The 70,116-nt window shown below is 47.0% G+C and overlaps 2 protein-coding genes and 2 pseudogenes across 6 annotated transcripts; 1 reads left to right on the top strand and 3 right to left on the bottom strand.

The window, feature by feature from the left end:
* Positions 1-22,004: 22,004 nt before the first annotated feature.
* Positions 22,005-23,880, bottom strand: Gapdh-ps101 (Glyceraldehyde-3-phosphate dehydrogenase, pseudogene 101; annotated as a pseudogene).
* Positions 23,881-24,149: 269 nt separating this feature from the next.
* LOC134479818 (serine/arginine-rich splicing factor 3-like) lies at positions 24,150-24,988 on the bottom strand (annotated as a pseudogene).
* Positions 24,989-38,727: 13,739 nt separating this feature from the next.
* On the top strand, positions 38,728-48,781 carry Ilvbl (ilvB acetolactate synthase like). Of its 5 annotated transcripts, none has more exons than NM_001108738.1 (16): positions 38,728-39,206; positions 39,456-39,600; positions 40,881-41,082; positions 41,205-41,332; positions 41,416-41,554; positions 41,648-41,759; positions 43,338-43,437; positions 43,716-43,813; positions 43,911-44,047; positions 45,243-45,377; positions 47,297-47,411; positions 47,501-47,670; positions 47,744-47,814; positions 47,906-47,977; positions 48,156-48,261; positions 48,359-48,781. In NM_001108738.1, exons 1-16 carry the CDS (start codon positions 39,097-39,099, stop codon positions 48,535-48,537), a joined length of 2,019 nt encoding a protein of 672 aa, NP_001102208.1. In that variant the 5' UTR covers positions 38,728-39,096; the 3' UTR covers positions 48,538-48,781. The 5 variants fall into 5 exon arrangements, with proteins under 5 accessions (NP_001102208.1, XP_006241133.1, XP_006241132.1 ...); XM_006241071.5 differs by having other exon boundaries at positions 38,797-38,948; positions 48,359-48,779; XM_006241070.5 differs by having other exon boundaries at positions 38,813-38,953; positions 48,359-48,779.
* A 953-nt stretch (positions 48,782-49,734) lies between these two features.
* Syde1 (synapse defective Rho GTPase homolog 1) lies at positions 49,735-55,721 on the bottom strand. The gene is made up of 8 exons (NM_001191876.1): positions 55,634-55,721; positions 53,726-54,067; positions 52,918-53,562; positions 52,525-52,739; positions 51,612-51,738; positions 51,242-51,402; positions 50,370-50,595; positions 49,735-50,186 (listed from the first exon to the last, which is right to left on the bottom strand). Exons 1-8 carry the CDS (start codon positions 55,719-55,721, stop codon positions 49,783-49,785), a joined length of 2,208 nt encoding a protein of 735 aa, NP_001178805.1. The 3' UTR covers positions 49,735-49,782.
* Positions 55,722-70,116: the final 14,395 nt, after the last annotated feature.

Below are 70,116 nucleotides of genomic sequence, written 5' to 3'. Positions count from 1 at the left end.
GCAAACATCCTCATCTGTATCAGTAGGGCTCTGGCAGAGCCTCTCAGGAGAAATGCATATCAGGCTCCTGTCAGCAAGCACTTCTTGGTATTAGCAATAATGACTGGGTTTGGTGGCTGCATATGGGATGGATCCACAGGTGAGGCAGTCTCCGGATGACCTTTTCTTCAGTCCCTGATCCACTCTTTGTCCCTGTGTTTCCTCCCATGAGTATTTTGTTCTCCCTTCTAAGAAGGTCTGAAGCATCCACATTTTGGTTTTCCTTCTTCTTGAGCTTCATATGGTCTGCGAATTTTTTCTTAGATATTCCAAGCTTTTGGGCTAATATTCACTTATCAGTGTGTTCTTTTCTGACTGGGTTACCTCACTCAGGATGATATTTTCTAGTTCTATTCATTTGCCTAAGAATTTCATGTAGTCATTGTTTTTAATAGTGGAGTAATTCTCCATTATGTAAATGTACCATATTTTCTGTATCCATCCCTCCATTGAAGGACATCTGGTTTTTTTTTCCAGCTTCTGGCTATTATAAATAAGGATGCTATGAACATAGTAGTGTATGTGTCCTTGTCATATGTTGGAGCATCTTTTGGATATATGACCAGTAGTGGTATAGCTTGGGTCCTCAGGTAGTGCTATGTGCAAATTTCTGAGGAGCCACCAGACTGGTTTTGAAGGACCCTAGGGGCTTTTGTCAGCCTTACACCCATCACCTCAGGTCAAGATTAGGCCAAGTACCAATTTCCTGCCTCCGATCAAGGCTAGGCCAAGTTCCATTCTCCACCCACAGTTCTTGAGGAGCAGGAACATTCTTGAAAAACTGCAGAACATATTGACTGATAGTCATCTGGCCCTCTGGTCCTAGATAGAGTTCGAATGCATATCACAATCTGCCCATACTTGCTAGCCAATAGATTCAAAGGTCAATATGCTTAGCCAATCAGTTCAAACTGTAACCTTGCTGATGTAACCTCTACCCCTAAAAAGTATAAAAACTGCTTGTTATAGCCATTTGGGGTCACTTTCTAGTCACTTGCCACAAGGAGCTGATTGAGGGTCCATCCTGACGCACTGTTTACATCGAACTCTGTTCTCATGTCTCACTTGGGGGCGTCCCCCTGTAGTTAAGACTCACTTTTGAGCCTTATAATTTCCAGAGTGGTTGTACCAGCTTGCAATCCCACCAACAACGGAGGAGTGTTCCTATTTCTCCGCATCCTCGCCAGCATCTGCTGTCACCTCCCGAATTTCTTTTAGACAGGGCAAATTTTGTGGGCAGACTGGTGTCCTTATCCCTCCGTTGGGGATCCTGCCTGGCTACAGGAGACGGCCTCTTCAGGTTCTGTGTCCCCACTGTTACGCACCTTGACTAAGGTAACTCACGTTGACTCCTGGAAGTCTCTTCCATCCCAGGTTTCTGGGACTTCCTAGAGATTCCTCTGCCCCTTCCCACCCTGCCCCTGCAGCTATAGATTTCCATTCATTCTCCTGGCCCTCTGAGCCACTTTCCTGTCTCTTCTCACACCTGATTCTGCCCTTCCATTTCTCTCTGCCTCCTATCACCATGCTCCTCCTCTAAGTGTGACTCAAGCACTTGGGGCTTCCTTCTTGTTTAACTTATTAGGTCTGTGGGGTGTATCATGGGTATTCTGTACTATCTGGCTAATAACCACTTATCAGTGAGTAGACTCCACTCATGTCCTTTTGGGTCTAGGTTACCTCTTTCAGGATGATATTTTCTAGTTCTATCCATTTGCTTGCAAAATTCATGATGTCCTTGCTTTTAAGAGCTGACTAGCATCTCACTGTATAAACTAACTATATTTTCTGAATCCATTCTTCATTTGAGGGACATCTGGATTGTTTCCAGTTTCTAACTATTGCAAATAAGGCCCCTATGAATATAGTGGAGCACGTGCTCTTGTTGTATAGTGGACATCTTTTGGGTATATGCCAAGGAGTGGTATAGCTGGATCTTCAGATAGAACTATTTCTAGTTTTCTGGGAAGCTGTTAGATTGATTTTCAGAGTGGTTGTACAAGTTTGCAATCCCACCAGCAATGGAAGAGTGGTCCCTTTTCTCCACATCCTCACCAACATGTGCTGTTGCTTGAGCTTTGATCTCAGCCGTTCCTATTGGTATGAGGTGCGATCTCAGAATCATTTTGATTAGCGTTTCCGTGATGACTAAGGATGATGAGTATTTCTTTTAAGTGCCTCTTGGCAATTCACATTTCCTTTGTTGAGAATTCTGTTTAGCTCTGTGCCCCATTTTTTAAATTGGGCTATTTCGTTTCCTGGTGTCTATGTTCTTTATATTGATAAAAACAACCCAAACTCCATTTGTATCCATTTAAGGATCAGGCCTGATTTCAAAAAAGGCTGTAAGGCACCAGCTTCAGGAATAGACCATAAATCCTAGAAACTAAGTCATAAGACACCAGCTTTAGGAACAGACCATAAAATCCAGAACAAGAGCATAAACACCCCTCCCAAAGTACAACCAGGTTAGTGGTCTCTGTTGGTCGTCCTGTAGAGTTCCTATTCCCTTTGGGGCCCTCAGTCTTTCCCCCAACTCTTCCATAAGAGTCCCCAAGCTATCCAATGTTTGGCTGTGAGTCTCTGCATCCGTCTGATGCAGCTGCTAAGTGGAACCTCTCAGAGGACAGTCATGCTAGACCTCTGTCTACAAGCATAACAGAGTATCATTAGTAGTGTCAGAGGATGATTGCCTGTGGGATGGGTTCTAGTTGGGCTGGTTATTGCTTGGCTACTCATTTCCTAATCTATCACCCATCCATGCACTTCTTTTTTTTTTTCCGGAGCTGGGGACCGAACCCATGGCCTTGCACTTGCTGGGCAAGCGTTCTACTACTGAGCTAAATCCCCAACCCCATCCATGCACTTCTTGTAGGCAGGATAAATTTTGGGTTGAAAGCTTTGTGTGTGGGTTGGTGTGCCTATCGTTCCACTGGGGTTCCTGCCTGGCTACAGGAGGTGGCCTCTTCAGATTCCATATCCCCAGTGCTGTGAATCTCGGCTAAGGCCACCCCTGTTGATTCTTGGGAGTCTTTTTTATCCCAGGTATCTGGCAGGTCCTCAAGATGACCCTATTTCCATCCCCATTGCATATTTCCATTCATCCTCACGGCCATCTGGCTATCTCCCCTGTCTCTCCCCACACCTGAGCTCCCTCCTATTCCCCTCCCCATTCCTTCTCCTACCAAGTTCCCGTCTCCATCTGTCTTCTACAACTATTTTACTCCCCTTTTTGAGTGAGTCAATTCCTCATCCTACACTGATAAATTGACTTCTGTTTTGTATACGTGTGAGACCACATATATGCAAAACAAAGTATAAAATTTTCAGTTTGCATACTTTCTGATACTTTGACGTATCCAGTTTTAGACAAGAAATGAGGAAAAGGAAGTGAAATACCTCAGTTATATTGAAGAATTATGTAGTTCATTATGACTTGCATAGGAACACATAATCTTTAGGTGTGTCTTACATGAGCTCAGCCATCTCTAGACTGGAATTCTTGGTCTAGAATAACAACAAAAATGATAAAAATTGAGTTTGTTAAAACAAGAGTCATATTTTCCCATAAATCTTGACCATGGAGTTACATCATAAGGTTCTTGATGGATTGAGAATATCTCATCTCTTGAAAGCTACTGGGACAATTTTAGAGACCATTACATCATGGGTACGTCCACTGTTGCTCTCTTCAGACACACCAGAAGAGGGCATCAGATCCAATTACAGATGGTTGTGAGCCACCATGTGGTTGCTGGAAATAGAACTCAGGACCTCTGGAAGGGCAGTCAGTGCTCTTAACCTCTGAGCCCAGGGTTTAGAATGTTAACAGATCCTCAGGGAGATAGAACTCAAGGGATATCAATAAATGTACTTGAGATTAAGGAAATGGGCTGAGAGATTGTAGTTAATAAATCCCTTGTTTTTTAAAGGATGCTCCCTCAGTCCATTAAGGGGTAGTTCATGTACTCATCTATGCCATTCTGTTTAAATAATAAATAGAAACAATATTTAAGCGCCATACTATGAAAAGGTGGAGAATAACAGTGATGAGCCAGCATTTATTTCCATGTAAAAGTCATTAGACTGCAAATTCTTTGCATTGTAGTTTTTCTCTTTAGATTATCTATTGTCCAGATATTCACCACCAATATATAACTTGTTGATACCTGGTTTGAACAAATGTATTTTTTTTTAAAACAAGAGAACTGCTTTGGTGCGGTATCAAGGGTATAGGAAATTTGAGGAGAAATTGCTGATGGTTATCTTATATCCCATATCTATACTACCCTCAGTTTCCACACATTGCTTTATTTGGGTATGAAGCAAAATTTCTGAACTGATATTGAGTCATCACTATTAAAAGAAAGCCTTATTAGACAAAGATTGAAATTCTATGTGTATAATGTTCATTGTGGGCACCTTTGTACTAACACACCTCAAGGCTACAGAGTCATACACAGTAGAGTCATTGGCATATCTCCTTCCTGTGCTTTTGGGGCTGCTTAGGGTTTGGCAATGGAAACCGAAAGGTATTGCTAAGCTAGTGGTTTTCTAAATATCATCATGCTACCAGGGTAAGTAGTTGGTGAATTCAATTATCTACACGTAGGGAGGTTCTATTTGTATATTTCAATGGTACAACTAGCCATGGATAAAACAATATTAACAGGGGTTGGGGATTTAGCTCAGCGGTAGAGCACTTGCCTAGCAAGCGCAAGGCCCTGGGTTCGGTCCCCAGCTCCGAAAAAAAAAGAAAAAAAAAACAATATTAACAGAAAGTTGAGGTTCAGATGCAAACAGGAGACATTATTGATACATTTAAATTAAGTTATTGACCTGCAATTGATGAATTCAGCAGGATCATTGATTTCTCAAGAAATATGGCATAACTTGTTTAGAGTCAGGCAAGGGCATGATAAGGGATACGGACATGAATGCACCGTGGAAAGCATATGTGGTGAGTCGTGTAGACTCTGGTCAAGTTAAAAAAAAGGACAGTCTTCCATTTTAGACATGAGAGTGCTACGCTCTTTTAAGATGGTCATGTCTGGCCTGACTTTATCTGCCCCTTTCCCTTTCTTCTATCATGGTATCTTGAGATGCACTATGCTTGCCTCACCCTAAATGGTTTTCATATAGATAGTTTGGTGTTAGCTGTGTGTAAGTCTCCTCCAGAGGAGATTATCCTTAGGTTCTGCTCAATGTGGGCCCAGATGAAATCATGATGCCCATGGCTGAAGGAGGTCTTCACTTATTCTGCTTATTTCTCATCTGCACGTGAGGCCTCAGATGCAGGAGTAAGTGCTCCAGGGCTCTCCATGGGTGTGAAGAGGCCAGTCAGAGAGGGATTGCAGTGATCCAAGTGGCAATCTCTGCTCTCAGCAAATACAGCATTGCTCTCACGAGCCGTGCATGTTCCTGGTGCACACTGCGGGCGCACCTCCATGGGTCCAGCTTGGCAGACGCTCTCTTAAGATGCTCTTCTCTTGGATTTTATCCGCTGATTCTTGAAGACGCTCTTTATTGTGTTTAGCTGCAGAAAATTTGGATGTCTCTTCAGGATATATTCTTTACAGCTGGACGGAGATGTGGTGATTGCTGTCTGTTTTCTATTCACATGTACAACCAAACAAAGTAACTGACTGAAGAATGTTGCAGAATATGGACTTTATGGCTAGATAAGTTCTTTTTCTCATGCTTTACTTTTCCAAATTCAGGATTTCTGTGCTCTGGGGGAAGTGTAGATTCAAGCATCCCCACTCCGTATATATCACCTTATGCATTCTCTTGCTTCCATCTCTAGGTACTTCCTGGGATGCTGACATTATGTTGACCTGTTTCTGTAAGACTCAACCCTCAGTCAGTGGTATTTACTTCAAGATGTCGCTGAGTGACACACTGAGGCACAGATCGTTGCAAAAGCAAGAGGTTTATTTTCCAGCACATTGGGGTCGCCCCTCAATCAGTCTATCCAGGTGAGTGACTAGAAGACAACCCCAAATGACTATTACAGGCAGTTTTAACACTTTTTAGGGGCACAGGTTACCTCAGCAAGGTTACAGTTCAAACTTATTGGCTAAGCATATTGACCTTTAAATCTATTGGCTAGGAAGCATCGGTTAGTACATTCTGAGAATTTTCTACTCAAGAATGTCCCTGTGAGTGGAGAATGGAACTTGGCCCAGCCTTGACCTGAGGCTTATGGGTATAAGGCTGCTGAAAGCCCCCAGGGTCCTTCATTTCTTTCAAAGCTAAAGAGAGAATTTGGGTTTTATTCAGTTTACTTTCTATATTTGTTACTTGAAATTTCCCCATCTTCGCTCTGCCTTCGGACTTTAACACTTTCAATGCCAGCTCTGCATGAGAAGGATTACAGAAGGAAGGATTGACAAAGCATTTTGGCAAATTCTAGAAGTATAGTTGTTCTTCTGTGAGAAGAGATGATGCCATTGAAGAAAGTGACTCCTGATTTTCTCATGGAGTGACAAGAGTTACCTGTATTAGTTACTATAGATTCCAGAGCAAGCACATCAGAGTTAGACATACAGGCCATTTCTCCACCTTAGGAACACGTTCCCTGCCAGTTGTGGTGTCATGAAAATTTAATCCCAGCATTTGGGAGGCAGAGACAGGTAGATCTCTGTGAGTTCGTGGCCAGCCTGGTCTACAAAGTTTCGGGACAACCAGGGCTGTTACACAGAGCCCTCTGATGACAACTGGGCGAGGCTCCAGTCTATGTGTATAGCAGAGTGTCATTAGGAATCATTTTATTGACTCTGGTCCCTGATGCCTGACCCTCCAAGGAGTGTCAGGTACGGGCTCCCTCTTGTGACATGGGTCTCAAGTTGACTTGAAACTCTGACTCGAAAACAGAGAAACAAACAAAGAATGCCTTCCCTAGTGTGAGATTTTTGAATCTATTTTTTTAATATTTATTTATTCCCAATTTTATCATGTTTCCCTGTTTGCTCCATTTTTTCCAGCGTGTTGCTCTCTGATGTGAATTTGTTGATCTGCACATGCCGATTGTGCTTTTAAAAAATTATTTTTAAATTTTTATTTATTCACTTTGCATCCTATCCACTGTCCCTCCTCCTGGTCATCCCCTCCCACAATCCTTCTCTCCCCTCTTCTCCTCCGAGAGGGTAGAGGCTCCTCTTGGGTATCCTCCCACCCTGGCCAATCAAGCCTCTGTGAGGCTAGGTGTATCCTCTCCCACTGAGGCCAGACAAGGAAGCCCTGACAGCAGAACATATCCCACAGACTTGATTGTAATTTTAATGGCTAAAACCAGTTTCTTTGCAAACTGAGTTTCAAACTAAGTTACCATGTAAAAAAGAAACAAACAACAACATCAAACCAGCAACTAAAAAACAAACTGGAAGCTTTGCGAGGTTACAGAAGATGGCTGGTTCAGACTCTATATCCCCTGTTACTAGAAGTCTTAGCTAGGGCAACCCTCGTAGATGCCTGGGAGTTTCCACTGTATACTGTGTAGGCATTAGAAGCGGCCAAAAGCCTCTGACTCCAGCGATGATGTCACTCACAGGCAACAAGCGCGTCTGTCGCCATGGCGACCGCCACACACTATCACCATTCACTTCACCTGCCCGCTGCTTTACCTGTGCGCAGTAGTGCGTGTGATTATGTCACTGCCCAAATCAAAGGCAATGACCCCCCACCACACACACACACACACACACACACACACACACACACACACACACCCCTCTCGCCTCTTGTTATTCTTCTTCTCTTCCTCCTCCTCCTCCTCCTTCTCTGCTTTCCTCCAATAAACCCTCTTCTCGTGGAGCTGTGCGGGCCTAGTGTGATCTTTCTGAATATGAGCTGCCTTCTAACACATTATGTCTTTCAGCCTGCAATGTGTCCTGCCTGCAAGATGTGCTGGGGTAAAGTTGGCACAGTGTAGGGTTGATGGGTCCCGCGTCTGCTCTGACACAGAGCATTGCCTGGGAGGTGAGGTGGGGGGGCAGGACGCGGAAAGTTTGACTGTGCTTATCCCACGCTGTTGCCAGGTGGGTGTCGGGCTCTAGGGAAGCCGAGGGAGGCCGCTCCGGTGGTGGGGAGGCTCAGGAGGGGTTGGGGGACACAGCCAGAGCTGGCTCGGGAGTCCCCAGGCCTGCAAATAGGTGGGGATGTCTGTTTCTTAAGCATCCAGGCATTGCTGGGAGCCGTGGAAGAGCTGAGAATGGAATGGGGACAAAGGGGAAAGGAGGGGGAAGCTGGTCCCGTGGAGAGAGAGTCTTTGGCCTCAGTCATGACTGGGAGCGCAGAGAGGCCTTTCAGGGGAGATTAGGCTGCGGCTCCATTGACAAAGACCATCTCCATGGCTCCCTATGGCGGATCCCAATGAAAAGAGACAGTCCGTGGTTTTAAGGCATTTATTGTCACGGCGGAAAGTGTTTGAATAAAACCACACCCCACTTCTTATGGTGGGCCTGATATTAAATACCTTTTGCAGGGAGGAGTGTCTGGGAAGGAAAGTTTAAGGCTAAGCCTCCAGACTTTTAGGTACCTCATTATAATGGAGATCTGTCTTGAGCCTATGTGACCTGTAGTCACATCCTCTACCTGTGGACTGGCTTGAGGCACTGCCCCTAGATGGCCACAAATCTATGGAGGGCTGTGTGACAAGGGTCTGGTGCCGGGGAACAGGCGAAATGCCTACGGTCCCTTCAGGGTCACAGGGGTTTCAAGCCTCAGCTCAACCGGGAACCAGGCTGCCTTTCACGGTCCCACAGCAGAGAACTGTGGCAGTGGCCAACCAATGATGTTCCAGCTTGAGACCCATGTCACAAGAGGAGCCCACATCTGACACTCCTTGGGGGGTTGGGTACCAGAGGCCAGAGTTGATGCAATGATTCCTAACGACGCTCTGCTATACTCATAGACTGGAGCCTAGCCCAGTTGTCATCAGAAGGGCTTTATCCAGCAGCTGATGGAAACAGACACAGAGACCACACATCAGTCAGAGCTGGAGGAATCCTTCGGAAGAAGGGGGGTGAAGATTGTAGGAGCCAGAGAGGTCAAGGACACCACAAGAAAACACACAGAGCTTATAGACTAACCAGAGCTTATAAAGGCTCTCAGAGACTGAACTGACAGTCAGGGACCCTGCAGGGGTCTAACATGTATGTTATGATTGTGTTCTTGTGGGGCTCTCAACAGTGGAAGAGGGGGTGTGTGGTGGGTTGGCTGAGGGGTGTGTGATGGGTACTGCTATGTTGGGGTAACCTAACCCCGCACATATTATATCAACTGGCTATGCATCTCTGTATTCTCGGTTGTTAATTGCTGTGCTGGCAGCACCAAGTGCCAGCAGGATATATTTCTATAGCTCACAAGACCTGCTTTCTGTATGTAAATGTTCGTCCCTTCTTCACCTGTCCACAAAGACAGCTGTCTGAGATTGTCAAGCTGAAAAAAGCAAGCCACCGTGGGGAAGGTCAGGTTGCCCTCAGTCTGGCCCTAAGGACTTCCATAGTAGGCCTGGTGCTGTTTGGTTCAGAGTGAGTAGCTGTGGCCCTTTCCCACCATGTTGACAGCGGTTTGTGTGTGAAAAGGAGTGTGGCTTTTGATAAAGAGTTAGCAGCTGGAGCTGGGGCAGAAGGATGTTGGAAGAAGAGGAGCAGGGTAGAGAAGTTGGGTGGAGTCTGGATGGACTTCCCCAGCAAACAGGCAAACAGCCTTATACAATGCAGACGTCCCCACGTCTTTATTATTGAACCCCAGGGGAACCCTGAAAGCCCTGCGATAAATACTGCTGTCCCTGATTCTTTTGCCTCCTTTTGGGACACTTTTCCTCCTACTGGATTGCCTCACTCAGCCTTCATATGAGGGAGGTGCTAAGTCTTGTTGCAATTTGATAAGCCATGTTTGGTTGATGTCCCTGGGAGGTCTGCTCTCTTTTGAAGGGAAATGGAAGAACGAGGGAGAGGGGTGAAGGGTGGGGGTGGTGAGTGGTGATGGTGGAAGGGAGGGTCTGGGAGGAGGGGAAACTGCCATCGGGATGTAATATATAAGAGAAGAGTAAATTAATTATTTAAAAAAGGAAAAAGGAAAACTTTGGGGTCAGCAGAACAGCCTAACCCGATTTCTAACCATAGGAAGCCTGGACCATGCTCCTAGGTCAGCCCCATCAGCAGTTGACTCTTGACAGCACTCTAAAGAGGAGACTGATCTCAGGGATACCTGACTCATTTCCCAAAAGTGTTCTCCTTCTGCTACTGTGTAATTGTTACCCTAAAATATCAACCAGATCCTCATTCAGTTTCTGCCATCTTGCTTCAATTCTGCTTGCTTAGAAAACAAAACAAAACAAAACAAAACTCTATGATAATGCCTTATACAGCAGAAAACAAGACAAAACAAACAAACAAACAAAAAACCCAGAGTTGAGACAGATGTGATTTGTGCCTTTAAAATCTCCAGCCCCTGTCTTCCTCTTCTGCAGCAGGCCTCAGATTTGTACAGGAAGCTGTTGTCACAAGGTAGCTAATGTTGTGGTGGGGATAAAATTCTGTTTTATGACACTGTCTTTCCTTTTTCCTGCTTTGATCTTTTTTCTTCAATTTGCTTTGGGACCTTGCCCAAAGTGACCATGAGGGACCATGAGTGACCATGAGTGACCATGGTCACTTTCCTTCTCTGTACCAGATGTCCCCTAAGGACATAGTTCTCTCTCTTGGCATTGCCTCTTTGATGCTTCCTTTCCACTGGACAGGAAGGGGTGGGGGACGGGGAGGCAGATGACCACAAGGTGATCTGATTCTCTATTAACTTTAATGCTAAATGTAAGGCAAATGTTACACACATCGAAAGTCTGGGCTATGAGTTCACCACGGGATAACTGCAAGGAGGAGGAGAAGTGGAAACTTAAGGGTCCTTTGGAAGGCCAGTTGTGTCGGACGGTGTTTTCCTGAAATGATTTCTTTTCTTTTTTTTTCTATATATTTTTTTTATTAACTTGAGTATTTCTTATATACATTTCAAGTGTTATTCCCTTTCCCGGTATCTGGGCAAACATCCCCCTCCCCCCTCCCCTTCCTTATGGGTGTTCCCCTCCCAACCCTCCCCCCATTGCCGCCCTCCCCCCACCAGTCTAGTTCACTGGGGGTTCAGTCTTAGCAGGACCCAGGGCTTCCCCTTCCACTGGTGCTCTTACTAGGATATGCATTGCTACCTATGAGGTCATAGTCCAGGGTCAGTCCATGTATAGGTAGTGGCTTAGTCCCTGGAAGCTCTGGTTGCTTGGCATTGTTGTTCATATGGGGTCTCGAGCCCCTTCAAGCTCTTCCAGTTCTTTCTCTGATTCCTTCAACGGGGGTCCTATTCTCAGTTCAGTGGTTTGCTGCTGGCATTCGCCTCTGTATTTGCTGTATTCTGGCTGTGTCTCTTAGGAGCGATCTACATCCGGCTCCTGTCGGTCTGCACTTCTTTGCTTCATCCATCTTGTCTAATTGGGTGGCTGTATATGTATGGGCCACATGTGGGGCAGACTCTGAATGGGTGTTCCTTCAGTCTCTGTTTTAATCTTTGCCTCTCTCTTCCCTGCCAAGGGTATTCTTTTTCCTCATTTAAAGAAGGAGTGAAGCATTGACATTTTGATCATCCGTCTTGAGTTTCATTTGCTCTAGGCATCTAGGGTAATTCAAGCATTTGGGCTAATAGCCACTTATCAATGAGTGCATACCATGTATGTCTTTCTGTGATTGGGTTAGCTCACTTAGGATGATGTTTTCCAGTTCCAACCATTTGCCTACGAATTTCATAAAGTCGTTGTTTTTGATAGCTGAGTAATATTCCATTGTGTAGATGTACCACATTTTCTGTATCCATTCCTCTGTTGAAGGGCATCTGGGTTCTTTCCAGCTTCTGGCTATTATAAATAAGGCTGCAATGAACATAGTGGAGCACGTGTCTTTTTTATATGTTGGGGCATCTTTTGGGTATATGCCCAAGAGAGGTATAGCTGGATCCTCAGGCAGTTCAATGTCCAATTTTCTGAGGATTCTCCAGACTGATTTCCAGAATGGTTGTACCAGTCTGCAATCCCACCAACAATGGAGGAGTGTTCCTCTTCCTCCACATCCTCGCCAGCATCTGTTGTCCCCTGAGTTTTTGATCTTAGCCATTCTCACTGGTGTGAGGTGAAATCTCAGGGTTGTTTTGATTTGCATTTCCCTTATGACTAAAGATGTTGAACATTTCTTTAGGTGTTTCTCAGCCATTCGGCATTCCTCAGCTGTGAATTCTTTGTTTAGCTCTGAACCCCATTTTTTAATAGGGTTATTTGTTTCCCTGCGGTCTAACTTCTTGAGTTCTTTGTATATTTTGGATATAAGGCCTCTATCTGTTGTAGGATTGGTAAAGATCTTTTCCCAATCTGTTGGTTGCCGTTTTGTCCTAACCACCGTGTCCTTTGCCTTACAGAAGCTTTGTAGTTTTATGAGATCCCATTTGTCGATTCTTGATCTTAGAGCGTAAGCCATTGGTGTTTTGTTTAGGAAATTTTTTCCAGTGCCCATGTGTTCCAGATGCTTCCCTAGTTTTTCTTCTATTAGTTTGAGTGTGTCTGGTTTGATGTGGAGGTCCTTGATCCACTTGGACTTAAGCTTTGTACAGGGTGATAAGCATGGATCGATCTGCATTCTTCTACATGTTGACCTCCAGTTGAACCAGCACCATTTGCTGAAAATGCTATCTTTTTTCCATTTGATGGTTTTGGCTCCTTTGTCAAAAATCAAGTGACCATAGGTGTGTGGGTTCATTTCTGGGTCTTCAATTCTATTCCATTGGTCTATCTGTCTGTCTCTGTACCAATACCATGCAGTTTTTATCACTATTGCTCTGTAATACTGCTTGAGTTCAGGGATAGTGATTCCCCCTGAAGTCCTTTTATTGTTGAGGATAGCTTTAGCTATCCTGGGTTTTTTGTTATTCCAGATGAATTTGCAAATTGTTCTGTCTAACTCTTTGAAGAATTGGATTGGTATTTTGATGGGGATTGCATTGAATCTGTAGATTGCTTTTGGTAAAATGGCCATTTTTACTATATTAATCCTGCCAATCCATGAGCATGGGAGATCTTTCCATCTTCTGAGGTCTTCTTCAATTTCCTTCCTCAGTGTCTTGAAGTGCTTATTGTACAGATCTTTTACTTGCTTGGTTAAAGTCACACCGAGGTACTTTATATTATTTGGGTCTATTATGAAGGGTGTCGTTTCCCTAATTTCTTTCTCGGCTTGTTTCTCTTTTGTATAGAGGAAGGCAACTGATTTATTTGAGTTAATTTTATACCCAGCCACTTTGCTGAAGTTGTTTATCAGCTTTAGTAGTTCTCTGGTGGAACTTTTGGGATCACTTAAATACACTATCATATCATCTGCAAACAGTGATATTTTGACTTCTTCTTTTCCGATCTGTATCCCCTTGACCTCCTTTTGTTGTCTGATTGCTCTGGCTAGAACTTCAAGAACTATATTGAATAAGTAGGGAGAGAGTGGGCAGCCTTGTCTAGTCCCTGATTTTAGTGGGATTGCTTCGAGTTTCTCTCCATTTAGTTTAATGTTAGCAACTGGTTTGCTGTATATGGCTTTTACTATGTTCAGGTATGGGCCTTGAATTCCTATTCTTTCCAGGACTTTTATCATGAAGGGGTGTTGAATTTTGTCAAATGCTTTCTCAGCGTCTAATGAAATGATCATGTGGTTTTGTTCTTTCAGTTTTTTTATATAATGGATCACGTTGATGGTTTTCCGTATATTAAACCATCCCTGCATGCCTGGGATGAAGCCTACTTGGTCATGGTGGATGATTGTTTTGATGTGCTCTTGGATTCGGTTTGCCAGAATTTTGTTGAGTATTTTTGCATCGATATTCATAAGGGAAATTGGTCTGAAGTTCTCTTTCTTTGTTGTGTCTTTGTGTGGTTTAGGTATAAGAGTAATTGTGGCTTCGTAGAAGGTATTCGGTAGTGATCCATCTGTTTCAATTTTGTGGAATAGTTTGGATAATATTGGTATGAGGTCTTCTATGAAGGTTTGGTAGAATTCTGCACTAAACCCGTCTGGACTCTTTTTGGTTGGGAGACCTTTAATGACTGCTTCTATTTCCTTAGGAGTTATGGGGTTGTTTAACTGGTTTATCTGTTCCTGATTTAACTTCGGTACCTGGTATCTGTCTAGGAAATTATCCATTTCCTGAAGATTTTCAAGTTTTGTTGAATATAGGTTTTTATAGTAAGATCTGATGATTTTTTGAATTTCCTCTGAATCTGTTGTTATGTCTCCCTTTTCATTTCTGATTTTGTTAATTTGGACGCACTCTCTGTGTCCTCTCGTTAGTCTGGCTAAGGGTTTATCTATCTTGTTGATTTTCTCAAAGAACCAACTTTTGGTTCTGTTGATTCTTTCTATGGTCCTTTTTGTTTCTACTTGGTTGATTTCAGCTCTGAGTTTGATTATTTCCTGCCTTCTACTCCTCCTGGGTGTATTTGCTTCTTTTTGTTCTAGAGCTTTTAGGTGTGCTGTCAAGCTGCTGACATATGCTCTTTCCTGTTTCTTTCTGCAGGCACTCAGCGCTATGAGTTTTCCTCTTAGCACAGCTTTCATTGTGTCCCATAAGTTTGGGTATGTTGTACCTTCATTTTCATTAAATTCTAAAAAGATTTTAATTTCTTTCTTTATTTCTTCCTTGACCAGGTTATCATTGAGTAGAGCATTGTTCAATTTCCAAGTATATGTGGGCATTCTTCCTTGATTGTTATTGAAGACCAGTTTTAGGCCGTGGTGGTCCGATAGCACGCATGGGATTATTTCTATCTTTCTGTACCTGTTGAGGCCCGTTTTTTGACCAATTATATGGTCAATTTTGGAGAAAGTACCATGAGGAGCTGAGAAGAAGGTATATCCTTTTGCTTTAGGATAGAATGTTCTATAAATATCCGTTAAGTCCATTTGGCTCATGACTTCTCTTAGTCTGTCTACATCTCTGTTTAATTTCTGTTTCCATGATCTGTCCATTGATGAGAGTGGGGTGTTGAAATCTCCCACTATTATTGTGTGAGGTGCAATGTGTGTTTTGAGCTTTAGTAAGGTTTCTTTTACGTATGTAGGTGCCCTTGTATTTGGGGCATAGATATTTAGGATTGAGAGTTCATCTTGGAGGATTTTTCCTTTGATGAATATGCAGTGTCCTTCCTTATCTTTTTTGATGACTTTTGTTTGAAAATTGATTTTATTCGATATTAGAATGGATACTCCAGCTTGCTTCTTCAGACCAATTGCTTGGAAATTTATTTTCCAGCCTTTCACTCTGAGGTAGTGTCTGTCTTTGTCTCTGAGGTGTGTTTCCTGTAGGCAGCAGAATGCAGGGTCCTCGTTGCGTATCCAGTTTGTTAATCTATGTCTTTTTATTGGGGAGTTGAGGCCATTGATGTTGAGAGATATTAAGGAATAGTGATTATTGCTTCCCGTTATATTCATATTTGGATGTGAGGTTATGTTTGTGTGCTTTTCTTCTCTTTGTTTTGTTGCCAAGATGATTAGTTTCTTGCTTCTTCTAGGGTATAGCTTGCCTCCTTATGTTGGGCTTTACCATTTATTTTCCTTTGTAGTGCTGGATTTGTAGAAAGATATTGTGTAAATTTGGTTTTGTCATGGAATATCTTGGTTTCTCCATCTATGTTAATTGAGAGTTTTGCAGGATACAGTAACCTGGGCTGGCATTTGTGTTCTCTTAGGGTCTGTATGACATCAGTCCAGGATCTTCTGGCCTTCATAGTTTCTGGCGAGAAGTCTGGTGTGATTCTGATAGGTCTGCCTTTATATGTTACTTGACCTTTTTCCCTTACTGCTTTTAATATTCTTTCTTTATTTTGTGCGTTTGGTGTTTTGACTATTATGTGACGGGAGGTGTTTCTTTTCTGGTCCAATCTATTTGGAGTTCTGTAGGCTTCTTGTATGCCTATGGGTATCTCTTTTTTTAGATTAGGGAAGTTTTCTTCTATGATTTTGTTGAAGATATTTACTGGTCCTTTGAGCTGGGAGTCTTCACTCTCTTCTATACCTATTATCCTTAGGTTTGATCTTCTCATTGAGTCCTGGATTTCCTGTATATTTTGGACCAGTAGCTTTTTCCGCTTTACATTATCTTTGACAGTTGAGTCAATGATTTCTATGGAATCTTCTGCTCCTGATATTCTCTCTTCCATCTCTTGTATTCTGTTGGTGAAGCTTGTATCTACAGCTCCTTGTCTCTTCTTTTGGTTTTCTATATCCAGGGTTGTTTCCATGTGTTCTTTCTTGATTGCTTCTATTTCCATTTTTAATTCCTTCAACTGTTTGATTGTATTTTCCTGGAATTCTTTCAGGGATTTTTGCGATTCCTCTCTGTAGGCTTCTACTTGTTTATTAATGTTTTCCTGTGTTTCCCTAAGGGAGTTCTTCACATCTTTCTTGAAGTCCTCCAGCATCATGATCAAATATGATTTTGAAACTAGATCTTGCTTTTCTGGTGTGTTTGGATATTCCATGTTTGTTTTGGTGGGAGAATTGGGCTCCGATGATGCCAAGTAGTCTTGGTTTCTGTTGCTTGGGTTCCTGCGCTTGCCTCTCGCCATCAGATTATCTCTAGTGTTACTTTGTTCTGCTATTTCTGACAGTGGCTAGACTGTCCTATAAGCCTGTGTGTCAGGAGTGCTGTAGACCTGTTTTCCTGTTTTCTTTCAGCCAGTTATGGGGACAGAGTGTTCTGCTTTCGGGCGTGTAGTTTTCCCTCTCTACAGGTCTTCAGCTGTTCCTGTGGGCCTGTGTCTTGAGTTCACCAGGCAGCTTTCTTGCAGCAGAAAAGTTGGTCTTACCTGTGGTCCCGAGGCTCAAGTTCGCTCGTGGGGTGCTGCCCACGGGCTCTCTGCAGCGGCAGCAACCAGGAAGACCTGTGCCGCCCCTTCCGGGAACTTCAGTGCACCAGGGTTCCAGATGGTCTTTGGCTTTTTCCTCTGGCGTCCGAGATGTATGTACAGACATCAGTCTCTTCTGGTTTCCCAGGCTTGTCTGCCTCTCTGAAGGTTTAGCTCTCCCTCCCACGGGATTTGGGTGCAGAGAACTGTTTATCCGGTCTGTTTCCTTCAGGTTCCGGCGGTGTCTCAGGCAGGGGTCCTGCCGCTCCTGGGCCCTCCCCCACGGGAGCCCAGAGGCCTTATACAGTTTCCTCTTGGGCCAGGGATGTGGGCAGGGGTGAGCAGTGTTGGTGGTCTCTTCCGCTCTGCAGCCTTAGGAGTGCCCACCTGACCAGGCAGTGAGGTCTCTTTCCCACGGTGTCTGGGAGCAGAGAGCTGCTGCGGGCCGGGATCCGTGGGTGTGGGACTTCCGGTAAACACAGAACGTGCCCGGTCCTAGAGGAATTCTGCTTCCATGTGTCCCAAGCTCACCAGGCAGCTTTCTTGCAGCAGAAAAGTTGGTCTTACCTGTGGTCCCGAGGCTCAGGTTCGCTCGTGGGGTGCTGCCCAGGGGCTCTCTGCAGCGGCAGCAACCAGGAAGACCTGTGCCGCCCCTTCCGGGAGCTTCAGTGCACCAGGGTTCCAGATGGTCTTTGGCTTTTTCCTCTGGCGTCCGAGATGTGTGTGCAGAGAGCAGTCTCTTCTGGTTTCCCCCTGAAATGATTTCTAATGACATTCTGTTACACTCACAGATTGGTACCTCGTCGTCAGAGAGACTTCCTCGGGCAGCTGATGGGAACAGATACAGCCAGACATTAGGTGGAGCATGGGGACCCCTGAGGAAGAGGGGAGGAAGAATTGCAGGAGGACTTGAGAACACAGTCCACAGAAGGAACTAAGCAGGGCTCACAGAGGCTGAAACACAATCACAGGGGTCTGCTCCAGGTCCTCTGCACGCGTATATCTATTGGTCGGGTAGCTTGTTGTTTATGTGCGACTCCTAACAGTGGGAGTAGGGGTGTTTCTGACCATTTTGCCTGTGCTTGGGACCCCTTTCTTCTTACTGGACTGCCATGTCCACCCTTGATGGGAAGGTTTGTCCCTAGTTTTACTATATTTTCTTATGCCATGTTCGGTTGATATCCTTGGGAGGCCTGCTATTTTCTGAAGGGAAACAGACAGTGGATCTGGGTTAGAAGGGAGGTTTTGGGGGCAATTGGGAGGAGTGGAGGGAGGGGAAACTGTAGTTGGGATATATAGTATAAGAGAAGAATAAAAAGGTAGCTTTAACAACAATATGTAAGCAAAACCAAAAAAAAAAAAGTCTGACATATAAGTGTTGGACACTTTAAGATAGAATATGCTCCTTGTCAAACCTTGTAGAGAGTAAAACAAACCCATCATGAAATGGGAATGTCTTGTCTTCTGAAACATGATTTATATAACTTGTATGCTATATTCCTTTAGAGACTAAGACATCTCTGTATCCATGTAGCAGTCATTGTACGCTGGCACAGATATGAGAGCACCGCTGTTTTAAGGGCATTCTTCCTCTTCTACTGATTGCCGTGTCCCACAAGCTGGAGAGGTGGCTCAGGGGTTAAGAGCAACGACTGTTCTTCCAGAGGACACAGGTTTGATCCCAATACTCATGGAGGCTTATGCCCTTCTGCAACACCAGTTCCAGAGGATCTGACAGCCTTCTCTGTCAGGTAGTACACAGATCTGCATGCAGCCAAAACACTGGACACATGAAATACATAGGGATAAAAAATATTAGAACAAGGAATGCAAACATATAAGGAGGCAATATGAATTATAAATTATGTTCATACACTTTGATGTACTTGGATGACTCAAGGCAGTCACAGCTATCACTAAATGTAAAGAAATTTCAGTAGTGACATAGAGAAAGATTGTTCTGTTTAATTTATATCTAACTTAAAGTAGAATGAAATCATCCGCGATAGATTGTTGGTTTATTTATATTTGAAATAAAAAGGGGCGTTTCAGCGAACAGCGCGAATGCTTGGAGGTGGCTTAGGGTAAAATAGATAAGGAAGAAAAGCTGTACACAGGTGATCAGGTTCCTTCCCAGCGGATATGGATCAGTGTGTGAAGGGTCCAGAAAGTCACTGGGCAAACACAGAGATGGGTCACTGCCTACAGAATGCCAGGACCTCTCTGGTCTACGATGATCCTCCTGGGAAAGCACTTGCCTCCATGTCCCTGAGCTCCTCGCCACTCACAGCTGTTGTCTTGGGGATCTTTGTGAAGCAAAGAGACACTCCCATTGTCAAAGCCAATAACGGGAGGGTCACATCCTACTCATGGGGATGTAAAGATGTCTCACCTTCTGTTTCCTCTGTCCCTTGCTCCTTCGTTGGTTATCCTAACACAGCGCTCTGTATCCTGCAGCAGAATGCATTTGGACTTCTGTTCACTGTGGCTCTTTCTACAGCGCTGGCCAAAATGATCACTGTAGTCATGGCCTTTAAGGTCATTGGGAAAAGAGCAAGGTGGCTGCTGATGTCACGGCTTCCTGCTTTCATCATTCACCTCTGTACCATGATTCACACTGCTGTGTGGACTATGTCTGGGACCCTCTCTTCCCTTCATTAACATGGATGTCCAGTCTGAACACAGGCACACCATTGTTGTATGGAACAAGTGCTTGGGTAGTGCCTTTCATTGTGTCCTAGGATACCCGGGAGCCCTGGCCAAGGGAGCTACACTGTGGCTTTTATGTTCAGGAACCTGCCTGACACATTCAGTGAAGCCAAGTTCCTGGCCTTCAGCATGCTGGTGTTCTGCAGTGTCCGGGTCTCCTTCCTTCCTGTCTAACACAGCACCAAGGAGAAGGTCATGGTGGGTGTGGAAGTTTTCTCTCTCTTGGCTTCCGGTGCAGGCATTCTAAGCCTAATCTTTGCCCCCCCCCCCCCAAGTGCTACGTTATTTTGTTCTGGCCAGACCGGAACACACTTCATCACATCGGAGGTGAAACGCCTTCTAGAAGGAAAAAACCGTCATGAATCATAGCTCACACAGATCTTAAATTAACAATAAGACATAAAGATGGTTCTGCATCGTTTGGACAGTCACACGTTAGATTCCGTTGTGTCATTTGACGTCACAGAGCACTGTTTCTTCATCCAGTTATATTAGGTTCTTAGTTTTACAACCATCAGATTTTCATGTTGGAACATACATGTTGCATTATGTGTCTAACTTTTGTATGCAGTGCTATTGTTCTGAGATCGATTTAACTTGCTTTATACAATCTAAACTTGTATACATTTCTTGCATTTGCACTATCTGCATATTTCCCTGATGTTGAAGCTGAATTCCAGTAAAGGTTTCCTTCCTTTATCAATCATTGGTGTCAAAAGATCCCAGATACTGTCACATGCGCCAATACGTCGGTGTGGTTCTGAAGACAATTCACTCAACGTTCACACTTTCATTTGTGTTGTGGTTTTTGTCCTGAAGAAACTGAAATTCTTTAGATTCAACAACTTTTTCATCAAAGCTTTACCATACCAAGTTCTTGAATGAGAACCATAGTAAATCATTAACATAGGACTTTATTTTATAAACCAAAGTCAACGAGAACAACCGGTTTATAATTAATTACACGCAGCCAATGCTTTCGCTATGATGACATAGGTCAAATGTTCAGATGTAAACAGATCAGCCGATTCCACTCTTTCTTCTGCTTGACTCTTAACATCTAAACAGACTTTAGATGTTAGACTAGAAGCTTCTTCACAATGCATTACTTTTTGTTAAATTGGTGCACATTCCTTCAATTTGCATCATATTTCGGTTGAAATATTCTATATAGTTATTAGCATTTATTTTTCCATAGTTTAACAGTACTTCATGAACAAATTGAAAATTGAGTCTAGCAATTTATTTCCATTTTCACTTTATTTATTTACTTACTTATTTATTTATTATTTCATTCCGACCACAGTTTTCGCTCTACCCTTCCCCAGTCTCTCTCCCAACCTCTCTTTTTCCCCAGATCCACCCCCTTGCCTCTCAGGGACATCAACCAAACAAGGCATAACAAGCTGCCACGAGACCAGGCACATACCATTACACCAAGGCTGAGTGAGCCAATCCCGTAGGAAGAAAAGGATTCCAAAGTAGGCAAAAGAGTCAGGGACAGCCCCCACCCCTGTCCCACTGTTAGGATCCCACAAGAACACTGAGTTACACCACCATCTGTATATGCAGAGGACCTAGATCAGACCCCTGCAGGCTCCCTGATCTCTGTGAACCCAGACACACCTGTCAGTTGATTTTGTGTTCTTGTGGTGTCCCAGACGCCTCTGGTTCCTCAGATCCTTCCTCCCCTTCCTCTGCAGGCTCCCCCATTTTCACTTTTGAACTTTACATGTCAACGATTGTTATGAGTATATATGCGTTTTGTCATGGCACTTTATTGCTTTTTATTTTATTTAGTGTTTTTTAAATTTTGTATTTGAAAATCCCTCTGTAAAATATTTTGATCATCTTTTTTTCTACCACAACTCTTCCCAGATCCTCTCTATCCTCCCAAATTTATGCGCTTTCTTTCTCTTAAAAATGCCTACCTTTGTCCAAATGACGATGTCCTTTGTCATGCGAAGCTTTCCCATGTCATGAGGGTCCATTTATTAGTTGTTGATCTTAGTGCCTGTGCTAATGGTGTTCTGTTTAGAAAGTCTTTTCCTGCATCAGTGAGTTCCAGGCTAGTCCTCACCTTCTCTTCTCTCAGGTTCAGTGTATCGGATCTTACGGTGGTGTTTGATCTAGTTGGAGTTTTATGAGGGTGGTAAGTGTGGATCTTTTTGATTTTTCTACATGCAGACATGCAGTTTGGCCAGCATCATTTGTTTAACGTGCTTTCTTTTCCAGTGTGTATCTCTGCCTTTTTTTTAAAAAAAGTTAAAAATCAGGTGTTCATAGGTATATGGGGTTATGTCTGTATCTTCAATTCAATATGACTGTTTTGTGACAAAACCACATTGTTTTTATTACTATAGTTTATACTACAACTTTAAATTGTTGTATATCAATATCTCTCACAGTTCTTTCATTATTGTGGATTATTTCAGCTATCCTATGGTTTTTTTTTTTTTTTTGTGAGTGCATCAACTTTACTGATGGTATTTAAGAGAGTAGGGAGGGCTCCCTAGGCCCCTCCTGTTATTATGGGGTCTGGGATGGAATTGTGAGGGAGATGTTCAGTGTTGGGGGCCGAGTTGGGATGGGGACTCCTCAGCAACTGAGGGCCTCTCTCTTGCTCTCAGTATCCTTGCTGGACTGGGTGGTCCAGGGTTTCTTACCCCTTGGAGGCCATGTAGGCCATGATGTCCACCACCCTGTTGCTGTAGCTGTATTCATTGTCATACCAGGAAATGAGCTTCACAAAGTTATCATTGAGAGCAATGCCTGTCCCAGCGTCAAAGGTGGAAGAGTGGGAGTTGCTGTTGAAGTCGCAGGAGACAACCTGGTCCTCAGTGTAGACCAGGATGCCCTGTAGTGGGTCCTCAGACGCCTGCTTCACCACCTTCTTGACGTCATCATACGTGGCATGTTTCTCCAGGCGGCATGTCAGATCCACAGCGGATACATTGTGGGTAGGAACACGGAAGGCCATGCCAGTGAGCTTCCCATTCAGCTCTGGGATGATCTTGCCCACAGCTTTGGCAGCACCAGTGGATGCAGGGATGATGTTCTGGGCTGCCCCACGGCCATCACGCCACAGCTTTCCAGATGGGCCATCCACAGTCTTCTGAGTGGCAGTGATGGCATGGACTATGGTCATGAGCCCTTCCACGATGCCAAAGTTGTCATGGATGTCCTTGGCCAGGGGGGCTAAGCAGTTGGTGGTGCAGGATGCACTGCTGACAATCTTGAGGGAGTTGTCATATTTCTCGTGGTTCACACCCATCACAAACATGGGGGCATTGGCTGAAGGGGTGGAGATGATGATCATTTTGGCCCACCCTTCAAGTGAGCCCCAGCCTTCTCCATGGTGGTGAAGATGCCAGTAGACTCCACGACATACTCAGCACCAGCGTCACCCCATTTGATGTTAGCGGGATCGGGTTCCTGGAAGATGGTAATAGGCTTCCCGTTGATGACGAGCTTCCCATTCTCAGCCTTGACTGTGCCGTTGAACTTGCCGTGGGGAGAGTCATACTGGCTATCCTATGTTCTACCTCTTCATCTGAAGGAAGCCAGGAACAGACTGGGAGGAAGATCTCCAAGCCCACCCCCACAGTGATGCACTTTCTCCAACAAGGCCACACCTTCTAATAGTGCCACTCCCTGGGACAAGCATATGCAAGCCATCACAGGTGTATTTAAATTGCTTAAACTGAGGAAATCTGGATTTACTCACAGAACAACTTTGTGTTCTGTTGTTTCTATCTTATTGATTTCAGCCATGTGTTTATTTTCTTTCCATCTACTGATCTGGGGTGTGAATTCTTTGTTTTGTTCTAAAGACTTCAACTGTGCTGTTACATTATTAGTATAAGATCTCTCCATTTTTTTAAAAATGTAGCTACTTAGTGCTATGAACTTGCCTCTTAGCAAAGTTTTCATTTGTCCTTTAAGTTCGGTTATGTTGTGTATTCATTTTCATCCAATTCTAGAAAGGCTTTAATTTCTTTCTTTCTTTCTTTTTTTTCAAGTTAAACAACAATTTGTAACCAAAACTTTAATCCCAAGGATTCTCACAAACATATAACAAACGACAGCATGAAAAAAAATCTTGCACAGTAACTGAGAAGTTCAGCTCTACAGTGTACCCTTACACTGATAGGACACTGGTATCTTAGTTTTACATTTCCAAATAAAGACGTTAGACAGCTCTGCATCCCCATACAGCAACCAGGAAGGAACTACTGTGAAAACCTTCAGAGTGTGGTTCCTAACCTTTATCTGTTAGCTGTGTTCACAGCAGTTTTTTTTTTTTCTTTTCTTCGGAGCTGGGGACCGAACCCAGGGCCTTGTGCTTGCTAGGCAAGCGCTCTACCACTGAGCTAAATCCCCAACCCCTCACAGCAGCTTTTAAAGGCTGTTTACTGTTTCACCCTCAGTGCCACACCGTGTCTCAGCCACTAGGGGATCTACAGCTTCAGTCCATTTCCGCTAGGTGCTTGATATCATCAGTACATCACTTAAAACTGGGCAGGATCTAGGTTTATTTCAGTCTATGAAAAACTAAAATTCAAAGAAAATTCAGTCTTGCTTAAGGGGACACTGTAAATTAACAATTCTTGATATCACATGCCTTATGCGATCCGTTTGAAAGCACTGAGAATTACATCGTTTTGTGTGTCACTGTGTCCAAGAGACAAAACGAATTCGAACAGCTAAAACATCTTAAAAATGCACCAAGCTTATGAAGTCTCAAACAAAACTTTAATTTCCTGTACATACTCCTGTCAAATGAAGTTATTTCCTGTACACCACTTTTGCAAACTGGTCTTCTATTTCCTTTCATTTGACCTAGATCGGCTACGAGCCCTAGAGAAGGATCGAGACCGCTTGTGATTTCTCTCACGAGACAGAGACCTTTCTCTTCTCCTATCTCTAGAAAGTGACCTGCTTCGGCTTTGGGAAAAGCTTCTCCTTCTTGGAGATCTGTGCCGAGGTGGAGGACTACTGCGGTAATCATCTCGAGGACGGCGACCCCAAGAGGGTGGCGGGCCACGCTTCCGACTTCTCTTTTCACCATTCGACAGTTCCACTCTTTCACGGCAGCCACATAGCGTTCTTCCATCTAGCGCTCGGACAGCATCAGCAGTATCTCGGGGATCCTCAAGTTCGACGAAAGCAAAGCCAGGAGGGTTTTGAGCAACCCACACACTTCGGAGTGGTCCATAATAGCCAAAAGCCCGTTCTAATTCAGTCTTGTTCCCATTGTTTCCAAGATTACCTACATAAACCTTACAGTCCAAGGGGACAGGAATCACAATGCATTTCGAGATCCTGGATTCAAAAGGCCCAAGCTCAAATTTTAACGCTCCGACAGGCCCACCCGCTTCCCTCTGGCACTGCTCGCACAGATGCTCTCACTCCTGCGGCGTCCACGAAATGGCCTTTAATTTCTTTCTTAATTTCTGTCTTGACCCATTTTTTCATTCAGTAGAGTTTCTAAGTGTTCTGTTATTGTTGCTATCCAGCTTTAATCAATGGCGGTCAGATAGGATGCAGGCAGTTATTTCACTTGTGTTTCTTGTATCTGTTGAGTCTTGCTTTGTGTCTGAGCATGTGATCAATTTGGGAGAAAGTTTTGTGAGGTGCTGAGAAGAAGGCATATTCTTCCGTGTTTGGGTGAAATTTTCTGTAGATTCTGTATTAGATTCGTTTGGTTCATAAAGCCTCTTACCTCATCTATCATTTCCAGCATTTCTGTTTAGCTTTCAGATACCCTGTTTGTCTAATCGAGACAGTGGGGTAGTGAAATCTCCCGCTATGAGTGTGGGAGGTCACTATGTGCTTTATGCTGTTCAAATGCTTCTTTTACAAACTCGGATATCTGTGTTCTCACTGAACAGATGTTAAGAATCGCAATGTCCTCTTGCTGGATTTTTCCTTTGATGAGTATGGTGTGCTCTTCCCGATCTCTTCTGATTGGTTTTGATTTGAATTTTATCTTGGGAGATATTAAAGTGGCTACACCAGCTTTTACTGGGGGAATCGAGGCCACTGCTGTTGAGAGCTATCGATGACCAATGATTATTGATTCTTATTGTTGTGTTGTTGTTATTGTGAGTCCCCCTTTTTGATTTGCTAATCTGGGATTATTTATTTCCCATATTTTCTTAGGTGTAGTGAACGTCTTTAGGCTGGACTTTTCCTTCTAATTCCATCTATAGGAAGGCTGAATTTGTGGACAGATACTGCTCATATTTGGTTTCATTGCGGAAGATCCTACTTTTCCCATCTATTGTGATAGAACGTTTTCCTGCATACAGTACTCAGGGCTGGTACTGGGGTCTCTTAGAGTCTGTAGAATATCTAAGCCCTCTGGCTTTTAGATCTCCACTGAAGAGTACGATGTTATTCTAATAAGTATGCCTTTTTGTTACCTGGTCTTTTTCCAATGCAGCTTTTTAACATTCACGGTTGATCTGTATGTTTAGTATTTTGATTATTATGTGCTGAGGAGACTAGAATATTTGCTATTCTGTATGCTTCTACATTGATAGGCATCTCTTTCTTTAGGTTATCATTTTTTTTAGGTTGGTCTATGATTTTGTTGAAAATATTTTCTTTTCTATTTTCCTTTTGGTCTTTCTAAATAGGGTTTCTCTGTATCGCCCTGGCTATCCTGGAACTGACTGTGAAGACCAGGCTGGACTTGAACTCAGAGATTAATCAGCCTGCCTCCATCTCTCAAGTGATGGGATTAAAGGTGTGTGCCACCACCTTGTGACCTAGGCTGTTTCCACTTTCTACCTATTGTAATAGAGAAGCAATGTACGTGGCCAAGCAAATGCCTCTACAATTGGAGATCTAGTTCTTTGGGCCTCAGAGTGGTCTAGTTTTAGTTTTTTTTTTTTAATTCTCCATACTGATTTCCACAGTAGTTCTTCCAATTTGCAATTCTACCAATGGTGGACTTGTCCCTGTTCTTCTGTGTCGCACCATTTGTTGTCAGTGGTCTTCTTGATCTTACACATTCTCACTGGGGTAAAAATGAGGTCTCAAAGTAGCCCGCTTTGCATTTTGTTGAGGTCTAGATAAAACATTAAGGCCTAGATGGAATGTTAAGGCCTAGGTAAAATGTTGAGGCCTTGGTAACTGTTACCTGGCTAACCTGCCATTATAACTTTCTCATATGTTTCTGCTGTTACTAGGAAACCTGATGCCAAGTTAATTACACATTCCGTTACGTTCTGTGCCCTTGGGAACCAATCATCATGATAGAAGTCAGTAAAACTGTTTTGTATAGTCACCCACAGTAAGCTTGGACCTGAACCGACCACCCAGTGCACCCATGTATAAACTTTTACGGCATAACCTGCCCCTGGGATGGTCCCCAACATAAGAGAGAAACCTGTACCAATATAAGAAATAATTTAGAATAAGACTTCCATTTTGAGTAGTGGTTGAGTGAAGTTTAAGTTTTCAAGGCTTCCCTGAGAACTGACATCCTACTTGTCAGAAAGAAACATGTGTGTGGGCTACTGACATCTTGGTTGGCAAGTTAAGACATGAATGTCAGACAAGTCTCATCCTGATAGACAAGTTAAGACATGAATGTTAGACAAGGCAAGTCCCCTGTTGCAGTTAAGTACCCCAACCAATGGAAACAGGATAAGTGTACAACAAAGACATGTTCCTAAGGAAATCCCCCTATCCCTAAATCCTGATTGGTGGAGTAACTTGGCACAGATGTTTGTAGATCTCATGCTTAAAAAGACCTGTAGGACCTTACCTTGGGTGTCACCGTTCAGTTCCTAAACCAAGACCATGGCCCTGGTCCATCAGTCCTGGGTTGTATGATCAATAAACTCTACTTGTCTGGCTGAGATCAGTGTTCCTGTGATCTGTGAGGTGATTCCTGGACCCCAACACATTTTCCTAATTGCTAAAGATGTTCAGTACCTTTAAAGGTCTTTCTTAGTCTTTTGCTGCTGCTGTTCTTTTGAGGACACTGCCTAGATTCATAGAACCCTTTTTTCTTTTGATTGAGTCACTTGCTTTGTGAGTTCTTTCTGTATTTGGAACATTAATCTTCTGTCAGATGTGTAGCGGGCAAGAAGTCTCTCACACTCTGTAGGCTGTCTTTTCACTTGATTGACTGTTCTCTTTGCCGTACAGACTTTTCAGTTTTATGTAAACCCATTTGCCAACTGTTGGCCTGAATTCTTGAGTGTTCTTGTTCTCTGTTGTTGTGATAGAACACTGATCAAAACTCAACTTGTGGAGGAAAAGGCCTACTTTGTTTTACAGTTTATGATCTATCACTGAAAGAGGCCATGGAAGAAACTCAAGGCAGGACCTAGAGAACAGACCATGAAGTGATACTGCTTCCTGGCTTGCTCAATCTGCTTTTATATAACACAGGACCACATACCTATAAATGGCCCTGCCTACCATGGGATGGACCTTCCCTCATCAACTATTAATCAAGAAGATTTCCCACACATTTGTCTATAGCCAACCTGATAGAGACATTTTCTCAGTTGAGGTTGTCTCTACCCAGATGACACCAGTTTACATCAAGTTGATAAAGACCAACAGTGAGCAGATGGAGTCCTAGTCAGAAACTCCTTTCCCACACCATATCATGCAAGGGACTGTCTATGTGTTAGCAGTTTCAGTGTTCCTGGTTTTATCTTGACCCATTTGGAGTTGAACTCAATAGATTTGGGTCTAATTTCACTTTTCTACATGTGGGAATCCAGTTTCTCCCAGTACTGTTTGTTGAAGGCCCTGTCTCTCCCCTGGTGTGCATTTTTGGTGTCTTTGTTGGATATCAGATTCATGTTCTTAAACTCGGGTCTTTTGTTTGTTCCATCATGTCTGTTTTGGGGCCAGCATCATGCTGTTTTTATGACTGTAGCTCTGAGTATAACTTGAATTCTGGAATTGTAATCCCTTTAATCTTTTTAATCAGGGCCCTTCTCCTCTGGTGGTTTTTCTGTTTCTATATGAACCATTGGATTTTTTTTCTACTTATGTGAAGAATGTCATGAAGGTTCTGTTAGGGTCTCACAGACTGTAATTTCCTTTGGTCAGATGGTTAATTGGCATACAGTTTTAGTTTTGCAGGCTGAGAAAGTTCCAGAAACAGATGGTGTTTGGGGCTGCACAACAGAGTCAGTGTACTTAATGCCACTGAGATGGCACTTAAATCCCTTAAAAACAGTTAAGGTTGGGGCTGGAGATGGCTTAGCCCATCAGAGCACTTCTGTTCTTGCAGAGAGGATCTGGGCTCCATTCTGAGAACTCATGGCTCATAATCTGTAACTCCCACTCCAGGTGAATCCAATCCCAAAATCACGTGCATGACCTTCCTTCCCCATATAATTAAAAATAAAATAAATATTTTAAAAAGTGGTTAATGGGGTTGGGGATTTAGCTCAGTGCTAGAGCACTTGCCTAGCAAGCGTAAGGCCCTGGGTTCGGTCCTCAGCTCCAGAAAAAAAAAAAAGCATAAAAAGTGGTTAACGTAGGGCTGGGAGATGGATCAGCAGGTAAAGGTGCTTGTGGCTAAGGTTGATGATGTGAGCTCAGTCTCCAAGATCCATAGAGTGGAAGTGGAGAGTGGACATTCCTAAGTTGTACTTTGAGCTCCACACCTGTGCCCTGGCATGTAAACTCCACATCCTATAGTAAGTACAATATTTTTTTAAAAAAGTGATCAAGATAAATGTGTAAGCTCTGTGCATCGATATAATAATAATAAAAATAAACTAAAAATTTTATACTGTGGTTGAAAGCCAATATTATGAAGAAGATTTCTTCATCTTGTGGGTGGGTGTTTTGGCTTTAACTGGTCCAAGGCACCTTTCCAAACAGGCAAAGTGAGATGGCTGGGATGACTGCACCCAGTGTCAAACAATAATCAGGTGCCGCTTCCTAACTAGGACAATCATAACTGGGACATACTTTTCCAAGGGATCTCATCTAACAAGTCATCCACTTCCTGCATCCGGCTTCAGATTGTCCATCCAGGCCTGGAATGCTTTCTCAGATTCTCGTGACATACAAACTCTGTATACTCCTCCATCTGGTCTAAAAGCAATATTTACGGTGTAGGCATGGTGGCTCACTCCTGTAATCTCAGCCCCTGGGAGGAAAAAGAGTTACTGTGAGTTGGAGGACAGCCTGGATTGTACAGGAAACTCCAGGATAGAAAACGAGGAGTGAAAAGCCTACGAAATAACTCAGCAGGTAAGGGTCAAGCCAGTCTATCCTGATGACTGGAGTTTGATCCCCATGGCCTATATGATAGAAAAAAAAGAACTGGTTCCTAAAAGTTGTCATCTGACCTTTCTCTGTCTTTGTCTCTGTCTGTCTCTGTCTCTGTCTCTCTTTCTCACACATACGTATAAATATTTCCAAAAATCCTGGGCTGTGGTTATAGTAGCTTAGTGACAGAGGAGACCACAGAACCAAAGCACCTTCCTCGCCCACTCCTCTTTGTTTCCATCTTCTTGAGGCTAAAGCAGCAGCACCAAATGCACCCTTCCAAGGCATGAATCTAGCCCTGGCCCACTCTTGCATGAGGCATAAACCTAACAGAGGCTGATAGAACTTGTATTCCATGCATCAAGGTAGAGCAATGACCCACCCCCAAGACCACACAACTGGGAAACTGAAAATCCACAGAAACATTGCTAAAGGAGCAATTTGTGAATGGATAGATTCACCCAGTTTTCAAGAAAAACAGAAGCCCCCTACACAGCATTAACGAACCTACTGTGACATCTGATGTTGCAACTGAGCTAATACTCGCCAGAGCCAGGCAACCCACTGAAGCTAAAACACGGAGGGAAAAATGTCCCTGGTGATGAATCCTCAAGTATTCCCCGTTATATCGAGTCTATGGGCTATCACCCAGCAACATGCAGGAATTGATTATGTATGCATTATTATGACTTACATGTGACATTGTTTTTATTGATTTTGAGAAGGGAACTGGGATGGAGCAATGACTCAGTGCTTGAGAGAATTAGATTTTGCAGAGGCTCCACATGCAGACACCAGACATAGAGTGCACAGCACACATGTAGGTTAAGCACTCATTTCATAAAACACAAAAAGTATACATTAAAATAAACTACAGCCCAGCATCTCTCTCTCTCAAGATTATATCTATCTCTATCTCTATCTCTATCTCTATCTCTATCTCTATCTCTATCTCTATCTCTATCTCTATCTCTATCTCTATCTATATCTATATCTATATCTATATCATCTATATCTATATCTATATCTACAGTTGCTGTCTTCAGATACAGAAGAGGGCATCCGATCCCATTACAGATGGTTGTGAGCCACCATGAGGTTGCTGGGAATTGAGCTCAGGACCTCTGGAAGAGCAGTCAGTGTTCTTAACCACTGAGCTATCTCTCCAGCCCCCAGTATTCTTTCTTAATCTTTTGGTTCAACCCACAGTTGTCTCTCCATGAATTTGTCATGCTCATTAAGAGTACAAATCAGGTACGGATACTCGGGCCTTGAATTCCAGCAGCAGAGAGCAGAGGACTCTTTGTGAGTCTGAGGCCAGGGTGATCTACATGGCAAGTTCCAGACCAGCCAGAGTTATATAATGAGACATTGTCTAAAAATAAGACAATAAAAAAAGAAATTATTTAAGAGCTCAGATGACTTGGGACTGGACGATAGCTTAACCTTGCAGGAGGCGTGTCCCATTAGATATATTTTTCAAACTTTCTGAGCCTTAAGGTTTCTCATCAATAAAAAGGAAATAGGGATCTTGTTTCAAAGGTGGGGGAAAAAAAGGCAGGAGCTGGCAGCTGTTTACCGGAACCCTCTCTTCTCTTCCTTTAGCAATAGAATCCTGGGCTGGAGTGCAGCTTTATGGGAGAGCACTTGCAGAGTGGATATTCAGAAGCAAAAAGTGTCTCTGGGGGTAGTGTTAAGTGCCTTTGGTCCCAGGGAGGCTGACACAAGATAGATTAATTCAGTGGGACTCAACCTGTGTTGTGAGTTGCAACCCTTTTGGGGGTCAGGTTACTGTATCACAGGAATGGCCTAAGACCATCAGAAAATAGGATATTTGCATTACAATTTATAAAGTAGCAAAATTACAGTTGTGAAGTAGCCACGAGAATAATTTTAATGTTGGGGGTCACCGCAACATGAGGAACTGTATTAAAAGTTTCCAGCATTAGGAGAGCCGAGAACCACTGAGATAATTGGTGCTTATGAGTTACCCAGCCTGAGAAACAGAAAGACTGAGTCAAAACCGAACAAGCTGGAAGGTGCTGCCAGGTGTTAAAAGTACTACCTTTACTCATGATGGGTAGAAAATAAATAAAGTCAATTGTTCCCTTGCAGGCTGTTCACAGCAGCTACTCACCTAGGTTTCCTTTTGACTTCCAGGATCTTCTGTGTGGTGACCCCTTAGGGACGAGACTGTTACTTTGTAACCATGGCTGACAACATTGTGTAAATCTCTAAAACCCGAACAATGTCCTTCAGCCTGCTAGGAAAACCTGAGGCCAGCCAGCCTAGGAACTGTTTCAAAGGTGGAAATTTAGACAAACACAAAGACGCCATCGTTAGTTGTAAAGTGCTTTGTTAGAGTCACTTTTACAGTGTAACAAAGTCAACTCAACACCCTCTTATACCCAAACCAATCAACCAATCCTACAAGCCCACAGGCACCTCTTGCCTCAGGGCCTGAGTCAGGAGATCTGGGTACCATGTTATTGCTGAACCACTGAAGGAGACATGGAAGCTTCATTCCTTTCTGCCTGTTTCATTGTTTATTTGATTTCATCAATCATTGTCGTCTTCATCATCATCATCATCATCATCATCACTCCCACCATCATCAATCGGTGGTACAGGGAGTGAACACAAGGCCTCACACATGCTAGACAGGTGCTTATTTTTTCTCTTTGAGACACTAAGTTGATTTCACTCTGCAGCCTAGGCTGTCCTTGAACTTGTTAACCTCTGGTCTCAATCTTCCAAGTATCAGAAATGCAAGCAAACAGCACTACATGCCTGGCTATCTCACTAGCTACAGAAGGGCAGAATTAGTGTTGACCACTTCCTTCCTCTAGAACCGTTTTTGAATCCTGTTCTCTCTCTCTCTCTCTCTCTCTCTCTCTCTCTCTCTCTCTCTCTCTCTCTCTCTCTCTCTGTCTCTCTCTCTCTGAAGCTCGTGAACATGATGATCGTCAAGGCGTCAGGGTCTAGTGGACACACCAATAAAATCCTTAACAGCAATATGTCCGGTATGTGACATCAAGGAAGTGTCAGAACTACACAGGCAGAAAGTCATGTTCATTTCTGGGTCTTTTCCAAGCTGTGTTTCCAGTGGTTATGGCCTCTTGTTTCCAGGTTCTTGGCCTCTTAGTCAAGGCACCGAAATAAAAACTCATGGAAAAGTAGTGAGAAAACTTTGTTAAGCCAAACCACAAAACAGGTTGGAATATGTTTCAAATTCTTTAATCCTCTTCACTCAAAGGCAGAGGACACATGATCTTTGTGAGTTCGTGGCCAGCTGGTCTATATAGTGGATTCCAGGACAGAGACCTTGTCATTAAAAAAAAAAAGCTTTAATAGCAGTTATATAAGTGAAGTGTGTTATATAAGTGAAGGCGTTAATGGGTCCCAATTATTGTTTGAGACTCAAGAGAACAACTTCGTCACTAAGGGGGAATAGTGAGAGTAGTTTTTTGTTTTTGTTTTTAAAGGTTTATTTATTGTATGTGGATGAGTGTTTTACCAGCATGTTTGTATGTGCAATTCATGAATTCCTGGTGTCTGTAGAGACAAGAAAAGGGTGTCAGATTTCCTGGAACTGGAACCACACAGGGTTCCAAGCCACCATGTGGGTGGAGAGTGAAACCCTAGTCCTTGGAAAGAGCAGAAAGTGCTCTTAGCCATTGAGCCATCTCACCTACCCCAAGGCTGTCTGTTTCGATTGATATATAACAACTATTTGCTACTATGCATGTCCCTTCCCACAAGTCATTTGATCTTAACCGTATGCACAGGCAAAAATGGTAAATGGTGGATTCTCCCTAAAACTTCACTTAAGGACACAATTTTGCCGTACTGTGAATGCACCCCAAACCAATTCAGACTGAGATCAACTCACCTGCCAAGGGGGATCAGGGTGCACTGGGGATGGATGTATTTAAAAACTGTGAGTTTGATGGTCATTAAGGTAGGAGAGGGGCTGGAGAGGTGGGTCAGTGGTTAAGAGCTCAGTGGTTAAGAATGAGTAAGAACTCTTCCGGAGGACCGACGATCAATTTCCAGCATCCGAATGGCAGCTCGAAACTGTCTGTCACTAGTTTCAGGGCATCTGACACCCTCTCCTGACCTCGCAGTGCACCAGGCACACAGTGTATGCCGCACGGAAATATAGGAGAGAAAAGAGCCATGCACATTCGATTAAAAATGAGAGGAGGAGAAATGTGTTCTACTGTTCAGGAAAGACGTGGGTATCACTCCCAGAGGAACAGTGTCTACACCCAGGGCTGTAAAAGTAGTGAACGGGGAAAGCCCTTTGCAAAGTGTGAGATGATGCTGACAGAATCTGCTACTGGACCACTGCCAGATTAGCCCAAGGCTCTGAAACTGTGGGAACAATGGAAGCGTGCACACCTGCAGCTTCTGAGATCAGGACTGTGGAGGGCTTTTCATTCGTGATTTTACAGGCACAGAAAGATGGGATTTGAATTTGATCCTTGGAACTCATGAGGTAGAAGGAGAGAACTGACTCTCAAAATTTGCTCTTTGACATCTGCCCCCTCCCCCTGCCTCTCTCTCTCTCCCTCCTCTCCCCCCCCTCTCTGTGTGTGTGTGTGTGTAAGAGGAGGGGTTGTGCTTGTGTTAAGGCTAACTGGATTGGTCTGTGACTTTGCTCCAGTGAAGCAGAAATAGCTTCTGAAATGGAATAAGTTTCAAGTAAGTGTGAATTGGAGGCTTATGGCTAGAAGGGCAACACCCTTGTCTTGGATCAAAGAATTTTTCTGGAGAAATACCAGACATTTAAGATTCAGTTCTTTGGTTAACAGGGGACGCTTCTGTGTAGAGAGAGCAGGAAGGGTCAGGAGTTTCTATCCATGTCGTCTTTGCCACATGCTGGCTGCTCCTTGCTGCTGTTTGTGTGGGAGGGCGGTTACTCCATCTATTCATAGACCTCTATGAATGTGCCTTTGTACCGGGCACCGTTTCTTAGATGGCGTCGCCCAGATGTTGACTGAGAAAGGAGCTTGTTTGAAGTTCTTGTCCCAGATTTTGGGGAGCCTCGCCTGTGTGCCACAGGCTACCAGAGAGATTTAGGTCCCTGCTTTGTGTTCTTGGCCTCATGAGTAAAATAATTTAAGAGGGAAGCTCAAAGATGATTTATTAGAATTCAAAAGAAAAACAACAGGGCAGGCAGGCTGCCAGGAAGGGGGGAGAAGAGGAAGAGAGGCAGCCTTGACTTTTGAATTAGTCTGGGATGTTTGGAAATAGAGGTCAGCAACCAGTCATAAGGTAGATAAGCAGTTACATGGCACCAGATGTAGAACTTCAGAGAAAGACCAAAGAGGCCCACAGTGTCAGAGGAAGTGTGTTCAAGTACTGGCCAGTATCTGAAAGAAAGGAAAAGACATAAAAAAAAAAAAGAAAGAAAAAAGATAAAGGAAAAGCTATCTTTTTTCCGAGCAATTTGAGAAATCAGAAAGGCTTAGCAGAGCCATGTGGGAACTAAAACAACAAGATTAACGTAAGAGGGGCCCGGGGCTATGAGATGGCAGGCTGGGTGGTAAAAGGGCCTGCTGTCAAGCCTTGAAGAACTGAGTTTAATCCCCAGGTCTTATATGTTGGGAACTGAGAACCAAGTTGTCCTCTGACCTCCACCTGTGTACCTTACACAAAATAAATAAATTGCAATAAAAAATTAAATGCTTAACATATAAAAGAAGTCAATTTCTAGAGGAAAATGGGTGAGGTGGACTTCGTGTAATTCCAGCCTCAGAGGACCGAACCGGGAGAGCAGAGCAGGTTCACTGAGGAGACCAGCTGTATTGGTGAGTGTGACGGAGAGAACCTACCCCACTGAGTAAAAACAGTGGACCATGGTTCTGCACCTCAACTGTGTACAGAATGCATGTGCACACACACACACACACACACACACACACACACACACACACGTGTGAAAAAGGAAAGGGAAAAAGGAGACAGACTGGAAACCTTTTCTTACCTGGGTTTTTAACAAACAGAACATTCTCTTCTTGTTGCTATTCCTTTTTTTAATTGCATTTTTAATTTATATTTTAAATGTTATTCCATTTCCCAGTTTCCCCTCCAGAAACCTGCTATCCCACCCCCTGCTTCTATGAGGGTGCTCCCTCACCTACCCTCCCACTCCCTCCCACCTCCCCACCCTGACATTCCCCTACGCTGGGGCATCGGGCCTTGACAGGGCCTCTCCTCCCATTGATATCTGACAGGGCCATCCTCTGCTACATATGTGGATGGAGCCGTAGGTCCAGTCTTCTGTTCTCTTGGGATGGTGGTTTAGTCTCTGGGAGCTCTGGGGGGCAAACAGACATTCTTGAGAAAAGCCTATGAAATTAAACTGGAGAGGCAGGGGCTACACAGGGCCATATTTCTTTAGGCCGATGCTTCAAGGGCTCTTTCCTCAGCTCTCTGTCCCACTTTCACCTTTGGAGTGGTTTTTCTTTCTTAATAATCTGCCTCTCTTTCTGTTTCTAGTCACAAGTCCCTGGTCTAGCTATTTTTTTGTCCCAGGACACAAAAGCGTGGGATTATATGCTATCTGAGCTCTGCTTCATGGCTGGGCACTCCTAAGCATGTGAGGCCTGACACGCTGAGTATCCTCACTGCTTCCCTGATCTCCACGACTTAAAAGACACGACTCCTTCAGCTCTTCTGCCGGGATTTTCGCTTGCCTCTACTGTTGTTTTTCCCTCAAACTCTTAATAAAAATGCCTTTGGGCTTCTTTCTGAGTCAGTTTTTAATTCATTTTATTTATGAGACGAAGGACCCCTAAGAGGAAACTAAGTAACAAGTTTATCTGACAGCCCCTTCTTTTTTTTTTTTTTTTTGGTGCTTTTTTTCGAGCTGGGGACCAAACCCAGGGCCTTGCGCTTGCTAGGCAAGCGCTCTACCACTGAGCCAAATCCCCAACCCCCTGACAGCCCCTTCTTGAGTTAAACAAATTAAGAGGAGAAATGTGGGTGTGGGGGGGGGGGCTGTGTGCTGACACAGAGTAACTAGTTTGTTCTTTGTCTGCCTCTCTGTTTCTTGGTCTCTGCCTGTCTCTCTGTTTCTCTCTGTTTCTGTTTCTCTCCCTCTCCCTCTCCTTCTCCCCCTCCTTCTCCTCCTCTTCCTCTCCCCTCCCCCTCTCTCTCCCCCACCCTCGTGTGTGTGTGTGTGTGTGTGTGTGTGTGTGTGAGAGAGAGAGAGAGAGAGAGAGAGAGAGAGGAGAGAGAGAGAGAGAGAGAGAGAGAGAGAGAGAGAGAGAGAGAGACTAGGGATAGAATCCAGGACCTTATAAATAAGAAGTAAGGGCTTTGCCACTTTGCCACTCACTCCATCATCAGCCCGAATACTATCTTTTTATTGACCCTGGAAATGTAATTGAACCTAGAACGCCCTTTCAGGAAGTATGCAGTTGATCCTTTTTATTAGGGCTCTCACTAATAGGGCTAGGGAGGAATGACTCCCTGTACTGCTCCTAGAAAGAGAATGGAGTTATGAGAAAGAAGGGAATTTAGAGACAGATTTAGAGACAATTTAGAGACAGATGGAATAATCCAAAACAACCCGTTTCTTAATTTTTATTTATTTACTTTATATCCAGGTTGAAGCCCTGCCCCCAGTCCCACCCTCACAAGTTCCTTCCCCCACTACCCCCTTTCCTTTTCCTCAGAGAAGAGGAAGCTCTCCATGGGCACCAGCCCACTCTGGATCATCAAGGCGTTTTGGGACTAAGCACAGCCTCTCCCACTGTGTCCCGACTAGGCAGACCCGCTAGGGGAAGGGGATCCAGTGGCAGGCAACTGAGTCAGAGATAGCCCCTGCTCCGATTGTTAGGGGACCACAAGAAGACCAAGCTGCACATCTGCTGTAAATGGGTAGGGAGCCTAGGTCTGGCCCCTGCACGCTCCCAAAACAACGCTTATGGAGCGATAAGGAAGAGCCTACTTTGATTCGAGAGGGAATTGAAGGCATGCCCACAGTCAGTAGGCATAAATAATTCATATGTAGTTTGGCTAAAAATAGTTTAATAGGTTTTTGTGTGTGGGAGGTAAATCGTACCCATGGCTTTGCCTGTGCTAGGCAAATGTTCTATCACAGAACTTAGACACCATGGTTGCTGAGAAGGGACGGCTGAACAATCAGCTCTAACCAGGGCATTTATACCATGGCTTGCAAAGGTCAGGGAACACCAAAGAATAGGGAGTGGAAACAATATAAGAGCTAAAAGATAAGAAGGGCTGCAGAACGCTATCTTGCGGACATGACATAGCCGAGGCAACCATGACTTCTGGTTGGTCTCTACACGGTCCTGCCTGTCCTAGAACTCACTACTGAGAACAGACTGGTCTTGAGCTCACAGAGATCCGCCTGCCTCTGCCTTCGACATGGTGGGATTAAAAGCACATACCATCACACCGATTTCCATTGTTGAGTCCAGGCTCCAGCAAATAGCTCAAAACCCTTGGTTACACAGATGGTCCTGATTAAAAGCCAGTCAAAGAAAAAGACATAAATTGGAGAAAGGGATTTGTATGGAAGATCGGAGTGAGTCAAAGGTCCCCAGATGTTGGCCATCTGGAAGATGACTGAACCGGGCTGGCACCAAACACTTTAAACATCAAGCAGAGCCGCACAGTGTTTCAGGAAGGGGAGGGGCTTGCATGGGTTGAAGTCTGGAATAGGGAGCAGTTTGGGGGAGCTTGGGTGGGGGTGTGTCACAGTCCAGGCGGGTGGAACGTGCAGCGGGATGGTTCTCGCGGGTGTGGAAGGCGCGGTGTAGTGTTAGCCAATTAGAGGGAGGGGAGAGAAGCGACCAATGATAAACGGCTCTTGCGGGTAGCTTTTTCAGCAAGACTCCAGTTTGGCGCAGGCGCGTCACGCTGGACTACGGGGCGCTGCAGAGCCAAGTGGGCAAAAGGGGCACCACCGCACACTACCGAGTCATGTGACCCAGAAGCGGCCGAGTTCCTCTGCAGTCAGGGACCTTTCCTATAGGCAAGGTCATAGGGCCTTGTTTCGGGGGGTGGGTGGAAGGGAGGTCTATGTAGTGGGGTTGAAGGAGCATCCTATTGCAATGTGACCTCGGCCGGAGGCCAAAGGTCAAGAGTCCGGTTGGGGGGCGTGCCCTAGGCTGCGCAACCCGATGGGGGCGTGGCCTTGCGACTCAATGATGTTAGCGCGGGGCGGGCTCTCTGCTGAGGTCGAGTCCTGTGTTGAGGAGGGTGGGTTCCCCGTGGGTTCCCTAATAAATAGGTAAGTAGGGACTCCAACCTTGTTTCGATGCTACTTCGATCGTCTTGACCCGCTGTGGCCTACTTTTAGATTAGAGGTGGTGACGTCAAGGGGCGGACTTAGCCTACTGGGGCGTGGCTTTCAGGCCAGCCTAGATGCGTCTGTGGGCGTGGCTTGACAGGTCGGGGGTGTGGCCCAGGTCCGGTGGATGATCCTGCTTCCGGATTAGATTATAGTGCTCAAATTCTAGCTCTGTCCTTTCTTACTTAGGTTCTTCCTCATGGAAACTACTGCGGCCGCTGCATCTGCCGGGGGCTTCTTCCCCTCGTTCCTGCTCCTGGCGTTTGGGACACTGGTGGCTGCCGTGCTGGGCGCCGCTCACAGACTGGGGCTCTTCTATCAGCTGATGCACAAGGTGCTTAGGGCAGGAGGGCTAGGGGTAGGAGGAGGGTGACTAAAGGTGCTTCTCCAGGTAATCCACTGTGCAGGTGTGGAAAGCGAGTCTCGACTGGTCCAGAAGTGGCTGGTCGGGAGATTCTTTACAGAGCTCTGTCCTTTTGCCAAACTGTATATGGGCCTGGACTTTGTAACTAGCACGAGATAATGGGGAAATTGTCATTGTCTGGACAGCACACAGTCGCCGCCTACCTCCATACCCGGGGGCCTGAATCATTTTAGTAGAGCAGGCTTTTTAAACATAGTGAGATTGGTGGGCTGAAGGTAGGCAGGGGAGGGAATGGTCTCTGATGGTAAGCTCTTCCGAGGGAAGGGCTCTCTTAGCATATCTCATGCCATCTTCACCAAAGTAGGGGCAATAATTTCTGTCCTTGTGCCCACAAAGGGCAAATGATCCACAGAAAAGTTTAGTATTTGTTCTAGACGACAGGCTTGGAAAAAACTGACCCCCACAAGTCATCCCCTAACCACTTGTTCCATTCTGAGAAATTCCTGCCCTTACCCTTACCCAGCCTCTTCTAGTCAGGGACAGTGCCACTGACCTTGGGGTATGTGGGGATCGTGAAGCTACTGAGACTTGGATGCTCAGGGCAGTGTATGCCAGGAGTCACTTCCGTGTTAGGTATATGGCTGCTGGCAGCAAGTCAGCTGGACACGTGCCTCACCAGCAGAGGGAGAGGGAGGCTATAGGCTTGATGGAATTCGCACTCCAGGTGCCAGGCCCTGCAGGGGCACTAGGAAGCAGGCACAAGTCTAAGCCAGGGGCTTTCTGCCTCTTGCCAGGCTCTCCTGGATTCTGTAGGTTTAACCTCCATCTCCTTTCTTCCCGATTGGCCCAGTATCTCTGGAGCAGGCAGTGTAATCTTCAGAGTCACTTAAGAACATAGGCTCTATTTCAGCCTGCTGCTTAGTAGGCTGGGGGAAGACGGTCACAAGTTCAAGCCCTGCCTAAGCTGCAGAAGGAGTTCAAAGCCATCCTGGGAAGCCTAGTGAGTCCTTGTCTCAAAATAAAAGGAAAAGGAAAGCTGGTGGCATAGCTCAGTGGCAGAGTGCTTGCCAACACAGTCTATGGCTAGGGTTCAATCACTAATGCTGCTTCAAAAGGAACATGGCTTCCGATGGACTCTATTGCTTGGGCAAGTCTTGGCGTCCTTAGCTGTAGGACAAAGAGAACAGTAAAGTTCTTGGATATAGCTGTTCCTTGGCTGACTGTCTTGTTCCTCATCTCCTCTGGCCCAGGTGGACAAGACAAGCATCCGGCATGGCGGAGAGAGTGTGGCAGCTGTGCTCCGAGCCCACGGCGTACGCTTTGTCTTCACGTTGGTCGGTGGGCACATTTCCCCACTGCTGGTGGCCTGTGAGAAGCTGGGCATCCGAGTGGTAGACACACGCCATGAGGTCACTGCTGTCTTTGCTGCTGATGCTGTGGCCCGCTTGACTGGTAAGAGCTTGGGGGGCTGGCAAGACAGTGACGTGGGCCCTGTGAGTGAGAGGCAGAGGGCTGGGGATAGGACAGTGGTTGAGAGCGTGGGTGGCATGGTTGTCATCAGCTATGTCTTCCAGGGACAGTGGGCGTGGCAGCAGTGACAGCCGGTCCTGGCCTCACCAACACCGTGACTGCAGTGAAGAATGCCCAAGTGGCACAGTCCCCAGTCCTGCTTCTGGGTGGGGCTGCCAGCACCCTGCTGCAGGTGCCTAGTCCTTAAGGGTGGGCAGGGTGCCCCAAAAGGCTTCTCGAGCTTATCTAATAACTATCCTACACCTTCTCTACCAGAAACGGGGCGCGCTCCAGGCCATTGATCAGATGTCTCTGTTCAGGCCACTCTGCAAATTCTGTGCGTCTGTGCGAAGGGTACGGGACATTGTACCTACCCTGAGGGCTGCAATGGCTGCCGCCCAATCGGGCACCCCAGGTAGGTGGAGGAAGGAGCTGGACGGTACTAAAACCCTGGAGTTGAGGGGTTGCTGCAGCGGGTGCCCTAGGCTTTGTCTCCCCATCCCTGCAGGCCCGGTGTTTGTGGAGCTGCCTCTTGATGTGCTGTATCCCTACTTCATGGTTGAGAAGGAGATGATACCAGCCCAGCTGCCCAAGGGCCTCATGGGTCGAGTGGTTGTCTGGTGAGAGCGGCTGTCCTCACTATGGGCCTCTCCTACCTTCTGTCTCTTTTGTGGTCTTCTCCCTTCACTCACCTCTCCTTCGTCGACTCGTTCATGGAGTACACACGGACTTGGAGGGGCCCGCTCTAGGGAAAGCCTTTCTCATAAAAGCAAAGAGTGCAAAGGCCCCGAGGCAGGAGGGGACTTGGTAGGTCTGGCAAAGCGAGGCATGGCCCTTGTGATCAGGGAGAGGAGAAGGGCAGGCGTGGAGCTTAAGAGGTTGTCCTAGCTTCCCTTTCTTTCTTCTCTTTCTCCATCGCTGCCTCATTCCTGGTTATCTCTAGCCCCTCCCCTCTCAGGTATCTGGTGGGTCAGATCTGTGTGCAGATAGCAGAGTAGGCATGGGGTGACATCAGTGGACAAGATATTCAGGTTCCTGTGCTCTGGTGTGCAAGAGTTGCTTTGAGTGCCAGATCAAGCACAAGTGGTGTGTGTGTGTGTGTGTGTGTGTGTGTGTGTGTCTGGCCTTGCCCAAATAATTCTGGCCCAGAACTTTGTGCAGGCTGTGCTGGAACTTGCCAATTTTCCTCTTTCAGCCTCTCCAGTGTAGGGGTCACAGACAGGTGCAGGTCTATCTTTAGTCTTGTTCCCAAGGCTCCTTGACCTCCTGGTCATTCTGTCCTCTTCTCTCCGTGTCCTCTCTCTCTCTCTCCCTCCAGGGTCACTTGGAAGATCAGCTCTTTCCCTGCCTCTGCTTTATATGGTTTTAATTTTATTGGTTTTAGGAGAGAGGAGTTAGTGTTGTATCCATGCTGACTCACTGTTAGTGTGAGTCCCCTTGCTTCAGTATCCCTGGTGCTGCGTTGTCTCCCCTTTTAAAACCATGTCCCCACGGCTTCCTGTACTCTTGGCCTCGTGTTAATTCCCTGTAGCCTTGACTCTAACAGACAAAACAGGCTTTGGCTCAGAACTCTGACTGCTTCCTGTGTCTGCCTTTAGTGAGATCGAGTGTTCCTTGAGGGCAAGGCCTGGGCAGGATTTCTTTTTGTGTCATAGGGCCTCAGAAACTCAAGGCCTGGGGCCCACTGTGTAAGGAGACAGGAGGCACTGCAAGAACTGAATGGGTGACATTGATAACTCCCACAGATGGCATTTTGCAAAGTGTTTCCCTCTTTGCCTAGTAACGGTGTTGGAGAAGGAGCCTGAGGCGTCGTACATACTAGACGAGGGCTTTGCTGCTAAACCACACTCTCAGACCACAGTGTGCCATGTCACCTAAGAGGGTAGATGTGGGAACTTCCCTGTTTTACTCAGAAGGAAGCTCAGAGTGGTGAAGGAACCCGCCCAAAGTCACACAGCTGGAGTGCTGTGGGGCCAGGGTCTACCTCACAGCCCTAGTTTCCGTGCTGGCATTCTCTGCTCATGTTATGTGTTTCTGGGAACCGCGTGGCTACCTGAAGGAGAGGAGTTGGAGACGTGGCCATTTAGTGTCCCCGTGTCATGGTTTATCATCCCGGTTCCTTTCCTGGTCCCTGGCCTTTTCTCAGCCTCCAGAATCCTATAGTAGCCACAGTAACTGGTTCCTCCCTGGTCTCACAGGTACTTACAGAACTGCCTGGCCAACCTCTTTGCTGGGGCTTGGGAGCCTCGTCCCGAGGGACCTCTGCCCTTGGACATTCCCCAGGCGTCTCCCCAGCAGGTGAGTTAACTTCTCTCCTGGCTTATGACTCCCACTTGGCAAGGTGTTGAAGATCTCTTTGGACCAGCACCGGGACCTCTATCTTGTGGGCTGGTGGCAACCCCAAGATGGTCCTTTAGATGTGTGTTTGTGCATTGTGTGTGTACCACTGCCTGCATGTGGAGGTCGGTTCTCTCTGCTTGTGCATGGGTTCTGATTGTACAGCCTTTCTAGGCAAGTTCTGTTACCTGCTAGCTGTCTTGCCAGCCTGAGGGATGGCTCTTTGGTCTCTATTCCAGGTCCAACGCTGTGTGGAGATCCTGAGCCGGGCCAAGAGGCCTCTGCTGGTGCTGGGGAGCCAGGCCCTGCTACCCCCAACCCCCGCCAACAAGCTTAGGTGAGGAGCTCCCACCCTATCTTAAAATCATGGTCTTGGTCCCTGGTGTTCCAGTGGCCTTGGCCATCCTGACATCTGTTCTGTTGTTCCCTGCCAGGGCTGCTGTGGAGACCCTGGGTGTCCCCTGCTTCCTCGGGGGGATGTCTCGGGGCCTGCTGGGCCGCAACCACCCTCTCCACATCCGGCAGAACCGCAGCGCTGCCCTGAAGAAAGCAGATGTTGTTGTCCTGGCGGGTAGGCTCAACCTCCTCTTCCTGCCTTTATCCGGCCCTGACATTACCCATCCTCATCTGTGGCACCCTTCCTTTGTGATCACTCATAGGTCTTCCCCTCCATCCATCCCTTCCCTTCTAAAGGCCATTGACCAAACCTCAAGATCGCAGGCCGGCAAAGTCACCCCAGACTGCAGCTTTGTGCTGTGACCTGGCTTCCCCAAGAGGATGCATACCCTGTGGGCCCTTGCCGTGTCTTACATACCTTTTCCGCACAAAGCCTTTTGTATCCTGTCAAGCACAAAACAGCTTTTGCCCTGTACAGCTATGCACTGCTTAATGACAGAGTGCACTCTGGGGATCTGATTTTCTTGTGCAGATTTTGAGTGTGCATGCACAAGCCAGGGGGTGGCTGGGACCCATTCAGAAGACCACAGTCGTGTGTATGAACTGGTATTGACTGAAATGTTGATGGGCTATACTGGACTGTAATGGTACCCCATATTCAGTGGTTAAGGCAAGTTCATGATTACTCAGGACTTACCAGGGGGTTAGGGCACAAAGCTTTCATTGGCTGGGCTCATATATGAGCCAGGGCATGGTGGGAGGTGTCTGTCTCTGTGGCTAATTAGGTATGTCTCGGGCTGCGTAACTGAGTCTCCACCAGTGCTCCTTGCACTACTCCTCAAGGTCCACGTGTCCCCTGTCCCCCAACGCCACTCATGGCAGACCAGCCTGGTTGGGTAACCTGCTTATTGTTTTGATCTTCTTTGAGGTTTTGAGGCTAGAACCTAGAACTCGGGGTCTTACACATGATAAACAAGTGAGCCACACTACCCCCCCCACCTTCACGGCTCCTCAAGTTCTCGTGTCAGCACGGCACACCATTGCTCTTACCATGCTTCGTCAAGAAGAGCCATTCAGGAAAAGCCTGTCCAGAATCAAGAGCTGCAGGTCATGCTGGCTGCATGGCTTAGCGGGTAAAAGTGCAGTTGCCCAATCTGATGGCCTGAGTCTGATCCCCGGAGCTCACACAGTGGGAGGAGAAGATTGCCAAGTCGTTTTCTGTCCTAGTGCATGAAACCCCTCTCCAAAATGAATGTAAACAGCTGTAAAGACCCTGCAAATGGCACAGATGCAGGGACAGTACGGAAAGGGGACCGTTGTACATTCAGTGACGTGAAGCAGTGCCCATCGCCGCCCTGCTCTTACCTCAGGTGCTGTGTGCGATTTCCGCCTGTCTTATGGTCGCGTCCTCAACCGCAAGAGCAGCATCATCATTGTCAACCGGAACCGGGATGATATGTTGCTCAACTCAGACATCTTCTGGAAGCCCCAGGAGGCTGTGCAGGGTGAGCATACCCTAAGGGTCTCCACCATGCGCGTGGTATCTTCATTTTTGCCTCTGCTGCACTAGCTTGAATTTAGTGTCAGGTCTGGACACTTGGGCAACCTGAGACACATTTGCCTTTAGACTGACAGGTGCTTCTGAGGGCGGGTTGGCGCAGAGGGAGGTTTGGGGCTTTGCATCTGTTGCTTTCAGCTGGACCATGGTCTTTGAGCCCCTCCCATCCTTATCCTCCTGATTTTTGCCCCCTTTCCATGCCATATTTTGGACACTGTTCTGAGGACCTGCACTCTGCTATAGCACAGGCAGCAGCGTCCTTTTGATTTAGCTGCTGAAGTGGTACCACCTTGTGTATTTGGAAAGGTCCCTCCTAGAAGTTGATGGGCAGCAGGCTGAGGTTGGCAGGCCGAGGCGGGTGTGGCTGTTAAAAGGAGCTGGGCAATCGGGGGAGAGGGGGTGCTGCTACTCCCTTGTGATTCCAGCTACTTGCTGGAGGGAGGTGGGGGGACAGAGGCCAGATGACTATCTATTTGAGGTGTGTTGGTATGACTTAACTTAGCAAGACCTATCTCAAAGAAAAAGAACTCGAGTGTCACACATGGTAGCTCACTAAGTAGCTCTGACTGTCTTAGACTTTACTGTGTAGACCAGTTTGGCCTTGAACTCACGTAGACCTGCCTTCCTCTGCCTTTCAAGGGTAGAGATTAAAAGAGTGTGCCGCCACACCTGGTGATGGTGGTGCACGTTTATAATCCCAATATCAGGGGCTGGGGATTTAGCTCAGTGGTAGAGCGCTTACCTAGGAAGCGCAAGGCCCTGGGTTCGGTCCCCAGCTCCGGAAAAAAAAAGAACCAAAAAAAAAAAAATAATCCCAATATCGAAGCAGGAGGAGCACTGAGAATTTGAGCCTGGTTGAACATTGAGTTTAAAGCTAGCCTAGGCTATAGTATGATATCCTGCCTCAAAATAAAATAAAATAAAATAAAATAAAATAAAAAAAGCCCAAGGGGCAGGTAGGGGTTTTCTAAGTTTGGTGGCACAGGCCTTTTTAAATCCTAACACTGAAAAGACAAAGGCGGGGAGATATCTGAGTTCAGGACCAGCTTGCTACACATAGAGAGTTCCAGGCCAGCCAGCACTGCATAGTAAGATCCTGTGTCAAAATAAAAAGCAAAACAAAATAAACAAGGAAATAAACCAACAACCAAAATGGGGCTGACAAGACATTAAGAAGGTAATGGCACTCACTTGCCAACCGGATGACCTGAAATTGAGGTCCACATGGTGGAAAGACCTCTGCACTCTCAATGTTGCTCACCCCACCCCCAGTATATACACACAGTAAGTACATAAACAGGTGTTTTAGGTGCTGCTGTGTTTACCTGGGATGCGCCAGACCCTGGCTTTCCTCCCTAGCACTGCAGATTTTAACAGATGGGGGAGGAGGCAGGACAGAAATCACATGACCTGGTATGGGGACAGCCTGGGTGAGAACCACACCTCTGAGTATATGTCTGCTGGTTTCTCAAGAGGGATGGGAGAAAGAAAGCTGTCACTCATTCCGTGCTTGCTGTGAGTCCCCGTGTGCGTGGGCTTGAAAGATTTCCTTTGCGGGTGAGGGACCTTAAAGGCAGAATTGATGAGACTTGGTGTCACTGAGGTGTGAGGAGGTAACGAGGCCAGCTTGGGTTTGCAAATTCCCTACACCTCATCTCCCAGGCCTCGCCTTCCGTCTTGCCAGGACCCCTTCACTGGTTCTCGGAGACTTTGAGGGGCTCCCCCTGCTTCGTCCTAAGAACACTTGTGGCCCACTTCCCTGCCTTCCCTTCAGACGCTGCCGATGGTTTCTTCTTCTGGTGGTGGAGGGCAGGGAGAAGCCGCCACCCGTGGCCGGTCCTACAGCTACGCTTCTTCCTTTCGTAGGAGATGTGGGCTCCTTCATGATCAAACTGGTGGAAGGCCTGCAGGGCCAGACGTGGTCCTCAGACTGGGTTGAGGAGCTTCGGAAAGCCGACCAGCAGAAGGAGCAGACTTACCGGTCAGTCCGGGTAGAGTGGATACAGCAGGGATAAGGGGCGGGAGAGGCGATGCCAACCAGCCCTCCTGACTTCTGCCGTCCTGTTGCAGGGATAAGGCTTTGTTGCCTGTACCTCAGCACCTGAACCCAGTACGGCTGTTACAGCAGGTGGAGGAAACTCTGCCTGACAACGCGCTTCTTGTGGTTGACGGCGGGGACTTCGTTGCCACTGCTGCCTACTTAGTACAGCCCAGAGGGCCCCTGCGCTGGCTCGACCCTGGTAAGAAAGGCCCACACCCGGGGCAGCTTGCACTCCGTGCACCCTTCACAGCGATTTGATCTTACCTTTCCAGGGGCCTTTGGGACTCTGGGAGTTGGCGCAGGTTTTGCACTTGGGGCCAAGCTGTGTCAGCCCGAGGCCGAGGTGAGGCATTGGATGTGGGAGACTAGCCGCTTTCTGGGCTGCGAACTACCCTAACCGCCCTGGGTCGTCTCCCCCTCTCCGCTCCTCCCAGGTTTGGTGCCTGTTTGGGGATGGAGCCTTTGGCTACAGCCTCATTGAGTTCGACACGTTCGTCAGACATAAGGTGACCGACCGGGCTGCCCTGAGGGAAGCTTGCGCCAAGGGTTCTGGAATACTGGGATATGTCATTCAGGGCGGGCCGAGGGGTTGGGGGTTTTCCTCAGTGAGCCGCAGGCTCTGACTTACAGCTGGTCAAACTTTTGAACTGAAGGCTGTCGCCTGGCCTCTTTGTTTTTCTACAGGTACCGGTGATAGCCTTGGTAGGGAACGATGCAGGTTGGACCCAGATTTCTCGGGAGCAGGTGCCCAGGTTGGGCAGTGATGTGGCCTGTAGCCTGGCTTACACCGGTGAGGGGTCGGGTCGTGGCGTTTTGGGCCCAGCTGGGCTTCTGTTGCTCTCCTGAGCGGACCCTCTGCTATTGCCTCATGTATTATTTTCTTTTAGATTATCACAAGGCAGCCATGGGCCTGGGGGCCCAGGGATTGATACTCTCACGGGACAACGAGGATCAAGTGGTCAAGGTACTTCGTGATGGCCAGAAGCTGTGCCAGGAGGGCCATGCTGTCGTGGTCAACATCCTGATCGGGAGGACAGATTTCAGAGATGGCTCCATTTCTGTATAGGGATTATACAGGGTTCGTGTGCGTGCCTCTTTGTACCTGGACTTCGCGTAGCCTACCCGGGGTTTTCATCCTCGCCTGTTCCGAGCTGGTCCGACGAGGTCAAACAAGTGGGGAATGGGAGGACCAAAGCTCAAAGAGGCACCTTGGCAACCCCGGTAGCTCTTTCCACAGGCCCAGCTTGTACCCTTTCTCTCTTCTAAAATTAAATCTCTTGGCTATATGAGCCCAAGGACTCAGTCACAGCACCCGTGTATACTGGTTTATTTATTGTCCACAAAGATGGAATTGTGGTGAAGAAGTGGGAGACAGGAAGGGGCCCTAACTCTCCCACTTGATCACTGGGGACTCTGGGGTGCCAGGGAATGGAAAGCCCTATCCCACTCTATGGTCCCTGAAAGAGTTCCACATGCCCACTCCACACAGGCCAGTGCACACAAGTCCTCACACACAGACACACACATGCTCGGGGGCAATAAATATTCTCCGTACCAAAGATGCCCCAGCCCTGATACCTCAGGTGGGGTCCCCCCAAAAGGGGAGGAGTTAAGTGCTCAGTTTTTCAAGGGTGGGAAAGGGCTGCTGGGGAAAGGAAAGATCAGACTCTGTCTCCATTTGCTGGTTGGAGATTCATCTTGGGACTTTTCCTAGAAGAGAGGGTTGCGGGAAATCAGCTGTCTTTCTATTAAGCTCCAGGCTGCCCTATCACAGACAGAGGCCAAGTCTGGTGCTGTTTCCCTGAAGCAGAACCCCATGATTGTCTTTAAGATACTTCAGGGGAAGGAGAGACAGAGTGTAGTGCTCAATGCTAATACTGGTTTGGTCGGCAGCAGCAAGAGGGTTGACTAGGGATGTCTTAACACCCCAGGGTGATGCTCACAGTAATTGGTGTTCCCCTACAAAGGGGAGGCAAGAGAGGCCAGCCTAGCAAGCGGAACTGTCTTCGGCAGCAAGAGAAGCCCCCAGTGCTCAGGAGAGGGGCCATGGCACCAGTGCTTAAAATGCCAGGAGCCTGGGTTTCGCAGCTAGGGCCCAAACAACGGCACTAAGAATTGGGAATGATTTTTAGCATGGAAGGCTGGTCCCTTGGCAACTCCCTAGCAACCAGGAGCTCAGTCTGAGCAACTCTGGTCAGGTCCTTTTAGGGCCCTAGTAACTTGGAACCCAGTCACCAGTATTCAGAACCTGGTCCTTGGCAACCAGGAAGCAATTCCCTAGTAACGAAAATCCATCCCCTGCTTTGAGGGCTCAGAGGCACACATTGATCTGCTTGGAAAGTTCTCTCTCCAGATCCAGGATGAGGGCATCAAAGTCTTTGAGATTCAGGTGTGGGTTGAAGGGTGCATCAAACTCATCTTCGAAGTCCGTAGTGCCCCTCGGCTCTCCACTCTCATCCTCATCTTCCTCACTGTCGCTGCCTGTCACGTGGTCATAGTCAGGTCCGGACAGGAAGTCCCGCCCACGCGGCAGTAAATCTCCCCCGCACACGCTCCAGTCGCCTGCATAGCGGTTGCTTGGGGGACTTTCGGGGCCTCCACGGCCCCGAGGCCGAGTCACCACTTCTGGGCCATCCAGCGGCAAGTGCAGCGGTGGCTGTCGTTTGGGCCGCAAATACGGTGCGACGTCTGGGGTCTCTGAGGGCCGGCGGGTATCTGCGGGGTCCACAAGTAGGACTCTTAAGTTGTGAGGCAAGGGAGGGAGCATTCTAGTCCCCGATTAGCCTTTCAGAGGCAAGCTTACAAATTCAACCCACCCAAGAGGCGTGGCCCTCCTTCGACTTCAGTCCACGATTGGCCAGTAGGGAGGCATAAATATAAAGGATGGGTGGTATTTACCTGGCCAAGACTGTAACAAGTAATGCAGGACTTCAATGTGGCGCTTGAAATCCACAGCGCTGCTGACTCCTGGGCCGGAGCCACGGAGCCGGGTCCGAGAGGGTGTTTGTCTCGCTGGCAGCAGCACCGGTCCGAAGCACACCGCCAAGTTCTGCGGGGTCATGCGGTTGTGGGTGTGGAAGGAGGAGACAAGGCGCAGATGGTCCAGAAGAAGCGTCAGTGTGGCCTGCGGAGACGGTTGCCAGGGGCGGGGGAGGGGGCAAACCTGAACCCTTGTTGCACTTGCAGGATACTCAGGGGTGGCTTACAGTGGAGAAACTTCAGTTCCAGTTCTCATAGCCAATAACCATAGGGGAGGTGTTAGTGTTAGGAATGTATTTTGTGAAGTTGAGATTAAGGCCAAGGGCAATTTAGCTTTGGAATGGAAGGGTTTGAACTCCAACCCACACTGCGTTAGGCAATTTCAAGGACTTTTCTAAGATCTCGCGGCGAGTATCTTTGCTTGGGTTAGGTTGGCAGATCTGTTTGCTTAGTTTGCTAGGCAGCCCAGGCTGGCTCAGAAGTGACTATGTGGCTAGGGTGGGCTCCAACCAGAAATCCTCTTGCCTTTGACTCTTGAGTGCTAAGAGTAGAGGCATGTAACACCAAGCCTGGATAGAGTGTGTGTTTGGACACACTGTGTTTGGCTGTTTGATCAGTAAACTGAGCCTGGATTTTTTTTTTTTTTTTTAGCCCAGGAATTGACAGATGAATACCAAGTGCTTTGTTGGCATGTGATGATCATGTATGATGATTACCTCTTAGGCATGCTTAAAGCACTATACCGGTATCAGCTTCTCTATGTCCCAAAGTTCCTAGCGCGGCAAACTCACCCTCTCCACATCTGGCAGGCAGCTGAGGAGTCCTCTGGTGCCTTCAGGACCCAGGGAAGCCCTGCTTGGGTGTCCTTGGGCCATGGCCTCCAGCACCACCTGGTAGAGGGGCTGGGTGATGAGCGGCGTTGGCAGCTCTCGAAGGTAATCCTTGAGGATGCCTGTGGACAGAGGGGTCCTCTCTGGTTACGGCACCCTGGCTTCTGAAGGTGGAGGACTCATCGGGGCCGACAGTGGGAGTGAGAAGAGGGCAGGCAGGGTGAGAAAATAAGATAAGACGGGAGAGAGGAGGGTGCACTGGGGCCTCCAGACCAGCCTGGAGGAGACAGTCGAAAGGAACGGGCAGACAATGGAGAGAGGCCATGCTGACCTGTGATGACATTGATATCGGGGTACACATCTTCAGAGAGGCACACAGCTGCACTGTCCTGCTCAAAGGCATCTCGAAGCTCTTTCTTCACCGCGGCTGAGCCACAGAGACGGTACAGCCCCACGACCTGGGGATAAAGACAGAGGAAGAGTCTCCCTGGGGTCCAGACAGCACGACATGGATATTTCGACAAGGGTGACTGTGGAAGTTAGGGCCTGGGAGGGTAGGGCCATTCACATGCATCTTCACGGGCTGCCTTCCCATTGCTGTCACAGGGCCCCCCCGAGCCAGGTCTAGTAGTTCAGCACTCCGAGGACAAGGCAGGAGGATCACGTAGGCTAAAGATTACAGAGTGTGTTCAAGGCAACCCTGGGCAACCTGGTGAAGCCCCATCTCACAAGGTAAAAGGCTGAGGGTGTAGCTCAAAGGTAGAGTGCTGGCTGAACATGTACACGGCCCTATGTTCAATCCCTGGCACCAGGAATAAAACCAAACCCAAGACATATAACCCAGCTTCCTAAATCCCTCAGGTTTTACCCCTTGTCTAGAGTCTCTTTCCTCTGACCTCACCTCTTCCAGGACCCCTTCTCCGACTAACCCAAGCAAGTGAGGAAGTCGGGGGCTGCTTTAAGCTGTGTAGACCCCCTCCTCCTCTCAGGAATTTATGTTTTTGAGATAGGTGCCACCATTCTAGGCTACCTCCCCCCTTTTTAACTCCACCTGCCAGCTAGTTTGACACGTATGAAAGTCAACCATCTTTTTCTCACTCCAAAAGCCTGAGCTTCATGAGGGCCGAGATCTTGTAATAAAATGGACGTGTGTGACCTGTGGGTCCTGGTGCTGTGGAGGAGCGCTGGTGAAGGGGTTCCAGGGAGTATGTCTAAGGTAGCAGAAGTGAGAGACAACAGCTCACCCGCAGCCCTCGGCACTCGATCTGCCCCACACACTTTCGGATGATGAGAGGCACCTGGCCTGGAGACTGCTCACGTTCTACCAGAAGCTGCAGCGGGAGCCCGAAAACACGGGGCTCCACTGTGGCAGGGGCTTCTTGCTGTTCCGACAACGTTAGCTTGGCATACAGAAGTCCCTGGGGTTCCAGTCGAACGGCCAGTTGTTGCGCTTGGCACCCTGAGATGCAAGAAGGACTAAGCCAGTTTGTCCTGAAGGTTTTTGTGTCCTGGCTCCCCTCATCTAGGTCACCCTCTCACTCATGAAGCTCAGCCACCCTGGGCACCATGGGAGAACAGGATGCCCTTAGCTGGGTCTTTGTGTCTTGCTCTTCCTTCCTGGAAGTCCCATGTCTTACCTCGAAAGATGGTTGGCAGTAGCACAGTGCCCTGGGCACAGGGCCGGTGCCGCCTCACACCAGGGTCCCACGCAAGTACCAAGGCCCGCAGCAGCCGAGCGGCCTCCAGCTCCAAGTGGAAGGTGTGATCCAGCCTCAGGAAGTCTGGCCCGCTTCGAAGTGGCCCTGTGCGGGCCCGAGCTACTCCATCCACTTGGAGAAGACAGCAGAGATCACGAGGAGTAGCCCCCGGAGTTGGCCGCAGACCCCCTAGCCCATACAGGTGCAGGCTGAGACGCCCCCAGAGCGCGGCTGGAGGAGCCCGGGCTGATGGGCCCACTTCATAGGGCCGGAAGGCAGTGGGTGATGGTGGTCCCCCAGGACGCTCCGGCGAATCACCATCGCTGAGGTACCCACCCCTTGGGCTCCTAGTCCCTCCAGCCACTGATGCCTGCCCAGGAGTCGCCACACTGCTGTCCAGGTGGTAGCGGCTGATGACAGAGCCTGCTGGGGCGGTCCTCTCTCGTTCCCTGCTAGTGCGAGTACTTCTTAGGCTCAGGCGGCGGCGCAGCTCTGGAAGCTTTTTCATCTTCATAGAGAGGCGCCTTGCAGGGCCTGGGGACTTGGTACGGGAGGTTTTGGTAGGGGGGCTGGTAGGGGCTGCACCTGTAGGGAGAGCAAACTTGAGCGTCTAGGGCCTGGGCTTGGAGTATGGATCGTGTGGTCCCTAGGGGCTTGGCAGAATAAGGCGTGGGCACACCTGGAGTCTGGGGTGTGAGGCTTGTGCATACTTGCAGGTGAGAATGTGGATATAACACGTTGTGCCTACCTTGGAGGATCGGGCCTTCTGGCTCAGAGGAAGCTAGCTGCGATCCCACGGGCTCAGGTGCTGGAGGTCTGGGGTCTTCTTCAGGGATGGGGTTGTACCAAATCTCACCAGCAGGCTCCCCACTGCTAGGTGTCCTAGGCCCTAAAGATATCTCCTCCGGTGGTTTAGCCCCTCCTAGCACCCATCGGCGGCTACTGGGCTCCAGGCTTTGCAGGTAGGCACCGCGAGCGGGGCTCCGAGGTGTCTCGGGGCTGAGTGGTACCTCTGCTCCAGCCTGAGACCCTTCAAGGACGCGAGGTTCTGGTTCTGGGGGTTTGGGCTCTGAGCGCTGGGCTGGGCGGCCTGGTGGAGAATGAAGACAGTAAGACCCAACTCTCAAGTCCCCAGGGGTCCAGGGCAGCGGTCCAGCTAATTGGCTTCAGCCCTCACTTCCCATAACAAATTGACAGCGAGGAAGCACTTTGCGGGCCTGGAGCCTAAGTCACTGCCTCCTTGGACCCAGCTGTTTTGTTTGGTCCTAGCGACTAGCTAATACCTTTGCAGTCCTAGTTTGGAGGTCCCTGCCTCAGCCCCTAGCATTCCAAAAGGGACTGTGAACCAGCCTCAAGAGTCCAGGTCAAATGTCCTTGGAACCTCGGATCACTTGGGTTCTGTCTCCTCTCTTTCAGACATTACATTAATGTTAGAATCTTATGCCTGTCCCTTCTCATTGAGTGGCCTTGTGCAAGTCATTTTCCTCATGCTCCATGTCCTGTTTATGAGATTCAATATCATCATATCCCCCACCTCCTCCCGGCTTGAGGGAGCTCAGTGTGAGAAGCAATTTTAGACAATAGGTTTGTAGCCCTGCTCAAGGCTTCAGCAGATGCTGCTGGGACGGCCGGAAAGGAAACGTGACGGGGAGCGCTGGTTTCTCAGTCAGACCCCTCCATTTCCCAAATTCTGTCCCCAAGTCCTCTTGGCTCTTGCCCTTCAGCCGGGACCAGACTTCTACAGTCAGTGCCCCACTACTCCCGCCCCCTTATCTTGGCTCTATTCTCTCCCTGACATCATAGTTGATTTCCTGTGTGTGTTTATGTGTGGGCACCCGGATCCCTTCTCTGGCCCTGGGACCCTTGGGACTCCCTGGGAAAGGCCCGGGAGGAAGGATCAGGCACTTGGCGTGGTGGCCTCCTTCCTTTAACTGGTTCCTTCCTAGTCCTCCTACCCTTTTATTTCTTTAAGGTCCGGTCTTGCTGTCTGTGGACCCCAGATTTAAGCATCTCCTATTTCCGCCCTCTAACCTTCTGTTCCATGTCTCTGTCATCAGAAGCATAGTCCAGAGGATTGTTTAAAGTCAGTTCACAGGCCCTGGACAAATCACCCAACAAACACGTGCCTCAGTTTCCCTGTCTTAATAAAGAGGACGGTTTCTTGGGGCTGCCCACGGTAGGTATGGCTGCAGTCTCTGGCGCGATGACGGCACGGAGGTGGGGAAAAGACTGCAATAATAGATATAACCCCGGACGACCTCTGTTGGGTACAGGAGTGTGTCCCCCATCTCTCATCCTCAAGGGCTCCTGGTGGGTGCCCACCACCCAGACAGGCCATGTCGATGCCGCACAGCTGTTCCCTACCCGTCCCCGCCCCGCCACTCTCTGGGCGCCCCGTCGAGGCCCCATTTCCTGTCAGGGGCGAGGCCCCCCCCTGCTGGGCCTTGCAAGGATCCCAGGGGCTGGCATCTCTGGCCAGCTGCACATAACGGTCCGTGGCCCCCGCCGGACAAGGTTCCGGTCCATATTCCTCTCTCACATCAGGGCTCGGTCCCGGCTTGCTCATTAGGTCCCGCTGCGTACCCTACCGGGGACCTGGGAACCTGAGGCTGAGCGGGACGCCCGTCTCTTCCTTTCCTGGAGCCCCCGCACTCACCGCGGTCCTTGGCATCTGACTTTTTCCGGGGAAGTTTCTCCCGACCCCGCAAGCGGGAGAAGGTCTTCCTGAGCAGCGGCTCGGCCATGCTTGGGCCGCGGCCCGGCCGAGTGCGCGCCCCGGGGCTGCGGCCGCCCGCCCCGCCCGGACCGGCCCGCCCGCCCCCCGGCCCGCGCCAGCAGGAAGCGCATTCCGGGAATGCTTGGCCTTAACTTTTTTTTTTTTTTTTTCTTTTCCCTTCCCGCGGCCCGAGCAGGCGATGCTGGGAGATGTAGTTGCCTGGGGCCGGGAGGGGACATGATCGGGGTGCTAGGCTGATCGGCCACTCTTCAACTATGAATGTCATGGCATAGGCTGGGCCTCCATAACCACCATCCTGTGTGATGACGTGCAGCAAATTTTGTCGGCTCCCCCAAACCGCATCCGAGGTACATATAAGCGCATGTCTTTCCTCCCGTTTATCGACTCCCCCCACATCACCCACGATTTTTCCTTGGGCACCCAAATGCCATTTCTTGTCTCCCCCACCCGACCCAATTCTCTCACTCCCTAACTCAAGTTACTATTGCTGCTTGAACGATCCTCAAGCTTAGTGATGTCAGACAGCCTTGATGCTCGCTGTGGGGAACGTGGACCCGGCAGAGATGATATCGTCAGCTTTATCTCTGCTTAGTCGAGAACACAACAGGGATAGAAGCGGTGAAATCGGAGGCTGTGTTATTGTTTAATTGGTACTGAAAGCCCTGAGCCTGGACAACTTTCTAAAGTAGATTTGAGTTCATGGCTCCGAAGGTCCGTTGCACAGTGATGGCGTCATAGCAGTACTCAGGACAGGAAGAGGGGAAAAAAAAATCTTAGGTTTGGGCTCATTCTTACAACTTTACTTTTTAGTGTGTGTGTGTGTGTGTGTGTGTGTGTGTGTGTGTGTGTGTGTTTCTGTGTTTATGTCACATGCATCTGGGGGCCCAGAAATGACAGGGGTATCTGATTCTTCTGGAGTTTGAGTTACAGGTGATCGTGAACCACCAGACATAGAGGTGCCGGGAACAGAATCTGAGTCTCCCCGAGGTGCAACAAGCACTTTTAACTGCTCGAGCTCTCTCCAGCCCCACAAAAAAAAATAACTTTTGCAAGAACTGATTTGGTCTCAGAGAACTATCTTGTGAAAGCTCCCAACAACAGGCCACTTTCATCACGACTAGCCTCTGCTACACAGAGGGCTAAGCTTTCAACACATGAACCGTGGCACAAGCCACAAGTAAACTAAAGTTCAGGTCTCTTAACTGGTGCCAGTCACAGGCTGGAGCTCCACCGGGATAGTGGACTAAGCACCTGGGTGGACACCTATGTGTTCTTGGCTTCCTCCCAGTTCGGTAGTTTTGGGGTCATCGATGGGTATGCAGGAGTCTAAAAGTTAACAGTGCAGAGTAGGAGGAGGAAGACCTGAGCAGCCTTGCTAGTCCAGGCACACGCAGGAGAGACCCTGGTGACAGTTTGAAAAGATCTAGTACATGCTAAGAGACTGGAACGTTTGCTGGGCCTCACAGCCAGAGTTAATTATACACCTCTAAGTCACTCAGGACTGCCATTCTCCTAGGTACTCAGCCTGTTTGTTTTACTTGCCCGAGAACAATATAGCAATCAACTTCACTTATCTTGCGTTTCCCACACAATCAACGTTTTACAACCTAACAATAACACAGAGCTGTAATCTTAAATTACCTACTCCCGCGCGGATAATTCACGGGAAAGCAGCAAACACAGAAACTGAAAGCACGTTTCTACAATCTACCAAAAGAGTTGGAAGTCTCCGTTCCTGGAATACAGTTGACAAACCCTGATGCTTGTTAGCTGTGTCGGTTAGGAACAGATGGAGTCGTAAAACTCTGTTCAAGATTTCTGTGAAGTATCCCATTCTGTGCCATTCAATACATACAGAGCAAGAACACTCCTGTCTCTTAAACACACACACACACACACACACACACACACACACACACACACACACACCCCTCATACAACACAGAGAATAGGCAGACACAGGAACAGACACAGAGGCAGGCATAAATTCAGGCTCATGCAACAGACAGAGGACAGGAAACAAAGGAAGTGTGAAGTAGAGAGTTCAAATCTGCATTTGACTCCAAGAAGGAGAGCATTTGTTTTTTTAACGTAACACGGATGCATCATCGGTAACTCAGAGTTAATCGCTTTTTAACCTGGGCAGGAAATAGTGTTGTGGCCACTTTAAGAAATAAAACCAGCATCACGCTCACCTTTCATGCTACATCCAGTGCCCAGGCTGGACTTCGAACTCAAATCACGTTAAGGCATATTCCTATGCAGTCTAATCACTACTGCTCACTCCACCCACCCAGAAGGTGTAGATTGCCGCCATAAGCTCCATGGATTCTCGGGTCCCATTGAAGTGCTTGGTAGAGACTTTTCTCCATTTCCAGCGAAGTTCTTGTCCCACACACCTCTAAGAGTACAAGTGGGAGGAGGTGCTTTACTGTCCATTTGGGATTAGCAACTTCAGATAGGTTAAACTGGCTTAAGCACTTGGGACTTAAATGAAACAAGGTTGAATTCTTTGTAGCACTAACCAAGAGCAGCCTTTTTTAGAGATAGTCTGCAGATCACTGTCCAGCTTTCTTAAAGCGGTGGCCACAGACTTCCAAAGTTGTGGCTAGGACTAGAAGTCTGGAGCCGTGGATCTCGGGAGCGGTGGGCTGGAAGCAGCCGCAGGAGAGCATTCCCGTCTGCTGGCTATCTCAGAAGTCTTGCCGGCTGAGTCAGGAACGAATCTCCCCGCCAGCTGGCACTGGCTGAGTCACTGAGGTTGGCTTGAGGCAGAAGCCTCAGGCTTCAGTTGCTGACTAGTCTGTCCAGGTAAGTCTAACCTTGAAGTCTTCAGGCTTCTTCCTCTGAAAAGAGCCAGACTATCTGGGGCTGGGTTTCCAGTTCAAACTAGGAGCTGGGCAGGTGCAGAAGTCTTTCTTCTTTCCCGCCTCTACTGGTTTCTGCAGCTGCTCTGGCTTTGCAGTTCCAAATGTCCAAATTTCTAGAGATGCCGTCTAAGTACAAATGTGGGTATGCCAATAAGATGAAAGGAATGGCACTAATCTATCAAACCTGGCTGGTGAGAGGAAGAACCCTGAGCTAGCTAAAAGTTGTCGGAAGTTCACGATCAGATCTGTAGATCTTTGTCTCGGTAGAGTCAGAGAAACTACAAAGAAAGTTTCTGCCCATCCCTGGTTAGTACTTTGACCTTTGAAGGCAGCCTACTGCTCCCTTCAGCCAGATATGTCCTTCTACAAGGTTAGGTGTATGTGTATGCTGGGATGGGGGGCGGTTGGAGTGGTGTTACTGCAGATAGCAGTTCCTCTGCCCTGAAGGCTCAAGCACACCAGCTGTCAGTTCTATATCAGGGAATCCTATCAATCTCTCTGGCCAAAGACTTACTTTGGCTTCAGTTTAGGTCTTCCTGTTCTCTCTCTCTCTCTCTCTCTCTCTCTCTCTCTCTCTCTCTCTCTCTCTCTCTCTTCCCAAATTAAAGTTTTCCTGGAGTCAGGCTAGATAAGACTTAGGAAGTAAACACACATGTCTCAGGAAGTTCTTGAAATTTACAAGATTCACCAGACCTCCTCAGGATTAAATAAGCAGTGACAATCATTAGAAAGGGGCTTCCTTAGTGAGTCTTAATGAGTTTTTCCTCCAGGGTACAACAGATGTAGCTCAGTGGCAGAGTACTTGCCTAGGATACACAAGACCCTTGGTTTGATCCTAAGCAGTGAAAAAATAAATTGTGAAGTTCTGTGACTTCCTCTATTGTGTCATCAAACAGGTCTTGTGGGACTTCTAAATGCAGGTTCGTGTAGATTAAAATATTTTCCCCATTCTGTGGAGTTCGCAGAAAAATGGACATTTGGCAGTTAGAACTCCCATGAGACCCTCCATCCCCTCCAGATGAAGCTTCAGTGAGTTCTCAGAGTGTGCTGCAAGTGACTTCTGGCCACTCTCGTCAGCTTGTCTATCATCTTTAGGTCTCTCCCTCCAAGGGGTAGCCCTGAGCTATCTCAGGTACAGGTGTAGCCCATATAAATGGCTACCAACTTCATGATGAATAAGGTATCGTATGTGTGTGGGTTCATATCAACTTGAATTGGAATCCTGCATGTCTGGCATGGTCTTGGGACAGTATGTGTATTTGAGTTCACAGTTTTGGGTTTTGTTTGTTTGTTGTTTTGTTTGGCTGCTCAGGAGAGGGAGAGAGAGAGAGAGAGAGAGAGAGAGAGAGAGAGAGAGAGAGCCAGAGATGACTATGAAGGATCCAGACTCTCTTGTCTGTAACAACTGTGAAGTAATTTACTCTAGTAGACCAGCATTACTTACAAGGTTGATGTCCCTAAAACTTAATTCCGTCCCCATAGGCTATGTCTCTTAAAGGTCCCACTGTATCTCAACACAGCCTGAAGTGGAAACTTCTGGTTTCTTTGGAAGGTCAATTGTGTTGGATGGTGTTTTGCTGGGGCAAGCACGTGAAGGAGTGTTTTCCTGAAGCGGACACAGATGAAAGGATGTTGTGCTAGAGCAAGCATGTGAGTACGATAAGGGATTCTTCGCTAATGACACACATGTATTGACTCACCTTATATTGGGTAACTCAGCTCCATTTGTCATGACTCCAGAGAAAAACACACCAAAGACAAAACGAAACAAAGCAAAAACAAAACAAAACTTCTGGTGGTGTGCTGGTGGCCTCGTGCCATTTCTGCAGACTCTGGCCAATTGGCAGAGTGATATCAGCTGATGTAGACTCACGTGGAGCTTTGCTAAGCCACAGTCATGTGCTGAGGCAAGACTTGTGGAGGACACATGATGTCTGGAGGGAGTATAAATAGGACTCAATGGGCAGCGATGGAGGCTCGCTTGAGGCTTTGCAATGCTTCTTGGTCTCGATTCTTTGCTGATCTTCACCTTGTTGAGAGAAGCGCGACAGAGAACTTTTTCTGGCATCCCTGGTGGTCCTGGTTCCTCCTGGTGACTTGTGCTGATTCAGCTGAGGCTGGGCTGTCTCTGCTAGGCTGTGCCACTGCTGCTGATTCCTGTTTGCTATCCCAATGCTACTGAAGTGGACTCTTGATGTATTCATGAGGTGTCTGTGGGCAGATTGAGCTGCTGCTGCTGGTTTCTGTGAACTGAACGACTGACTTCCTGACAACGCAGATGGGATTTGCTCCAAAGAACAATTTCTAGACAGGTCCACTTCCCCTGTATCCTAAAAACCTTTCTTTTCCACTCCCTCTGATGGGTGGGTGGTAGGCTAGAAGGAAGGATAACACATTTAAAAACCCATATTAAAAGTAGGGCTGAGAAAAATCAAAGCTATAACAGCCACACTGGGATCAAGCTTGGTAACACATAGAAGGATGGTGGACACAGTCAAGCCATATATAAACCATACCCACTATAGATGTCTCTGTTTCAGTGGAGCCTCTGTGGTATCCTAGGCTTGTTATCACACTGCTTCATTCATTCAATCCACCACACGCACGCACGAACGCACGCACGCACTGAGGGTCTCACTGTGTAGTCTAAGCTGGCCATAAACTCATAGAGATTCACCTGCCTCTGTCCTCTGAGTACTGGGATTAAAGGTGTGAACCGCCACGCCCAACATTCTACATGTATATTTTGAGTGAGTAGCCATTGTATTAAGCATACGGGTGTAGGCTTGCGCCTGGTAACACACAGGAACATCCACCTCAGTTACATTGGTCTGGGGAGAAGGAGCCATGCCCTCTCGCCTATTGCTCCCTGCGGCAGGTGAGAGAGTTGGCCCTTGTGGCAAAGGTGCAAATGAACTATCTCTGTGCACAGGGAAAAAGGAGAGATAACCCTGCCGCTTGCTGGCTGTAGCATTGGGTGAACAAGCTGGGGCAGTGGTGGAGTGTGTGCCCTGGTCTAGTAGAAGTTTGGCCTGGTTCTGCCTCCTCGCCCCATGTTTCCCAAAATAAGACTCAGACTAAAAATATATTTGGCCATACGGCTGTGTTCTTTTCTGACCAGACTCATAACTTAAGATAACTCGTTTATTTTAATCTATGTTGTGCCGTGTGGCTGGTTACCTGTGCTCATGTACCATGGCTATATCTTCCTGGTGACTCTCCTGCCTGGCTGTATTCCAGAATCCTTTCTCTCCCCTGAATGTCCTACTTCTATTTCCTTCCTAAGCCATAGGCCATAGGCTTCTTGGTTGACATCCATGCAATACTCAAGTTATTTTCTCTATGCCCTGGCGATGTGGACACAGGAGAGCTGGTGGGCTGACCGAGTCAGCTACCCACCAGTCCTACATCTAGGGCTTTGAGTTGGCCCACCTCAACGTCTCCCCATACCTGTGATCTGCTGGGACTTGTGAAATGGCCAGCCCTTCAGATCCAAAGCTGCAGAATCTCCATGACTCAGGGCAGCAACAGGATATTGGAGAGGAGTCCTGGTGAGGATCCAGCATTGACAGCGACACACTAGAGTTTCCATGGCAATATTTTTCCATCTCATTTTGTTTTCTTTGTGTGTGCGTGCGTGTGTGTGTGCGTGTGTGTGAATGTGAATGTGTGTGTGAGTGTGAGTGTGTGTATGAGTGTATGTGAGTGTGTGAGTGTGTGTATGAGTGTGTGAGAGTGTGAGTGTGTGTGAGTGTGTGAGTGTGTGTATGAGTGTGTATGAGTGTGTGAGTGTGTGTATGAGTGTGTATGAGTGTGTGTGAGTGTGTGTATGTGTATGAGTGTGTGTGTGAGTGTGTGTGAGTGTGTGTGTGAGTGTGTGTGTGGAGGGGGCAGGTTGCAAGAGCAGAGAGCAGATACGATGGGATGGGGAGATTACTGGGATTAGGGTGCATGATGTAATATTCACAAAGAAACAAAACGTTTTTAAAAAAGACAGTACACGGATCTGCTCTGTCAGCGCACTGTCAAATTGACATTGGAGATTTATACAAATGAATATATGTGTTAGTCTTCTGTTGTTGTATGCTTTATTTTATATAGTCCCCCCCCCAATCTGGTCTATTTCCTGAATAAAGACACAGAAACTGGTATTTTATTTACAAGCTATAAACCTAGACCAGGCAGGTTCTGAGCTAGACTAATCCTTCCACCTGGTTGGAATAAATGACTGGGGCTTATTGCTGGGCAGAAAGGATTGGAAGCCATGCCTGAGAATTGAGTGAGGGGTCTTGAGAGAGACCACAAGGAAGAAAGAAAGAAAGGAGAGAGAGAAGAGATAACAGGAGGCCATCATCAGATGGAGTGGACCAGAAGCACAAAGCCACAGGCAATCAGGAAGCGGAAAGTAACGAACCAGTACCCAGCTTGCTTTCTCCTTTTGTTGGCGATTGGTTCTAAGACTTTGATTCTGTCGGGAATCTGCATGTCCAGACTCTGAAGGTCCTTATCCCCAATTGGTTTTTGATTGATCAATAAAGATGCCATCGGCCAATGGCTGGGCATAGGGTAGGACACTTAGAGCTGCGTGGGTGAGAATGCAGAGAGGAACAGGACAGGATCATCATGGCTGGGGAAAGTAGGATGGGATGAAGTAGCTGCAGGAGATAAAACCAACCAGCCATGTGAGATTTCGGGCCTGGGTTGATAGAAGAAGGTTTGGGAGTGTCCAGCCTTTGAGGTAGCGAAGGCATTTAAAAATAAGCTAATGTGTGTGTCTTTCTTTATTTTTTTAAAAAAAGATTTATTTATTTTATGTATATGAGTACACTGTAGCTGTCTTCAGACACCAGAAGAGGGCATCAGATCTCCTTACATGGTTGTGAGCCACCATGTGGTTGCTGGGAATTGAACTCAGGACCTCTGGAAGAGCAGTCAGTGCTCTTAACCGCTGAGCCATCTCTCCAGCCCCGTGTGTGTGTGTGTGTGTGTGTGTGTGTGTGTGTGTGTGTGTGTGTGTGTGTGTGTGTGTGTGTGTCTGTCTGTCTTTGTCTTTCATTTGATGATCTAAAGATAGTTTCTGGGCAGGTGTACTCTTGTGATCCACCAGGAGCCAAAGCAGTGTAGCTAAAATGTATCGCTACATCTTTTTTTATTTAGTCCAAGCAGATTGCATTTACCCACATTTAGTGTAAATCTTCCCACTTTGGTTAACCTAATCAAGAAAACCAATCACTCACACAGGCTTCGGCAATACCTCATCTTTATCTAGATAGTCTCTCATGGGCATGTGCAGAGACTCTCATGTGATCTTTATCTAGATAGTCTCTCGTGGGCATGCCCAGAGACTCTCTCCTATGTGATCCTAGATCCGGTCAAATCGACAATCAATATAATCCATCCCAAGCAATACGAGATTCAGGTTTCAATGTCCATAAGTCTCACTAACCAATTCCCTGATGCATGGTTTATGGCTGCCTTAATGGTTCAGTTGCAGGGCAGGATCATTGCACCAGAAATCATGTAGTCTGTAAGGAGACAATAATGGCCATTCAGTTCTTGGCAGAGAAATTTGCTGATGTCTAAGCTCTGATGTGGCTCACCAATGGGTTTGTTCTGAAGCCCAAGACTGCCCATGAGCACTGAAATTTTGTTATAATCCCCTATGCTCTGGGACAGTCCCAGGGATACTACAGCATAGTGCCCAACAAACCCGGCTGCCCAACCATGTGTCACTCAGTTCTCTATTACTTCTCTGGATACCTTATACTTTTTCTTCACAAGGTAATGTTACATGTGTTACCTCCCAAAGATACATTGTAGCCAGGCAAATTGGGATGGGCCAGGGTAACTTCAATTGTCCTTTGGAAATCACATTATTGCTACCTGGTAGCCATTCTGTACAACTGCAGCTTCACTCAAACTTAGTCTGATTAGATCAATGTTTCTCAGCCCATGGGTCCACTAGTTTGGAGGTAGGGAGATTGGACAACTCTTTCACAGGGCTCATGTAAGTCCATTAGAAAACATAGACATTTATATTATATTCATAATATAGCAAGATTACAATTAGTAGTACCAAAAATATCTTTTTTTGGAAGGGGTAGTCACCACAACCTGAGGAACTGTATTAAAGAATGGAAACGTTAGGAAGGTTGAGAACTAGGGCACTGGATGACTCTATGGGCAAAGGTGCTTGCTGCCAACTCTGAGGGCCCGAACTTGATTCCTGAGAACCATTTGGTGGAAGGAGAGAACAAATTCCAACAAGTAGTCCTCTGACTTCCACATCAGTTCCCGCTTTTGTAAACATAGTCATGAATGCAAACACACATACATAATAAATAATTTTAAGGTGTAAAAAAAAAATTCTTAAGCAAAACCATTCCCAAGCAGGACACTATGGTGGCTTTGTATCCCTGTTTCCTAGGAGTCAGAGATAAGGTTGAGCCTTGGAGTGCCAGGCTATTTTGGGCAACATAGTGAGATCTTGTCTCCAAACAAAATAAAATCAGAAAACAAAACCCAAACCCAAGTGAGGCCTGGTAGTACACATGTGTACTACCAGCACTTGGGAGGGTAAGGCAGTAGGGCCTGGGGTTTGAAGTCAGTCTGTGCTACATAGCTGGGTTCTATTTCAAAGGAAACAAAAACTCCTCCCTCTCCCCAAAAATCAACCAAGCAACCAACCCCAATCCACATCCCCACCCACAAAATATCTGTTTTCCAAGTTTCTGCAGGACCCTCAGCAGGTCCACTGGTGCTCAAACTGTAAGGCTTATCAGACGCCCTCAAGGGATGTTGAAATTATGATGTAGGGTTCTGGGATGAAGGCTGAGCCTTTCTTCTTGACAAGCTGTCCTGATGGGGTCTAGCTTGATGGACACCTTGGATTCAGGAACTACTTTTTCTGTTACTTTCTTTCTTCTTTCGGCATTGGGATTAAGCCCAGGGGTTTGTACGTGCTAAGAAGTGCTAGGGAAAGAATCATCTCAGGGTCAAACAAAGGATGATTTCTTTTTGTAGCGCTCACTAGAGCCCAGACTGGGCTGGCAAGCACACTGGCCAAAATGGCTCTTTTATCACTGACGTAGATTGTGCTGATGGGAGCTCAGTTTCGCAAACTGATTAGATTGGCCTACTGGTAAAGAATGAGGGGAAGGGTTAGGAAATTGGGCTCCTGTTGGGTTTAATATTTCTAAGAGGGGAAAAAAAAGAACTTTTTTTTTAAAATAGGGAAATGCTTTATTTCTGAACTGTATCGAAATTATCTACTTTTTGTAGAATTAGTAGACTGTTCTGTGAGGCATTTCCTGGGAAGACACACACACACACACACACACACACACACACACACACACACACACACACACACCTCACACATCAAAGACAGAGAACCCACAACAGACCGAAGTAACATTGCAGCAATTTGGATAACTGAAGAGTTTATTGACAGGAATAGAGGTGAGGGGTTTCTAAGATGAGCAGGGATGACTCCAAAGCAGATGTATCCTTTAATGAAGTCCACCATTTAATGAAGCTACCACCCTGGGGCTTTCTGCACAATTTACAGGCAGCTGGAGAAGGTTCCTGGCCTTCCTGGTGCAGCACCTCTGGTAAGCATCTCCTCCCCCAGCAGCTGTGTCAGAGTGGATAGCCTGGTGGACGAGTTCTGGTAAATCTCGTAAACTTCAGCCTTTCTGTTCTGTGAGATTCGTTTATTTGCAGTTTCAGGAGGCTCTTGAGGGCGGTGTTTCCAAGGAAACTGCTGAACAACAGAGTCCTAGGTAATCCCAAAGACGGGAGGAGAAAGACCACCAACCCGAGTCATCACGGCCGCGTTAACTAAAATAAGGTTTGTAATTTATGTATATGGGCTGCCTCCCTCTAAGGTAGGGCTTGGGAGGCAGCATTGGGCATGAGGAAGACAAAACGTTTGTAGGTCAGGAGTAGGGGATTTTCAAGTGGGGAATTTGGTGGACAAAAAAAGGCAGAGTTAGGGGTTGGGGATTTAGCTCAGTGGTAGAGCGCTTACCTAGGAAGCGCAAGGCCCTGGGTTCGGTCCCCAGCTCTGAAAAAAAGAACCAAAAAAAAAAAAAGGCAGTTACTGGAGCACAACAAGTTAGCCCTAATGACCTCCTAAAACAAAGGCATGGTTGTAAGATAGACTTAACAAGGTAGTCATCATATAACCTTCTGAAACCAAGGTAGGGTGGTGAGAAGGTTATAAGCAACTTCTTGAAACAAAGACATGATTGCTCTTTGTGTTAGGGTTCTTTAGAGTCATAGAACTTATGGAAGGCATCTCTCTCCCTTTCAATATATACATATTACATATAGAAAGAGGATATATATATATACATATATATATAACACTGAATATATATTGAATATGTACACATACATGGACTATTAGAGTGATTTACAGGCTTCAGTCCAAATGATCCAACAGTGGCTAGCTGTGAATGAAAGCCCAAGAATCCAGGAGTTGCCCAGTTCCACAAGGCTGGACGTCTCAGCTGCTCTCCTGTAGAAGCTGGAATCCTGAAGAAATGGGCTCCAATGCCAGTGAAGGAATGGATGTGTTGATGAAGTGAGGTAAAGAAGGTGGGCAATGAAGGAATCCTTCCTTCTTCCAGTTTTCTTATATAGGCTTCCTGCAGAAGGTATAGCCCAATTTAAAGGTAGGCTCTGGATTAAAGGGACGAGTCACCCCACCTCAAGATCCAAATCAAAAGCCCGTGACTTCCAGACTGAAGGTCCAAACCAAAGGCTTGTTATCTTCCTCAAGATCCAGATCATGGTGGGCCTCCATTTCTAGATTGCAGTTCATTCTAGATAGAGTCAAGTTGATAACTGAGAATGGCCATCATGCCATTCCTGGGACCAGCAATATAGAACCATTTCTAGTTAGGTTTAAAGGTGGGGTATAGCCCGATCCTTGAGAAACAAAGATCTAATAATAAACAGGAATGAACTTGTCTTTACTCTAAGTAATATGGAGGAAGGCTTATCTATCAGTCAACTAGGAAACATTTTAGACTTTGTGTTTAAGATCTTTTTTTTTTTTTGGAGCTGGGGACCGAACCCAGGGCCTTGTGTTTGCTAGGCAAACGCTCTACCACTGAGCTAAATCCCCAACCCCCGTGTTTAAGATCTTTAAGACAGCTGCGTTTTGCTCAAGAAGTCTTAAGGAGGTCACGTGTAAATAAACAGGTATGGTGATGTTTGGGTAAAATTCTGTGGGCTTCAGAATTAGAATTTTTTATAATTGGAGCAGAAATATTCTTGTTTTGATTTTTTCCCTCATGATTAAAACAAAGCAAAGCAAAAAAAAAAAATATAAGAACCAGGACTCAGGGTAATGGAACATGTCTGTTACTGCAGCCCCTAAGAGACAAAGAAGCAGGAAGATTTCATGTTTGAGACCCACCTGGTCTATATAGTGAGACAGTCTTTAAACCACTCTTCAAAAGTCCCTAAAAGCCCCAAACAACAAACAAACAAACAGAAAACCAAACAAACCAGGAGCTGGAGAGAAAGCTCAGAGGTTAAAAGCACTTGATGCTCTTGTAAAAGACCTGGGTTCTATGTTCGTCTTCTACCTGGTGATTGGTAACACCAGGTCCTGGGATTTGAGCACCCTCTTTTGGTTCCTATAGATACTGCATGCATGAACTGCATTTACATGCTGGCAAAACATTTGTACAAATAAAAAAATGAATCTTGAAAAAAAAAGAAGATCCCACACAGGCCTTTGACCTCAGCACCACGGAGGCAGAGTGAAGCAGAACTTGAACTCTGTGAGTTCAAGTTTAGCCTGGTCTACATAGCAAGTCCCAGGGTGACCAGGGCTATATAGTGACACCTTGTCTTAAAAAGGAAATAAGTAAATAAATAAATACATATTAAAAATTATCTTCGTGAGAGAAGAATAAAGTTTAAAAACAAACACCCTTCTGGCAATGGGCGAAGAGACATCTTGGTGGTGGTGGTGTTCTTAGTCAAGGGCAGAGCAGATGGCAGTCCTTTGCTCATCTGAGCTTGAGGCCAGGCTTGGTGTCCAAAGCTGTCTCATGCCTAGGACTCATAAAGATCAAATCGAATCAAATCAAATCAAATCAAATCAGGTCTAGGCAGCACAACACAGGAGGAGGAAGACAGAGAGAGACCTGCAGGCTGCCATGCTGCCTGTAGACCTGCCCTCTGGCACATAGCACAAGTGGGCACACACCTGCTTGCTGCCACACCACACAGCACGAATGGAGGATGTCACTCAGGGGCCTGCTAACCTCATGGCCAGCCTGCAGAAGGAGGAGTGACCAAAATGTGTGAGTATGCTCAGATGGGAGAGAGACAGAAGTGGGACAGCTTGAGCATTATGAAGAGAGAGGGAACTAGAGATTAGAGCAGAGAGAGGAGTTGCCTGCTGCGAGTGACCAGCCCCCCTAACCTCTGGGGCCATGGAGATGTCCCAGCCCAAGCTGCCATTGAGGGCCATGTCTGAGTTGTGGCTACACAGTGGCAGGAGTTGGTGTTGATACCCATGACTCATACTATCAGTAGAGGACATGTGGATGGATGTCGATGGTCGGAGAAGCTACAGGACCATATGTATGACCAGGGGCTGTGTATAATTGTCCCCATCCCTCACTAGTGAGCAGGTCCTGTACCTCACCTGAGTAGCACAGTAGAACTGGCCCTGATAACAGGGGAAAGGGTGAACCAACCCTGAGGGTGAGAACACTGGAAAGCTGGCCCTGCCACTCGAGTGCAACCAACGCAAGGCACAGATAGGTCAAAGCAGGTTAGCAAGACAGTGAAAAGGCAGATATACCCAGGACAGTGTGGGGTTGGCAGTCAACACCTCATTTGCCTGCAGACATCTTTATAAGTGGTCAGATCCCCAGCCGAGGTTTGGTTTGGATAGAGAAGGGGTGTAAGTACTGGTTGAGTGTCTTGAGGCACACATATCAAAACCAGGTTTCTGTGGTAGGCAAACCAGAGTGTTTATACCAAGAGGGTAGGAACAGGTCCGTGTCCTGCATAACGGGCCTCTGGAAATAGAGCAAGCCTTCCAGGAAGAACAGGGATGGAGCCTGGTTGAATGTGTCTCCTGTTGCATCAAATGGGGGAGGACCCAATGCTAGCTCGTGATGACAGGGAAAGCAGAGCTTAAAATCCAACCAAACCTTGGGAGTGTGGTACAGCCCTATAATCCTAGTACCTAGGTGCTAACTAGGAGAATTTGGAGTTCAAAGCCAGTCTGGTGTATAAGGCCGGCCTGAACTGCATGAAGCACCATCTCAAAAATTTTATATAGACATCAAAAGAGCTAAGCCTGGACCGTGCTGGAGAAGCCTGGAGTGCTCCGGCAGATCTTGTAAGAATTCCCTCTAGCAAAGCTTGTCTCGGAGCCCAAGTGGAGTGCTTTTGCTCCCTTTTTCAAATGTGCATTTTGAAATCTGGGACGTTGCTCTGTGACACACTGATTCATGGCCTGGTCAGTGCATGTCAGTGTGACGGGAAATGAGT

Source organism: Rattus norvegicus, chromosome 7 (genome assembly GCF_036323735.1).
Source record: "Rattus norvegicus strain BN/NHsdMcwi chromosome 7, GRCr8, whole genome shotgun sequence".
Taxonomy (NCBI): Eukaryota; Metazoa; Chordata; class Mammalia; order Rodentia; family Muridae; genus Rattus; species Rattus norvegicus.
Note: the sequence above shows the minus strand (reverse complement) of the source record. Positions and strands in the feature narration are given on the sequence as shown.

Coding starts and splice junctions, on each gene's coding strand:
- Ilvbl (NM_001108738.1), top strand. CDS start 39,097: ATGGGGGCGTGGCCTTGCGACTCAATGATGTTAGCGCGGGGCGGGCTC. Junction 41,333..41,415: donor CTGCCAGCACCCTGCTGCAG/GTGCCTAGTCCT, acceptor CTTCTCTACCAG/AAACGGGGCGCGCTCCAGGC. Junction 41,555..41,647: donor CGCCCAATCGGGCACCCCAG/GTAGGTGGAGGA, acceptor CCATCCCTGCAG/GCCCGGTGTTTGTGGAGCTG.
- Syde1 (NM_001191876.1), bottom strand. CDS start 55,721: ATGGCCGAGCCGCTGCTCAGGAAGACCTTCTCCCGCTTGCGGGGTCGG. Junction 53,563..53,725: donor AGAAGGCCCGATCCTCCAAG/GTAGGCACAACG, acceptor CTCTCCCTACAG/GTGCAGCCCCTACCAGCCCC. Junction 50,187..50,369: donor CTTGTTACAGTCTTGGCCAG/GTAAATACCACC, acceptor TGGACCCCGCAG/ATACCCGCCGGCCCTCAGAG.